The sequence below is a fragment of the Aythya ferina genome (genome assembly GCF_964211825.1).
Source record: "Aythya ferina genome assembly, chromosome: 8".
NCBI lineage: Eukaryota > Metazoa > Chordata > Aves > Anseriformes > Anatidae > Aythya > Aythya ferina.
In genome coordinates, this window is record NC_140304.1 from 15,401,542 (window position 1) to 15,473,630 (window position 72,089).

General features: G+C 36.8%; 1 long non-coding RNA gene across 5 annotated transcripts; it reads left to right on the forward strand.

Moving 5' to 3' along the window:
* Window positions 1-15,940: 15,940 nt before the first annotated feature.
* LOC311441056 lies at window positions 15,941-27,944 on the forward strand. 5 transcript variants are annotated; one of them, XR_014695768.1, is made up of 5 exons: window positions 15,941-16,194; window positions 21,546-21,603; window positions 22,415-22,465; window positions 24,003-24,108; window positions 27,129-27,944. It is a non-coding gene; the product is annotated as an uncharacterized lncRNA (long non-coding RNA). The 5 variants fall into 5 exon arrangements; XR_014695769.1 differs by having other exon boundaries at window positions 24,003-24,020; XR_014695770.1 differs by having other exon boundaries at window positions 22,433-22,465.
* The last annotated feature ends 44,145 nt before the right edge of the window (window positions 27,945-72,089 follow it).

A 72,089-nucleotide genomic window follows, 5' to 3' on the forward strand; every position in this document is an offset into this window, starting at 1 on the left:
CCTCCAACTAGGTTTAACTCCATTCACCATGACTCTTTGCACCCGGCTACCCAGCCAGTTTTTAACCTAGCAAAGTATATGCTAGTCTAAGCCATAAGCAGCCAGTTTCTTCAGGAGAATGCTGTGGGAAATGCTGTCAAACGGCCCTACTGAAATCAAGGTAGACCTCATCCACAGCCTTTCCCTCATCCACTAAGTGTGTCATAGAAGGAGATCAGATCATCAAGCAGGACCTGCCTTTCATAAACCCATGCAGATTGGGTCTGATCACCTGCTTACCCTGCAAGTGCCACATGATGACCCTCAAGATGATCTGCTCCATGAGCTTCCTTGGCTCTGAGGTCAAACTAACAGGCCTATAGTTTCCCAGGTCTACCTTCCGGCCCTTCTTGTAGATGGGCGTCACATTTGCTAGCCACCAGTTATCAGGGACCTCCCCCAATAGCCAGTACTGCTGATAAATGGTGGAAAGTGGCTTGGCCAGGTCTTCTGCCTGCTTTCTCAGTACTCTCAGGTGGATCCCATCAGGCCTCATCAATTTGCGTACAATTAAGATCTGGAAGGTCAGGAAAAAAGAATACTGTTACTGGAAAACAAAAACAACAACAACAAAAACTATTACTGGAAAAAATATATGTATATTTTAAGTATTCTAAATATTTCTAGCTATTGAGTGTATCTAAATGCACCTAACCTTCTCCTGCTGGTATTTGGATCTGAATAACAAATGCAATCAAATGTCACAGGATAAAGCACCACTGCTTTATCTTCTACTTCAGGGCAGAGGTGCAAGGTAGCAATAACAATAGTTGTAAAACTCAAGGAGTTGTTCATTCACTATAGACAAGGAGAGTTTTCTCTCAACTACACTAGTTACTAGATACTAGAAATAACTCTGTTCCTGGTTTGTTTAACTATTTAAGAAATTCTCCACTTTACCAACTGTTTGGCTCATGGGCAGATGACATGTTGCTAAGCAAATGAATTGCAATGTTTTGTCTAATCAGATTATTTTGTTTTTAATTAGAGAAAGCACAAACAAAAAAAGACGTATTAAATTAAAGTGACTAACACTGTTTCTCTGAATTCAAAGTCAGGCTGTTTTAATGTTTCAAACAAAGAAATACTATAACTTTTAGTTTTCTTCGGTCTTTCTGTTTAATGAAAAGACACTGTTCATTATACAAAGACAAAAATAGCAATGTTATGCCTAGCAATAATGGTTCTCAAAAGTTCAGTACCATTACAAATTGTTTTCTTTTGCAGGAAGGGTAGGATGTAAGGACTCGAGTGAAAAGAAATGTGAATCTTGTATTTGTATCAAGTAATCTAGCAACGGGATCTTTTGGAGTAAGTTGCTTAAATCTTCTGATTTTTACAGCCCCTCATTTAGCTTAGCCTGTTCAAGCATCATTAGCTAGATGTGAAGAAACTTTGAAAATAGGACAGGCAAATTCAAGGAATAAAATTATCTATTGCCTCATACACAAATAATAGCTGGGACTTAGGGAACTATTAGGCTGGGCATGTGCATGCTCACTGCTCTGGACAAAGCCCCAGAGACTTTTGCAGGTCAGACAGGCATGAGTCAGGAGGGGATGAATTGTGTCCTATATCTCCCTAGCAAGTCCACAGTGCTACTGAGCTGTAGCACTGCAGCACTCATTCCATGATTTCCAGCAGCATGGTCAACATCAAGGATTTCAGCTGAAACCTAGACAACGCCTAGTCTCCAACTAGCCTGTTTTTCCCATGAGCATTTTATGCCCTTCTGCACTGGTGATTTCTCTCTTGAATCTTGAACTGCTAACATTGCTCATTTCAACAGTCCATACTGGCCCTGTAGTTTTTCCTTACTCATTTTTCTACAGACTCAGCAATCTGAGACAAGGTTATTTAGTTGTGACATATCAGAGTGAGGACTAAACAGGGAGCTTATATAAGAAATTTATATAAGTTTATAAGAAATAAACTTTTATATATATATATATATACATATATATATATATAATATATAGTATATAGTATATTATATATATATATTATATTATTATATAGAGAGTATATATACTTCTATATCTCAGGGTTACAGATAAAGATCACAGAATCACAGAATATATGAGGTTGAAAGGGACCTTTGAAGATCAAGTTCATCTAGTCCAACCCTCTGCCAGGAAGAATCACGTAGAGTACTTTATGCAGGATGGTATCCAGACAGGTTTTGAATATCTTCAGAGAAGGAGACTCCAAAACCTCTCTGGGCAACCTGTTCCAGTGCTCTGTCACCCTCACAATAAAGAAGTGCCCTCACATATCCATCTGGAACTCTCTGTGCTTCAGTTTGTGCCAATTGCCTCTTATCCTATTGCTGGGCACAACCAAATAGAGACTGGTTTCATCCTCTTGACACCCTCCCTTAAGATATTTCAGGATTCAGGTTTCTTATATAATTCTGGGTTTGCTCCCACCTTTTTCCAGGCAAACATTATTCTTTCTTTTTATTCTTGTCCACACATTTTCCATTTAAAATTCAATAGAAAAGCAAGTAATTTTCCCGTATTTCTTCCCACGTCTTATACAGTAAATGTAGTTTTCCTCCTGAGACCATCCATAGAAAATTTCATGTTCATCAAAAAAACATGGGCTATTATACCAAAAGGAAGAAGGAAAACTGAATTTCAGCAAAAGAAACAACATAGGTAGTACAGCTAGATCTGACCTAAACCTGTACTTAGTGAATATTTTTTCCCCTTTTTGAGATTGTCTCTGGCAAGACTGCACATGAAAACTTCAGTCTGTACTCCCAAGGCAAGAGCTGTTCCCCTCCATTGTCTGCTTTCAGTCCCTACCTTTCATTTCAGGTTACTGTCATCTGCTTCTTTTCTTTCTTCTCCCTTAGAGAAAAATAGCACACAGCTATACTCATTGAAGATGTGAATTCTCTCAAGAAACAGTCCTTTCCTTTCCCTTTCCCTTTCCCTTTCCCTTTCCTTTCCTTTCCTTTCCTTTCCTTTCCTTTCCTTTCCTTTCCTTTCCTTTCCTTTCCTTTCCTTTCCTTTCCTTTCCTTTCCTTTCCTTTCCTTTCCTTTCCTTTCCTTTCCTTTCCTTTCCTTTCCTTTCCTTTCCTTTCCTTTCCTTTCCTTTCCTTTCCTTTCCTTTCCTTTCCGCTCCCTAGTTCTAGTTTAATGTCTGTGCTGCACCAGGCCAAGATAACTGGAGCTATCAATCTGAATCTCACTTACTGTCTTAAGGCAAGGCCCATTTTTTTTATGACTCCTTCCAGACTCCATATCTGCTTTATATCAGATGTGACGTAACAGACTTTCTAAAGGTAGCTTGTCATTGTCCCTTCCCTGAATATGAAGAAGTATGTGTTACTAGTCACATACTTTAGAAAGCCTTTTGTTGTCCCAGAAATCTCTTACTAAACAATCTGCCCAAACAATTGATCTTTTTGGAAATCATAAAGCCACAGTTTAAAGTTTGTTTGCTGTTTTCTGTTTGACTTCTTATTGGGGTAATAATGATGTGTTACATAGGAACCATGCCGTACAGAGGGAATTCAGAAATATATTGGCCTCCTGCAGAATCCATCATTTATTAATCATTGTGCCTCATGATGTTCCAGCCTTCCATCTGCCAAATATCAGCCACAAATATGTCAGCCACAGCCTCACATAGCCTCTTCAGAAGATTTTCTTTTTTTTTTTTTTTTCTTTTTTTTTATATCCTACAGCAGGAGAGAAGTCAATCAGCTTCAATCAATGCTGACACGATGAAACACAAAAGCACTACATCAAAATAAGAACATTTGAGGGCAAAGTTGTTTTATGAATACACAAATAATAAACTCCAGCTGTGTCCTGCCAGTGGCTACATCAGCTACAAAAGCTGTTTTATTGGTTTGTTTGTTAGTTTGGAACCTTTTTTGTGTCTGTGTGTATCTGGATATAGTGTTACATAGCTCAGTCAAAGAGTTTGCCTGTAGACATACCTGATTCTTTGAGAAGGAAGAACTCAGAAGATCCATAAACATATACGAGATTCTTTCAATACTTCAGTGAGCAGCAAATGTCTGTTAGGGACAAGCCTCACAAACACCCCTCTACAAATGTCCTTTGAGAAAAACAAAGACTTTTCAAAAGATATAATGATCTGTTTCTTTTGGACATTAAGTGGTTTGGATAGCAATCAGCTTCTTCCTTTATAGCAGGTTCTACAGAATATAGCTAAGTAGTGTTTTGCAGAGTGTCATATTGTTTACCAGTGATGTGAAGTTGGCCAGCAGAGCAAATTCCCTTTATAGCAACATTCATATGCTATTCCAAGTGTCCATTGTCTGAAAGGTGGATGAATAATGGTGTGTTCCAGTCTCCTGGTGACCCCTGATGATGTTAGATTTGCGACATAATACAAATAGTAGCCACTGAAATATTCAGGATAAGGAAAACAGGATTTATTCCATGGATAAAAAATTACTTGCTCAGATTAAAGATAGAATATTCACATATTATAACATAAATAATAGAACAGACTAAGCAGAAAAGGAGAAAAAACTCAATACAAAAAAAAAACAACCATCCATCTTTACTTTGACCCCCCCAAAACAAAGCAAAACAAAACAAAAAAAACACATCTCTATCAAGAGCTATTTTCATACTTTGAAAGTTTATAGGGCTTGGAAAGATGAGAATTACATTACTTTTTTTTTTTTTTTTTTTTTTTTTTCCTTTTTTCTTTTTCTATTTTTTCCCTCTTTATCTGGATATCTTAAAGGTATTTCAGTAAAATATCTGATTGTGAATGATTTCCAATAGCATAGCTTCATTCAACCTGTGAAAATATATCTCTGATATGATTTCCATATTATCAAGTTTACCCATACTTAAGTCTTTCTCACTACAGTATTGTTATTGAGTGATTTTATATGGATGCAGAAGTGACATCCATGCAAAAATGCATGGATGGCTTAAAATTTAAGTACTTTACCTGTATGGTTATTCTTTGGCACAAACAATATATTTCTAAATACAAGCTGCATGATAAGATTTATTGAGAAGTTATTTTACTGAGATTAATATTAATAATTAACTCACTAAAAAACAATGTCTCTATTAAATTAAAGAACTAAATTATTGTGATTATGAGGCATGCAAACACTTCATGGTTCAGATGTTTTGGTTAGTAAGATTTCAGATTGTATCTTGATCCACAGAGATAAGATGAGAATTGGTAATCAGATCTGATTCACATCTGATTTAGGAACCTGAATTAAAGCCCAGGAAATTTACATCCTTGGAGGATTTGCTACTACTGACCTAAATGTAATGACCTTTGTTGGCTTTGGGAAAAAGAAATACAGTTCTAAAACAAACCATCATGGGATTTCAGTTTCAAACCTAAATTCTGAGTTTATTTTTTCATCTTTACTCATGATAAGAAGTTTTCAGATATTACTGTGGAACAGAAAATTGGATTTCTAACCAGCCACAGTGAATAATACACTCCTCTAATTTATTTTATTTTATTTTTTTTTTAAGAAAAACACTTGGAAAAAGAAAAAAAGAAAGAAATAAAAGGAAAAAAGAAAAGAGAAAAATGAATTGTCCTTATGAAGGCTGAAAGTAGAAGCCTGGGAGAGGTGGACACACTGAAACATGCTTCTACAAAGCAGCTGGGTGGTAGCATATTTTATGCTCTTCACAATAAATTATTCTTTTCCCTTCTTTTTATTACAAAATAAATGATTAAAAACATCAGCTGTGTGGGATGGTATGGATCACATAGATCAGTGATCAGTGCACTGTGAGGTTTGATTCTCAGGGTGCCATTGTGATAATGAAGGAGGCTAAGGTACAACCAGACCAGTATCTAATATGCAGCTTTGCTTGTTACTCAGGAGTGCCAAGTATAAATAGTAGTACTTTCCACAGAACTACACTTTTACTACAGCCTTATGAATCTCTCAAGCACTTACTCAGTCCACAGTAGGCTTAAACACAGTGATGATACTCAGACCATTAGAGAGATAGATTAGGTAGACTTGATCAAGATGGATATTCATTAATTATCATAAACAAATGATGGGATCATGATTGTGCGACCTATAATAAAATATGTATTACTGCTTGGCATAATAGAAGCATTTTGGTGGATTACTGTTTTATAATATGAATATTCATTTAATAAATTACTTTTTTATATGTAGAAACCACTCCAGTAATCCAACTCCAGTGTGCACAGTAACATTGTGAGCAATAACATTCCATAAAATATAATTTATTTCAAACACTAGCAACTATATACCTGTAGCGATAGTATTTTGAAGTCTACTACAGATACTCTTGTCTGCAGGCAGTGAAAAAAGCCTACTTAACATGAACTGCAATGGTGTTCGACCAGCATGTGTTGTGTCATATTATAAATTCATTCACGTATTAATTGAGAATACTCTTTTTTGTGTGTTTTCAGGAAAAATAATGAGAAAGGGGGAAAAAGATATGAAGGTAACATATTTGTTCTTTTTACAGTAATGACATTTTTCACACTAATGAACACTTAAAATGTAAATTATACAATCAGCTTAAAAAATGGAACAAAAGATATTTGACGCTTTTTATTATCTTTCTTATCAAAAATTAGCTGCAGTTATAATAAAAAATGTCCATTATTCCAAAACAGGCTTTGCCCAAAGTGCTGGGCATCATGAAAGATCTAAAAACATTGAGGGTTCTAGCTGATATTGTCACTGATTCACAGCTGAAAGTTGTGAACAAGTTTTTGACATTAGCTGAAGAAAAACAGAAGGTTCTGAAGATAGAAACCTAAATCAAGAATACACTTTAAGTATTTCTTTTAATGCTTTTTTTGTTTGTTTGTTTGCTTGCTTTTGTTGCTTTGTTTATTTGTTTTCCTTCCTTCCAAATAACAATGTTTTATTGAACCTAGACCTGGCATCTCGTACTACAGTCTTGATGAACAGAACTATCCTCAGGGAAGTCGCTTAACCTCCCCACGTACAACCTGACTTCTTTTATTGACATCCAGCATGTAATTGCTTCATGGTTTATTATAAAGTGCTTTGAGGTATTGAATTGAAAGACGCTTTAGGAATGAAGTGGTGTTGATAGTTATCATTGTGCACTTACTTCGTAGATCTCAGAAAGGAAAGATTTGTTTACAACTTCAGCAATTTTCACTGATCTGTAGTTAAAATGGAGCCTCAGAGCTCCATCCGGTGGCAATTTCTCCTGACTTCTAATTTACTTTATAGTATCTGGTTTATAAAGAGAAAATGATGCCACCAAAGAAAATATGTTAAAAGTATGGATTCCAGTAGAAAAAGTTTAATTATTCCCTGATGTCCTGGTCAGCTACATCCAAAGAAGGCTGACCAGAATCTGTTAATTTTGCTTGTATAGTACAATAATACGAAGTTAAACAAAGCCAATTTGCTTTAGAAGATATGAGTCTCTTGAAATTAAGCTAATATATTAAGAAAGAAAGAAAGAAAAAAAGAAAAAGTAACTTGTAACACATTGAAAATTTTTCCAGGGTACTCTTTGTCAAACAACACACAACCAAAGGGACAGTCCTGGAAAGTGTTACTCCTAATCTTGTGATCAAAGCTAATCAAGGATACTTTGCTATTCTTAGTCTATTTTTAGCTCTCCTACAGATATTCCCTACAATTTCAAGATATTATATTTCTCCATGGGCAGAATAAAATTCCCTTTCACCATTTACCTTGTGTGTTTAGCTGTTATTATATGGTTATAAGCTTAAGTGATCCCCTCCAGCAGCTAAATTATAAATCAAATGGTAAACAGCAAGCATAACCATATTGATATGACTAATAAAAATGGTTGCTGTAAGAAAACCACAAAATTTTCAAGCCTGTTAGATTTTATCAACAATTTTGTTTTCTACTTTTTCCATGTTAGGCATGATCCATTTCATCTAACACATCCCCATCATTAATGGCACAGTATTTCTGGTGCACTTTATCAAGAAAATAAATCACTGATATAAATGTACCTAAAAATGTATTTCGGGGTATATTCAAGGTATATCTTCAGTATTGCTCTGATATTCTACTTTCTTCAATTTCAATGGAGATGTACTAAGTAATGGGGGAATTCATTGAATGAGGGTATTAAAAATAATGATTATAAAGAAAAGAAAATCTATTATTTCTTATAAATCTCAGAATTATTTACATTTTCAGATCTCTTACTTTAACCCCAATTTTCATATAAATATATCCATGCTGTTTAATTGCTGTTTCATACTAAACATTTATTGAAATATTTTTAAATCAGAATTTCATTAAGTTTTACAACACTGTTTTATTTCCAAATTAACTTTTTGAGAAAATGTTGAGGTTCCTTCAAGAAGAAAACTTCTTGAAGTTCCATGATCTTCTGCTGACTATGCTGTCATAGCATATTTTTCTCCTGGAGAAAAAGAGGCTCAGGGGTGACCTTATTGCTCTCTACAGGTACCTCAAAGGAGGCTGTAGTGAGGTGGGTGTTGGTCTGTTCTCCCACGTGCCTGGTGACAGAACAAGGGGGAATGGGCTTAAGTTGTGCCAGGGGAGTTTTAGGTTGGATCTTAGGAAGAACTTCGTTACTGAAAGGGTTGTTAGACATTGGAACAGGCTGCCCAGGGAAGTGGTGGAGTCACCATCCCTGGAGGTCTTTAAAAGACTTTTAGATGTAGAGATTAGGGATATGGTGTAGTGGGGACTGTTAGTGTTAGGTCAGAGGTTGGACTCGATGATCTTGAGGTCTCTTCCAACCTAGAAATTCTGTGATTCTGTGATTCTGTGAGTAATTCATTGAAGGCCTGACTTCTTGAGGTTCCATGATCTTCCGCTGAATATGCTGTCACAGAGAAGGGTGATTAGTTCACCAATAGAATTCACCAACAGAATTCTTGAGCACACAACTGAGTTTATAAATCCCCAATACCTTGCTGTATAGAAACCATTAATACCTTACTGTAAGTCTTGTAAACCTTGCCATTTACAAAACTTTAAAGTCACTGTCTTGATTGTAGCAACCACTCCTGAGTTATTGTGTTAAATAGATTAATGATTAACTGATGATTAAGTGCTGCTAAAAAAAAAAAACAAAAAAAACAAAACAAAACAAAACAAAAAAAAACCCTGTGATTTACCATAAATGAATTCATATACATGTATTTTAAATAGCTGATATATCAGACCTGTGTAAAAATTTCATCTGTGACAGTGTGTTATAAAAAATATATTTATAATCCTGCTTCAAACTAAGTTATTTGTATAGCACAAAGTGCTGCTCAATCAAGTCATATTATAGAGGAGAAATGCTGTAGAAAGTTTTGGGCATTTCTCTGGCTATTCATCTCATGTCTTTCCTCTCTCATTCTGTAGCCATGTTTTTTCAGTTGTAGCCATTCTAGGTATTATTATTATTATTATTATTATTATTATTATTATTATTATTATTATTATTATTATTGAGCAAACAGCTAATTAGCACTTTCTGGAACATCCGCAGCACAGGGATTAGCTAGTTATCCATCAACATTGTGATAGTGACTGTGTTGGGTCATGTATTTTATTCCTAGATTATTGCAAGCAAAGACTTGAAGGGAAAATCATGTTCTGTTTTCATAGCAACTTTTATTAAATGTAACAAAAGTTTATTACTATTTTTTTTTCACTTTTTTTTTAGGACATTAATGCAATACCATTTTTCAAAATTGTGTGTCCAAATATATTTGTGCATAAATACACACATAACTTACATGCTTACATATATAAATATATAGACAGACAGTCCTTTAGCCTTTTGTTTCCAAAAACCTCAGAGGTTGTTTAGAACCTTACAAGGTAACTGTCACTAGTATATATTGAATTGCTATAGAAAAGGCATTTTCTTTCTACAAAATTCAGAAATGCCTACCAGAAGTATTTGTAGAGAGGAGAAAATGGACAAAAAATCACAGGACATGATCAATGTGCTAATTTCCAGCATGAATGAACTCTCCAGAGTTCTTGAAATGGATGCATATTTATCTTCTGACTAAAGCAATATTTGTGTTACAGAAAACTATTGATAGTCTCAGGATTTTTTACAATACAATTGTACAGCTTTCAATTACTGTCTTTTTTGTTGATTTCAAGCTGAAAACGTAATAGTTTTTTCACTGATTAATTAAGCTATGAAAATATCACATAATAAAAAATGTTTTGTATGCATCCCAGTAAATTTTGCAATGCTTTGCCAAACACCAGTAGCCAGGACTTCTGTGTTAATACATTTCACAGAACACCTTACCATTGCTTACAAAGATTTTTCATTATCACTTTTGTGCCTTTATCTGTTCTGAGGTATTGATGAAACCTGGGAGTTGAAATGTGGTGATTATTTTCTGACATATTGATATGCTTGGACACTTAATTCATGGGTGGCTAACACTGCTGCTGCTATTCAGTACACAAATGCTGATCAAATTTCTCTCATGCGGTCTTCTCAGGTTGACTAGCCAGAAATAACAAAATTTAAAGTTTGATCCACTTTCTTTTAGTAGGCTTTACCTATAAAGTATGTCGTAACCTTATGTTTTAAAATACCATAAATCAAAATATGTTCAGTTGCAGCATACAACATCTTCAATTGCAGGATATAAAATGAAATAATATGTATTGATTTCAGGTTGATACTAAATTTTCTTAATCTTCACACAAAAATATGTTTCTTTTCAGGCTCTTAGTACTACACATACATGATGAATTGTTTGCATTTAAATTCATCTCATTTGTGTTCAGATAGTGTCATAAATTAGCAAAGGCAAAGTCTTTGGAAGTGAGGACTGTCTGTGATTGATCTCACTAAAGACATCATCAGGGCAAACACAATGTGCTTTACTATGAAGGTAACTGTGATTCCTGAACTGACTTCAAGATTTCTTATGGGATTGTCACCTAGCGCACAACTCTGAATTTAATTGTACAGCTAGAGAAGGACAAAACAACCAAACCAACAAAAAAATCTCCCTTAAAAAGATTATTATGAATGATCATTCCTGGGAAAAATAAAAATAAATAAAAATAAAAAATAAAAAAAAAATAAAAATAAAAATAAAAATAAAAATAAAAATAAAAATAAAAATAAAAATAAAAATAAAAATAAAAATAAAAATAAAAATAAAAATAAAAATAAAAATAAAAATAAAATAAAAAGGTCTGATTGTAGAGCCTGGAGAAGGGAATATGAGAAAACTAAGCCAGGATACTGGGCAAATCTTCATTAACAGAGACACACAGCTTGAAATAAATGACCTACTGTGGGTGATACTGTTTTGGAATTCACATCTGCACTGAGCAACAAAATCACTTCTAACAGCTGTGACCTGAGCCACAACATTCTCAAATCCCCTTGACTCAACACCCATGACTGAAGTTTGTGATATTTCTTCTGCTTTTGTTACTATTCAGACGCCTCTACAACATTCCTATCCAAGGAGATACTGCTTTGGCATTTCATTTCAAATTGCTTTTGCCCTTGTCTAGTCCCTATCATTAAGACAGAATATAAAATAGTGGTTATTTATTTGTCAGCAAAATTGCTGGCACTATTTCTGTTTATATCTCCACTGGTTGCGAAGTTAGAGTTGTAACTTCCAGATTTTCATATAAACATACATATAGTCATGCATATACATAGAAATGATTCAATTTCAATAGAATACGTCAGTTTAAGTTTTCTGTAAGACTCCATCAGTTTGATTATATATACTTTTAAATGTGTATATATGTATGTATGTACATATAATTCACATATATATTATTTATATATATATAACATATATAATATTATTAAAATATATAGTGTTTGAATAGGTAACCAATCTAATCTGTGTGTGTATCTTTTTTTCTTTCTTTCTTTGTATAACCTCAGGGGACTAATGGAACAAATTAGATGACTAAAGATCATGTAGGTAACATGAAAAATTATCAGTGTGGTTCCCTCTTTGCTGTGAAACACCATTAAATAATTTTATACATTTAATATAAAGGTACATTGCAGTTGCCCTTCTGTTAAAAATGTATATTTGTAACAGAAACATTAAGATTCATATGAATGAAAAATGACGTGTCTGGGTACAGAAGCACTAGAAAGACCAGCCTAAAATGAGAGACTGGTTAAGCTTCAAATTAAAGCTAAGAACAGATCATAGTCACCGCGCGTCTGTAGACTGTACAGAAAGGGACATCTAAAAAGCAGCACGTAGTTACATAGTCTCCAGTGCAAGGAGAAGGTAGGAGATGGAATGGTGATTCTGTATTTGGCATCACTTTTCCTCTGTACACCTGCAATTAACACTGACCAAAACACAAGAACCACATTATGGTCCTTGTGAGGATTGTAGCATGAGACTGAATAGGTGAGTGAAATCAGTTTTGTTTTAAAATGAAATCACTTTACTTTGCTCAGTCCCACACTGAGCCTTGCAACCTGTCTTTTACAATTCTGCAATGTTATTTGCTGCAAAGTGTAGTCTCTGGGGAAAAAAAAAAAATAAAAATCTTCTTACTCTACCACATAATTATGCTAGGATATTATGGATCATTTGGTGCCTGTAATTTAAATTTCCGAGCCTTTCAAGTTAGTGAGCAGTTATGGTTTCTCTGAGAAAAAGGCCAAAGATCCCTATAAACACCAAAAAGTCATATTCAATAAATATCATTTTAAAAGTCTGTTATAAGTGAGAAATAAATTGAGTTCAAAATGTTTTCTTGTCAGGACACTGCTTCAGAAATAACCTAATCTTGCAATCTTAGCTCTGCTCCAGCTCTAAAGCTTGTTATATCAATGGAGTTCACCTAGTTCCGTCATTTAAACGTTATCATTGTGGTGTGCTAGATGAGAAAATGTCATAGCTTTTTGTTTGTTTGTTTATTTAAACTCTATCCAGATCAGAATATTTTTCACTTCACCTCGTTTCTCATTACAGTTGAAAGGTTTTTGTATATAATTATTGGCTACTGAAGAGAAGTCAAAAATTTTATTTTTGATCTTCTGAATTTTTTTATACTGTTTATCTCTAAAAGGAAGCCAAGGATAAAAGTTTTAATGACCTGTGAATATATCATCTATGGATTTCATCTCCTGATAAAGTAGATTTTCTTTATGTACTATTTATCTAACATATACCTCTTTGACAAATCCAAAGTATCAAAAAAAAAAAAAAAGAAGCCTTCATCAAGGTTTTCTCAGATATACTTAACAGCAGGGCTTCCAAGATATGTGAAAAGGTTTGTTATTAAGAAAGGGAGAACAAATTCATATTTCTTTTAGCTTCAGATCATTCTACAGCATCTGTCCCTTGAAGGAAAAGAAATAAAGAAAATGTGTAGTTTGGCACCTTTTCTAATTATACCTTTTCTAATTATCAGAATTAAACTTTTTTGATTTTTTTACTTTTTAGCTAAAATGCTAAGTATCATTACCATGGACTAATTACTAAAAGAATATTGTGTTGCATTTATATAATATAAAAAGCTGTTCATTAAGTGGAAAAAAAAAAAAAAAAAAAAAAAAAAAAAACAGTTACTAGTTTGGTAATATTGTCTCAGATAAAACTACTTTCTTTAAATGGCAAAAAATCTCATAAGTTCAAAACAATAATTTCCTTTGAGAGACCAATCTTTCCTGAAGTAGATGGAGACAGGTGGCAGTGCTCCCTAACAATGAATTTATTTGTTCAGGGAACAATGCCTTTTCATGATATCTCTCCATGTAGGAAATTCATCCTCCAGGGAGGACACAACAGTATGTTTCATTTGGATTGCAATCCTTCTCCACTCAGCCCTCTCTCCCCGTAAGAAAAATACCAATGTTCCTTTTAACAGAGGATAAGCATTTTACTTCTCTAGCACCTACTTATCCTCCTTAGTATGAGTTTTTCATTACAGCCTTCAATTCAATTACTTGCAAGGTTTGGTGGTTTTGAGGGAGAGTGTTGGGTTTGGATTTTTTTTTTTTTTTTCATCAGTTAGGTTCATGCTGATTGAAACTGAAAAAAAACAGCAGCATTATTTAAAACAAAGAATAAAGGAGGGAATAGTAAGATGTATACAAGAACGAGTCATTAGGCTAGTGAAAACAAAAAAATTACCAGACTTTGTCCAGTTTTCTGGACAACTGATGATGACCTGCTCACAGTTATGCCCTCCAAATTTCTTCCATATTGCCTGAGTAACTTTCTTTTCAGGAGTATTCAGAAATATCCCCAAACACTTACTAGAAATCCTATACAGCAAGGTGTACTACCTACTACAACACACATACAAGAAGCTCTCCATCGACAAGTGAACTGAGGTTGTCTCAAAAATGCCATATTTACAGTAACCATAAAACAAACTTTCTCACAGCAAATGCTATGTTAAGAAAATAAAAATGCTGCATGCATGCAGACCTCCCAAAAATATACTTAAAATAAGGAATAGGGCTCAAGGAATCTATAGGCATGAGATTAAGTGATATTGCTGTGGTTGTTCAGATTTTTGTCCTCATGAATGGGTGTGTCTACACCATCAGTGTACATGATCTATAATTAGTAGGATATAATAATGAGCTCTAGCAATTACGTGAGTGTTTTGGCAAATTATGTGAGAGTCAAGTACTAAGAGAATGGATGGACAGTTTTTTCAGGGTTACAGGATAATGATTCTACATAGCTCATGTCTTAGATTCAAGACTGTCTTCCACAATGAGAGAGACTGGCATCCGTGTAAAAATTCAGAATTTTCTCTTAATTAGGCAGCTTAAATCTTTAGAAAGTCTTAGATTCAGAAAGTTGTGACCTTTAGCTCTTCTTGAAACAGTCTCAAGATAAATTGAAGTCTTCTTATAGAAGATGTATCTGAAACTAGCTTATGTGAAAGATATGTAAGCTGCCAGGTAACATGTTGAATTATTTAATGACACCCAAACAACTCCATGCATACACTGACATTTTCATATCTGCCCTAGAACAGCACCAGAATATGCGGTTCAAAGAAGTGCCCAATGGCATTGCAATGAACTGCTGATTATGGCTTGATGTTGCTATTGGTGATGGATGGTTGCTTCTGTGAGAATTAAGGCTGTGTTTTTTGAGCAGAAAACTCCACTAGCCTTGCATATTGCATATTTGATAACCTGGCTATCAAAAGGGACTTCAGGGGATTGGGACACTTACTGGATGGAGTGGGTGGTGGTTTTTTTTTGGATGGCACAGGTGGTGTTTTCCTCTATCCCCTCAGTGGGAGGGAAGGATACTGAGCAGACCTGGAAGGCCCAGCTGATCAACACATGGCTGAGAGGCTGGTGCTGTCACAGGATTATTTTTATTTTATTTTATTTTATTTTATTTTATTTTATTTTATTTTATTTTATTTTATTTTATTTTATTTTATTTTATTTTATTTTTGTTTGTTTGTTTTTTTGATCACGGGGAGGTTTACTCATCACCTGTCCTGATGGCTGCCAATGGGTCCCACCTGTCTCAAAAATCAAAACAGATTCTAGCCTAGGAGCTGGCAGGGCTCATCAAGACTGCTTTAAGCTAGGTGTGAAGGAGGATGGGGATAAGACTCAATAGAGATGAGCCTGGGGGAGCAGTCTGAGTGTTGAGGGCAATAGCGTTACTTGAGTGCGTCTACACCAATGCATGCAGCACGTGCAACAAATAGGAGGATCTGGAAGCCATTGTGTGGCAGGCAAACTATGACCTAGTCACCATCACTGAAATGTGATATGACCGCTCCCATGACTGGAGTGCTGCAATGGATGGCTACAAGCTCTTCAGAAGGGACAGGAAGCTAAGGAGGGGCAGTGGCATGGCTCTCTATATAAGAGAGTGTTTAAATGCTGTTCAGATCAGGATTGGGAATTATAAAGTAGAGTCCTTTCTAATAAGGATTGAGGGGTGACTAACAAGGAAGACATTCAGGTGGAGGTCTGTTATGGACCATCAAACCACGATGAATAGACGAATGAGGCACTCTATAAGCAGCTGGTGGAAGTTGCACAATCACAAGTGCTTGTCCTCATGGAGGACTTTCACTTCCCAGATATATGCTGGAATTACAATACAACCCTGAGGAAGCAGTCCAGGAGGTTTTTGGAGTGTATGGAATACAGCTGCCTGACTCAGCAGGTAAGTGAGCCTACCAGGGAGGGTGCCCTGCTAGACCTGCTGTTAACAAACAGAGAAGAACGGGGGGGAGATATGGTAGTATGGAGTTGTCTTGGGCAGAGTGACCATGACAAAATAGGGTTCTCTATTCTTAATGAAGTCCGGAGTGGGGTCAGTAAAAAAGTTACCTTGTACTTCTGGAGGGCAGATCCTGAATTGTTCAGGATACTGGTAGGGAGGGTCCCTTGGGAGCCAATCCTGAAGGGTAGAGGGGTCCAGGAAGGCTGGATGTTCCTCAGGAAGGAAGTCTTAATGGCACAGGAGCAGGGGGGGATGTTAAGCAGATCTTCACCTGAGCCTGTGTTACTGGCCTTAAATTTTTTTCTCACACCTCCCCAAGAATTCAGCAACTGTTGTAGGTAATCCAGAAAGCTGAGACAACCTCTCTAAAATCTTATAATAAAGATTATCTTTTTCTGAGAATTAAAATCTGGTTCTCAGACACTCAAATTGCTGTCTTCACAGTCATTGCCTTGGTACATTGGGAGCAATGAGTTGTTTCACATCTGTTGAAACACCTCAGGAACAGCAGTTTAACATCGGCATCTTGTGGGTAAAGAACAAGCAGAGATTTCATGGAAGATGCTGACGTATTTCTAAATCTTTCCTGTCCTATATCATGCAAAGAAAGGGCTGGAACTTCCAGAAGGTCAAAGAAACATTCCCAACTACAAAGAAAAAGAAATTAAGCATGTGGGAAAATGGGATGGAGAAAACTCTGATAAGGACATTATCCAAATGGAAAGGAATGATGTTGGGAAATTTATATGTTTATATATTCTAATGTCTGAAGATTTTATTTTATTTTTTATTTATTTTAATATTGCTATAACTTTCCATATGACTTGAGATTTTATCAGGCCTTCAGAGAGCACACCAAATAAACCTCTTTGAAATTTTTGTATTTCTGAAATGGCTGCATATACCTACTATTTCTCATGAGTGATCTCTCAGTGTCTTTACTGAGCCTTAACTTAAAAGAGCCTCAAATAATTGTTCTGTATACTGAAAATCTTTCAAGCTTGGGAGCTTAAAAAATCCTATGATGCATCCCTCATTAATGCCTCTTTATTCCAATATGTTTCACCTTCATTCCTTCCAAACAATTCTCTAGCTGGGTCTTGAATTGCTTTCAACACTATGTTTTTTGAGAAAATGAATGAATTCATTCTATTGGTGAATTTATCCTCAAGTCAAATTTGAAGTAATTACCTTGTTAGTTATGTATAAACAGAAAATGTTTTTATACATGATATCCAGAAAATATAATTTATTCCATCAGATAGACTTAATTTTCTGCAATTTTTTGGTATTACAGCTTCTTTTTTTTTTTTTTTTTCTTTAAAAAAAAAAAAAAGCATTCTTTACACTTTAATTCTAAATAAAATAATTCATGTTCATAATGAAGAAAAAAAAAATCATGAACAGGAAGAAGGACGTTTTCCGGATTTTCCTGTAGCTTGTTTACAAAGATTTGCAGCTGCTGGAATAAATATAAATTTCCATTGCCTTTCAAAAGGTCAAAGTCACTGTTCCTAAGTCAAAATTAGTTAAGATGTGTTTATCAATTACAGAAGAATGCATTTTATAGGAAGGCATCAGCTGTAGTTTCAAATCTGTATCAATACTAGGAACATTATTGAAAATACTGCTGGGCAGGTGTGGTATTGAGTAAGACCAAAAATTCTTCATGCTCAAGTCTTGGAGCATGTTTACATGCACATTTTGTTAGTGGGAAATTGTAAAGATTTGCTTTTATTGTTTCTTGTAATGTAGCAATTAGCTTCAAGGTACCAATAACAAACAAACACACACACACACACACAATTTCTTTAAGAAATCATTAAGGTTTTTTTGTTTGTTTGTTTGTTTGTTTTTTGCATCAACTGAGATTTATGTAAATTGTTTTGAAACTGACAGTAGATGTTCTGCACCTATGTTTTTTCATTGATGTGTGGGAGATGGGAGATTGCTTGCTTGAATACAAACTGAAGTAATGTGCAAGGGAGGCGGGGGGGGCGAAGGGGGGGGAGGAGGGAAGAGTGTAATCTGTTCCCTTAAATTGCTAAATTATGTCAGTTGGAAAAAACAAACAAACAAACAAAAATGTTAGAAGTTTTTAAGTCTAAGGTAAATTTAATTGTTTTTATGAGACACTGTTCATTTCCAACATATTTCTTTAAAAAAAAAAAAAAGAAAAGCCATATTAGGAGAATTTCAAGACAAATCTCACATTGGACTTTTCCTTTTTCCTTTTTTTTTTTTTCATGGCAGGGCATACACCACCACACTGCAACCACCAGAACAACTCAAATACTTCTTGATGATCTGAAAATGGCCTACATGGGGTAACAAAATACTAAAAACTTAGATGGATGTAGCCAAATCTTAAACAAGTAGATTTGGATAATGTAACATCAAGTTCTGTGCTTCAGATGGATATGTGAAACCATTTTTAAGTTCTAGAAGACAGAGGTACATAAGAAGAGCAAATGGAAATTTGCTGTAACTGATAACAAAATTCAATTGTCAAATCAAATGCTTTTAGTCCCCTGAGAGTATAAGAAGAGGAGTCTGAATTTTTAAGCATCTTTCTATTTAAGTAGACTGAAGATCCAAGTCTAAAAAGAAGAGGTTTTTCCAAATTATTAAGGTTATGAAGTAGATTCTTCAAAGACTAACATTTTACAAATTATGCAATTATACAACGTAATTATACAATTATACATTATATAGTTTGCAATTATATATTGCAAAACTAAAATTTTCAAAAGAGAGATTTCAACATGCATGAAAACTTGTGCTTAAAGGTAGCTTTTTAAAACAAATTATTATTTTCTTCAAACATGGTCACTTGTAAAAGTATATATCAGATCATGTCAAGTTCAGTAGAAGAAAAAATTACAGGAAATAAGTGTTTAAAAACAACATGTAAATTTCAGGTTTCAGTCAATGGATATTCTAACTAAATTCTTTCTCATTTTAATATTTATTTTTTTTCCTGTTTTGATTCTATTGCACTTCCTGTAAAAATATGGGGTTTTGTTTGTATTGGCTCTGTTAGTGTTTGTTTTGCTGTTTTTTTGTTTGTTTGTTTGTTTTGTTTTTTTAAGATGGGAAATGCAGTAGTGCATTTAGGTACTTTGTAATCAGATGAGATCAGACTGTAAACAATTTGTAATCAAATAAGATGTAATCATGAGACTGGAGAAATATTGAAGTTATAGTTTCTGACTTCTTATATGTAGTAAGAATCAATTGTACTTCAACAAGAAACTTTTTTTAGAGCACACATTGTTAGAGATATTTTCACTGATGAAAACAATAACGTTGACACAATTTTACTCTATAATGGAACTGCTGAAATTCAAATCCTACATTCTCAACTTTATTCGGATTTCTTTTCATTTTACTTGAAATAGTTGTTTCCTATTTGAGTTGAGATTGTTTTCTGAGTGAAGAGAGAAACAATCGGAAGAAAAAAGAGAGGAGAGGGCAGCTGGGGGTAACCCAGGAATTAATCATCTTTAAAGCAAGCTAACAGACTTTGAGTTGAAGGTCTATCTGTACAGTGATATTCTATTCAGTGTGATCAGCTACAGTATATAAGTATTTTTAATATCGTGATAGTGTAGGCCAACAAAACATATACCTATCAGTACTAACTCCATGGCATCAGTTTCACAATATCACATACTTTACAACTGTAAACATAGATGACTAACATCTTTTTATATGTAGTGCTAAGTAGTAGCAATGCTTCACAAAGTGTGTTGTTAATGAATGTTTAAGAGTTTTATACTCAGTTGCAGCAGTTCCATGTAAATTTTCTTCAAACACTAACACTAAATCACATTAAATACACACTAGGGCTCATTTATGCCGTTCTGAGAGAACTTGTGTATGTGTTTGTGTGTCCTATATAGTGAATAAAAAGAGGATTTAAATGAAAATACGAAATATTTAGTCTTGTCACTCACTTTAAAAATATTTTTAAGTTCACATTGAGGAAAAAAATAATACTCTTAATTGAGGTTTTTATCCTTTTTTTTTTTAAAAAAAAAAAAAAAACTATCTTTTAAAGGCTTTAATGTTGTTTAATGTTTAATTGACACTTGCAAAGTCAATTAACTGGCTTAAATAACTCAGTCAAGTGACATATTAAATGTCATGCTTCCTTTTTTATAGCTTAACCAGATTGCATTACAAAAGAGAGAGCAAATTACACCTGCCAATTTTTCACACTTGTCAAAATGATTTTTTGCTTAGAACTTGAGGACTTAATTGGAAGTTGTTGGGAAGTTGTTGGGGGCTCCTGAGGACATAGAGGTGATTATTGCCAGCAGAAAAGAAATAGGCAAAGGCAGTTACAGGAGGTCTTAACTCCTCCTGGAGAAACTCTGGCTAGGTGTGATTGCTGTTAACAAGCTCTCTTGGTAGTCCCCTGGTCAGAGGGAGGTGGGGCCACTGATCCAGGCAGCCTTTAGATTGGGTGGGCTAAAGCACCCTGTGAGTAAGTGCTAGGAGGAGGCCTGTATAAGAGTCATGCCTAGCACACAGCTCTTAGAACACAGGGAACAGAGGCAGCAGTTTCTGCAGGAGGGCTCCTTTGTTTCCAATCCCAGTAGTGAATACTTCTTCAGATATGGTTATGATGTGCTGCAGAGGTTATTCCCCAGTAGGTGCTGGAGTTTCTGCATCAATTACATAGGAGGTCTTGACCCAGACAGACCCTCTGACAGCAGATGCAGCTCTTCAGATTTTGGGCTGCAGAGAGTGCTTTGGGCCTATTTGGGAGACCTGGCCTGACAGCCTTCTCTTCTGTAGAAGGTGTGTTGTTGTCCATGAGCTGTTTTGTCAGGTAAGGGAGGTCAACAAGAGCAGTTCATCATCTTGTGAAGCATCCAAGATGAGTAAGGGATAGTCAGGGAGTTCATGGAGAAAGTACAGTAGAAGAGTTCTCAGAAGGCTCTGCACTGCATCATAGCACTGTAGAAGAGTGCTGGAAGCTAGTCACTTCTCACAGGAATAGTCTATTATTCCTCCTGAAGCCAGGAGGAATATGGGTGGACCACTCAGTGCATAAGAAATCATCTTGACGGATGCACTCAGAGAGTGGTAGTTGTTAATCTATGTCCAGGTGGAGGCCGGTGATGAATGGTGTCCCTCAGTGGTCTGTCCTGGGACTGGTACTGTTTGATACCTTCATCGATGACATAGACAATGGGATAATGTGCAGCATCAGCAAGTTTGTTGATGACACAAAACTGGGAGGAGTGGCTAATACCTCGGAGGGCTGTACTGTCTTTCAGAAGGACCTGGACAGGCTGGAGAGTTGGGTGGTGAGGAACTTCATGAAGTTCAGCAAAGGTAAATGCAGGATCCTTCACATAGGGAGGAATAATGTTATGCACTAGTACAGGCTGGGGGCTGACCTGCTGGATAGCAGCTCTGTGGAGAAGGTTAACCTGGTGGACAGTAGGTTAACCTTGAACCAGCATTGTGCCTTTGTGGCAAAGAAGGAAAACTGTGTCCTGGGGTGCATCAATAGAGGAGTGGCAAGCAAGTTGATGGAGGTTATTGTTCCCCTCTACTCTGCCCTTCTGAGGCCCCACTTGGAGGCATCCCATCCAGGTCTGGGGTACCCAGCACAAGAAGGATGTGTGTGCCAATTAAAGTTCCTCCAGAGGAGGGCCAAGAGGTGATCAGAGAGCTTCAGCACCTCTCCTATGAAGAAAGGTTGAGAAGGCTAACAATGTTCAGCCTGAAGAAGAGAAGATCTGATTGATAGGAGATCTTTTCAATGTGCATAAATATCTGAAGGGAGAGTGGGGCCAGATTCTTTTCAGTGATGCCCAGCAATTGGGCAAGAGGCATGAGAGGGCACAAACTGAAACTCAGGATGTTGTATCTCACTATGAGAAAGCACTTTTTTACTTTGAGGGTGACAGAGCAGTGGAATGATTTGCGCCTTCGAGTCTCCTCTGGAGATATTCAAAACCTGCCTGGATGCGGTCCTGTGCAACATGCTCTAAGTGAGCCTGCTTGGCAGGGGGGATGGAATAGTTGATTTTCAGAGGTGTCTTCCAACCTCAACTGTTCTGTGATTGTCATTCATATCATTATTATCACAGTATTCTCTGATTATTTTAATTATTGTCAGTCATTTGCTTATTAACAGCATGTTCCATGTTAACAGTTAAATCTTACATGTCGTCATCATCATCAGCAGGTATATCAAAGGCTTACTTTTGGACATTCATATTCTAAAATGTCTCTGCATATGCATGGAGTTGATACTATGCAGTTGGTGTTGGTGGCTGCAGTCCTTGTTGGCTCTTATTGTTGGTGGTCAAGGTGCTCAGGCTGGAGAGTGCTTTGGTGAGAAATGTTGAAAACAAAATGGGTTTATCTTCTTCTTCCTCTGTTGTTCTTCTTTGGGCTTAGTATTTTCATGTTAATTGCCCCCCTCACAAATGGGAGAGTCACATCTTCTTCTGATATTACTTTCCTTGGTTTGTTGTGTTTTTTGTTTTGTTTTGTTTTTTCCCTATTTGTCATCTCTTTTGTGTAACCCTGGGAGTGCCTGTTTGTAATCCCTTGTACCTAACTGATGTGACAACTTTTTGTCATTGGATGCCTCTTACATGCAACTACATACATCTTTCTTTGTTCCTTTTGTGGTTGCATTACTCACACGTGTATGTTAAATACTTACTCCTGATGTCCATCTATGCCATTGCATTGCTACAAAACGCTTGTTTGTACTTGAGTACAAGTCAAGCTAATATTAGTGTCATCCTCATCAGTGCTCTTATAATTCAGTCAGAGTTTGAGTATGTTTAAACAGAAATATCAAAGTGAAACAAATATTTTAAAAGGAAAAGTGAACTCCAGCTTCTCAAAACCAGAAACAATGTATATCTAGTATATAATAATCTACAAAAAATCTACATAAAATTTTGCAGTCAAAAGCACAAAGTTGTCTGTGCTTTAATGCCACTATTTATATATATATATATATATATATATATATATATATATATATCTTGGGGCTTCTGTCCACTTAATAGTCTTTTTCAAGGTAGAACTTATTGAATAGAAACATGCTTTCCATGAGGCATGTTTTATGTAGTGTGAAAACAGTCCAGTCCAGTAATGTGTCCCAGCAGGTTTGGGAACATATCAGTCCTCCTGTTAATGGCTATTCTGTACAGATGTTACCCCTAATAGGACCAGAGTTATGCATTGACAGATGCAATTTCTAAAACAAAAATATGCTGGATTTCATGTTTGCAAGCAACTACATAAAAGTGCATATCTTCTTGTGTTATAAATATTATAAAGTAGAAGCAATAAAGATTGAGACAGGTTAGATTAGTAGTTAATCACAGTGTATAATATATATAATATTTATAATAATATTAATATTTATAATATATATTAATATATATAATATTTAAATAGGACCTATCTTAGCATTATTTGGCACGTAGTTCCTACTAGTTTCCTTGAAAATTTTTCTGAAGAGTCAAATTTTCTTTAGGAGCTATGAGATCAGCAAATTTTATGTTGAAGAAATAGATACAAGACCAATTCACTGTCAACAGCAAGTATAAAACTTGAGTAGTTCTGGAGACATAATCTAATAACCTTTGAACTTTTGGACTTGAAAAAATCCAGAGGGGGGAAAAAGCCCTAAAATTTGGTATTAAATTTTATGCAAATGTGAGGCTGATTTATGCTACTTTGTTCTTTTTTTTTTTCAGTGTTTTCCTTCAACAGAGGTCAGTCTCTGTCCCCTCATTTTGATGATAAAAAATAATGAGGCACAGAAATAAAATTGACTTGTCTAAACCTATCTAGCAGGTGCAGGTGAGTTTGGAGGCCAAGTTCATAAGGTTGAGTGCTGCCAATTTATTTCATCCAAGTTAGGGAATGGACTGTTTGAATTCCCACAAGTTTGTTACACCTATAGTCTTTCTCGGGACAAAAGAAACAAACCTTGTATACAAAGCTAAGAATTTATTCCTGGTCTAAAGTCATACTCTAAAGAACTGTAACTAGTACAGTTACAGTGACATTAAAACTAAGTGGTCAAATTGTATGTACAATCATGTATAATGATCATGTATACACAGACTTCTTAACTTTCTCCTGGTATTATAATTGCTCTTTCTCTGCTACTCTGGGTCCTAGTCTCAATGGCTTCAGGTTGAGGCTGGGCTGGAGAGGATTATGGTCAGTTGTTATCACTCTGAGACCCTTGCCAAGAGAAAGTTGGTGTTGATAGCTGCTTCTTCCTCTTTGTAGTAGTAATGTTTGAGATGATTTTTGTGTTGGTCTTTACATATTCTTACTATCTCTAACATGTTTTTATAATTTCGCTAACTTTTTTCTTTAATTAAGTGCAGGTCCATGTTACATCTGCAACACCAACTTTCTCTTGGCAAGGGTCTCAGAGTGATAACAATTGACTCAGAATTCTTCATTTAATGTTGGCTTATCAACAATAAGTCTGTGTCCTGTTATAAGACACTACAATACCATATTTACTGGCCTATATGGTTACCATGAGTCCCAGGTCTGTAGAGTTCACTTAAGAAGCCAAAGATGATATTTTGCTTAATCTATGGGGTAAAACTGGAAAGTAGGCCAGCACAGGCTGTTAATGCAACACGATGAGGAGTAGAGACAGGATAAAAGGGTATTGTTGCTATTATAACTTAAAACGTTTTAGAGTCCATGCAGTAAGCAAGCATCTTGTAAGATCTATGCCACTTATGGAAAGCATAATGGCAATTTATTGTCCAGTGTCATTCTTATTTTGGATAAAAAATCATAAATTATAAGTTTACAATTACAAGTCAGTGATGTGGTCCTAGGTTTGCATAGTACATTCTATGGCATCTACAATGTTCACAGAACTCTCACAATTTTACTGTCTTTTTTGGCTAACTATTATATTTCATCTAAGCCATTTCTGAAGACCTAAATTCCATATTTACTTCATACCTTATATGTGACTCCTGGTTTAAAAAAAAAAAAAAAGGTAAAAAAGTGTTGTTTAAACACAGTGTGATCTTATGTCATTTTATTTTCTTTTGTATCAGTGAATGATGATGACATTCATAGAAATCATAAATATAAGGTCTCTGATTGGATAATTGCCTTAATAATTCACAGTCAGGCAAAACAGCTCTGATATTTCAGACACTATTTTTTCATTTGGGGAAAAATATCTTCTCAAGCATTCTGAAAAGACTTCTAACTTCATTTGTCTGAAATATACAGACACATAGACAGTTCATATCACAAATGATGTGTTAAATATATTTACAGTACACATTTATTCCTGCTCTATATTTGCAGTAATATAGACATATTATTATATATTTATATATATTTTCAGTAAACAGAACATATTTTTATATATTTATATATATATATCTACAGTAAACAGAAACTTCTTAAGCATATTTGTTAAAATGTTCATCCAGCTTCTAAAAGAAAAGTTGTCTTTTCTTTTTCTTTTATAAAACAAAATCATGATTGTGTTTCTCTCTCCGTAAGTTTAAGCAAACATCTAAACTGTCATTATGAATGTTTAATTACGCTTGCACCCAAAATGCATAGGAAAAAAAAATCTGTGTTGGGAAAGGTGAATATAAGCAGGAATAGGGAACTTATATTTCTTTACATCCTCCTGATACTACACTTTTCTCAGGCATGTTGTCTCTACAAACTTGAGATCTTTACTCTTTGAGGCTGGAGGGAGTCTTTTAAAATCATTTCGAATAATCACTTAATAATGAAGGAAGTAGTTTTGAATGAACACGTGGTACTATTGCTGAAGCTTCAGTAAGAAATGGTATCTTAAAGACTAGAGTGAAATTTCTGAAGAGGGAAATGATCTACAACCTGAAAGGTATGTCATGTCACACCATGATATGCCATGTCAAGAAGCAGGAGTCTGGGAGCTGAAGCCTGAAGTTCCTTTTCTGGTTTTTTCCTCTGAACCTTTGTTACTGCTCTCTGACTATTGACTTTTTGGAGTAAGAAGAAAGGATTAAGTCGAAAAGCTTTCAGATTAACATTAAGAATGATTTTCAGATATATAATTGTTGCCAATGAGAGGAAAACTTTCTCATCTTTCTCCTCTTTCATCTTGTCTTTTAAGCCTGAAATTGAGTTCCATTTGCCTTCCATTCCAATTTCTCTAACCTTATTTTCTGTTCGATATAATAAGTATAACTTAGCAACAACTTGAGTGTGAAGAAAAACAAAACTATATAAAATATAAGTCTTCAGGTATTTCTCTTTGACAAACTCTACCTTTCCTTCCCAAAGAGAGAGAGGAAAAAAAAAAATCTATGGCAGATTATAACTGCATAAATCTAAAACAATGAAAAATAGAATAAGATAGCAATAAGGGAAGCGAACAGAGCAAGTAGAAAATTACTCTATTCTACCTGAAGAAAACTGACTGTAGAATAGAAATAATCTTCTACAAATACAAGCTGTGTTCACATTTCTAATATTAAAAAAAAAAAAAAAAAAAAAGAAAAACATGTAACAAAAATAATTAGACATCTCAAAAATATGACCTATAAGCAAATATTGAAAGAGATAAGAGAACTTAGGCAAGGGAATACAAAAGGGACATGTGGGAATAGTCATTAAATAAGTAATAGGATGCAAAAAGTGTGAAAAATCTGCTCTGAGGAGAATAAGTCAAGAGTAAGGGCTTAAATTTCAGCCAGTGATAACAAAGTTAAGAAAAAGGACAATGAAATATCAGTGGAGACAGTCTGAAGAACACATTCTTGGTAGTAACTGCATTTCTAAATGACTTGGTTTCAGAAGAACATGTGTTGGTCTTGTCATTTCTGCAGGCTCTAAAACCACAAGGTGTCTAAAATGGCAATACACCTTCTTTTAGACAACTGAAATTCAGCGTGGATAACCTCTTCAAGAATTGTTAGCCTGACATGCTTATGATTCTTCCAGTAAGAACAGCAAAGAAGAGATTTCTAATTCAAGGTGACCATTAGACTATGGTTTCACCTGAATCAGATTTAAAATATTTTCTTTTTCTTAAATAAATCCTGTTTCTACGGTCCTATTTTGTCGAAGACCATTTCTAAGATTTTCAAAACTAGTATCTAGATTAGTAGATATTGATATGAACTAATCTTGGACAATACATAGGTACTAACTGACAATGACAAATGAATAAAATAAATGAAGTACAATACCAAATTTTTTTGAGTGGATATAGAGTTTCTCCCTCTATGTATTTATGCATTTCAGAATAATCAGTGTTACCAGAGTAGTTTTAAAGCAAGAAATTGAAGAAAAACTTTATGACATCAGGTTTTAGCAGAAGCTTTATTCTGTTTGGAACAGTCTATTGGGCAGATTAGCAGCTGTTTAAGGAATGTAAAATGCAGTCTTATTCAATTCACAAGAAAACAATCTCAACTATCCTAACTCAGAGGGATATGGGAAATTACAATATTGTTATGTACAAACAGGATAAATACCTAGATATTTTTCTGTATAGACTTAATTTTTATTCTGGTGTAGTATTGTTTAACAAATGAAATTGGTTGCACAAATGTGTAATGTTATGGTTGCTTCAGAATAAGATTTTAATAACTGTGCGATAGCCCCTTTAATCTTTTTACAGGATACCCTAACTGTTGACACATGAAAATATAAGACATCACTTGTGCATATTAATTCTAAAACATTTGTTAATTCTGAAAATTGCATGGGGTTTGGCTGAGAAAGGGAAAACGAGATAAATGGTTTCTGCAGACAAATAAGTGTCAGGAAAGTTTATAAAAGGGTTTAGTAACTTACAAATTTTCTGTTGATTTTATTTTCTTTATCATCAGTGTAACAGTATTAACTGCATTAACAGTAAATATCAAAGACCTTTTTTCTTCCCAACAATCGGTATTTATAACGTCTTTCTGTTGTATATAATTCTCAGCCTTAATTAAAACAAAACACACCCCCCGCCCCCCAAAAACAAAACAAAATAAACTCTAGTTTACAAAGTGTCTAAGAGACATGCTGGGATCATGTTCATTTTACCTTCACCTCCAAAGTTTGCCATTTGAGCCCTGGAGGACACCTCTAAAGCAAAAGCTTCATGAAATTTTATTCATATCCAGCGAAGAGATATTGACTGGCTCAGTAAATTATTTTTTGCAGCAGCAGCATTTTGATCTGTATGGGAAGGAACATCCTTGCTTTTTGTGTGGATATAATTTTATGGCATTTGTGAATTGTCATTGAAATGATATCACATGAAGTATTTGTCTAGTAGCATACAAGTCTGCCTGATTTTTGCAGCTCACCTATAACTATATTTCCTGTTTTTCATTTGGTCTTCCTCACATTTATTTTATATTTAACTCATTGCAAGTATAGCATCTCCCAGAGGCATACTGAGGCATCTGCAATATTTTGCTGCCTGATACTTAAATTGCCATTTGTTCTAGAGCTGAAGCCTACAGTGAATTGTATCTTTACAGAGGTCTGCGATTCACATCATCAATACTCTATTTTCACACTCAGAACGGAGCTGTTTCACTTTAATATTCATTTAATATTTTACCACATGCTCCTTTCATCCCATTTTTAAAAAAGAACATGTTATTCTTGTTGTTAAACCAGACTGACCTGCTTGTTCCTAACCAGATGTTGGTTGGGGACAGTCCTCAAAGACTTCAGTTAGATCTGTTCTAGGATCTCCTCTAACTGAACACTACAGATAATCATGTTCTGTGTCTGTCAGCGTCTCCTGGTTCCATTTAATGGATTAAATAGTAATGAATAACACTAAATACACCTTGTATTCTGAATTTTCTTAAAATTCTGTCTTTTATCACCACTGTTAAACTCATGTCTTCTCAAGCCTTCTTTATGGTTAACAGCATCAGCAGTGACAGGAGCAAAGCTTTGCCTCTCTATTTGCATTCACTTGCAGGAAAGTATTGAGGGGGACAGAAACTTTGCAGCAGCACTCACTGCACCTGATTGTACCCTAGAATATTAACAGAGGAACGTGCATAAAACTATCCTAGTTTCTTCTCTACATGCCCATCCTAAAATATATATATATATATGTGTGTTGTTTTTTGTTTTTTGTTTTTTCTTCAGGCGATGACTTCTTTTAGAGGTACATACTGTATGTAGTTACAATTCTTCAAACAAAGGTAGTGGTTCAAATAAAATCATTCTTTTTAGTTATTTCACTCATCACAAACACAGATCTCTGTGGTGTTAATTAGTATTTAACAACCAAATTGTGTTCTAAATTCATACCTGACAATAAAGATTTTTCTTAACTTGGAAATGTATACTTTAACATCAGAATGCATTAATCATTTATTATTCCTCTTTGATTGAAATATCATAGAATCATAGAATGGCCTGGGTTGGAAGGGGGGTTCCCAGAAAGAGTAGTCACCCAATGGAATGGGTTGCCCACAGAAATGGTGGAGTCACCATCCCTAAGGGTGTTCAAGAAAATGTTGGACTTGATGCTTAGGGACATGGTTTAGTGGGTGACATTGGTAGTAGCGAGATGGTTGGATGAGATGGAGGTCTTTTCCAACCCTAATGATTCTGTGAAGGAACTTGTCCTCTATGGGCTCCAGTATTCTTCTGGATTGTTTACTTCCCACCATGTGGCTTTCCCAGCAGACATCCATATGGTTGAAATCCCCTAAGAGGATTAGAGACTGTGAGTGTGATGTTTCCTGTATTTGGAGCAATAAGGCCTGATCAAGAGACTCCTACTCTTGATAGTGTGGCCTGTAGTAGGCCCAAATCACATGATGTCCTTTGTTGGACCAGTCCTTAATTTTTACCCACAGGCTCTCAACCTGCTCTTGGCTGTTTCTCACAGGGAGCTCTTCACAATCTATCCCTTTCTTAACATAGAGGGCAATGCCCCCATCCTTTCTTTCCTGATCATCTTTCCTGTAAAGCTTGTAGCCTTCCATTTTAATGTTCCTGGTGTGTGATTCATCCCACCACATTTCCATGATAGCAATTAGATTAGTTTTCTAGTTGCACTATGGCTTCCAACTCCTCCTGTCTATTTTCCACGCTGCACGCATTGGTGTAGAGGCACTTCAGCTGGGCTACTACGCACGCTGTCTTTTTAGAGAAGTCCTTCCTAATTCTTATGGGTGTTTCTACAGGTGTTTCCTTGCTATTTAAAGTACTGGCATTAAGGGTTTTTTTGAATCACTTACAGGTACATCCCTTTCCCCCACTGAATCTAGTTTAAAGCCCTGCTAATTAGTTTCTTATTATTCCTCTTTGATTGAAATATCTGCAGGGTTGCACTGGACAATCAGAGTTAGAGAACATTCAGAGCACACACATACAATTACTTTTGAGGAGTTGGAAGGCTTTATTTGGTAAATTTGTTCTGAATTCTAATCTTTTTTCTGCAATAGATCAATAGTTATCTCTGCTAAATGGAGAGTTAAACAATACCCTCATTAGTTAAAGAGTGACACTGTATGAATGACATAGTTTCCAATGACATCTTAGAATGTTTTCAATGAACGCTTCAGATCACTTTACTAAGATGTCTTATTTTCCAGATGGTTCAAATAAAGTATTTGATAGAATTTGCTAGCAATCAGAATGTTCTATTTCTCTTCTCCTCTGTATTTTGGGCGACTGTTTTATGTTGGGTAATACTTACTTGGAATCATCCAACAGTTGCACCAAGACAGGACAAAATTGTAGTGGTGACTCTACAGGTCTTAGTGGCTGGGTAGATGAAAATTCATTTCATTATGAATGTTCAGACCAGGGAGAAAATGATGCAGAGAGAAAACATGAAGAAAATGAAAGAAAAGCTAGAGCTGAGCAACAGCTCCTTTGTCTGTTTTACATTCTTATGAAGGTTGCATTTTTTTTTCTTTTTCCTGCTGCCTTTTAGCAGTTTTCTGATGCTAGTCCTAAAATTTTTCTCATCTTTTGTTAATCATCTGATAGCTATAGCTTTGCTTATTAGTTTTCAGAAATCATGCTGTAAACCCAGTGCATTTCAGTAAAAATGCACAAATATTTCAGTCATCACCAGTACACACACATTTGATTCATTTGAGAATGCACTTTGAGAAAGTCATTTTTCATATCTGCCCTTTTGACCTTTTGAGGACCTACAATAACATTAGTGATTTCAAAATTTAATAGGATTTGTATTTTCTTACTGATCTCTGTTCTGACAAAATAATCCCATAAAGGACCTTCCATATGTTAACAGGCAAATGTAGGCAATTCAGTGCAGACATGCTCCTCAAAAAAACATGTAACTTTCAGATGCTTTTGGGAATGCTTCAGACTGGAAAAGCATAAGAAAAGGCCTCCTTGAAGACACTTTCACTTGTTTTTGTTGTTGTTTTCATGTGGTTTCTACTGAAGAAAAGAAGAAGTGAAAATGATTTTTTCATCCTATTCCAGTATCCTATTCCAGTATTTCAGATTGGACATTAGGAGAAATTTCTTCTCAAAGAGTACTTAGGCATTGGAACATTTGCCCAGGGAGATGGTGGAATCACCGTCCCTGGGGGTGTTTAAGGAAGGGTTGGACATTGTACTTAGGGACATGGTTTAGTGGGTGACGTTGGTAGCAGGGTGATGGTTGGGCCAGATGATCTTGGAAGTGTTTTCCAACCCTAATAATTCTATGATTCTATCTTCAAACATGGCAAAGACTGTGAATATTTTTTTCTGTTGTCCTGGATGACAGTCTCCCATGCCTTTCCCACAGATATTTATAAAATGTCTTCAATTAGAGACCCCAATAGCTGACAGAAGGTTTCCTAATGAACATGGTGGCTAGAATTACCTCAGTTCTGATATACACCTTATGTAAATTTTCCCTCTAAAACAACACAAAAATCCAAAAACATTGTATGCCACTTTTCCTTGTACCCTTTTTTATTTGCCACTCTCACTGTGTACTTCACTGCATTTATTCTATATTTCAGTGACTGGTGCATCTTTCTTTTCTTCCTACCACAAGCCCCTTTTTATTGAAGGCTGAGACTGCTGCATGTTTTGAAATTTCTGGACCCAGGTGACTCTGTAAGCTGTGCACCAGCATGGGCTTTAAGTCCAATTAACATTCATGCCTGAAACCAAAGTCCTTTACCAAGTAACGAGCTCAGACCGCTCAGACCTGGGGTCTTTCCAGATGTGGGTCTCCTGCTGCTCAGATCAGAGCCTTGTCACTTATTTGTATGCCTTAACACTTAAAAACTTTATCTGACACACTTAACACTTAACAACAGTTTATCTGATAAGAAATCTGACATTATGTTCACCTTTCACCAAAGTAATAAAAGCCAACAAATAAAATGGAATTACTTCTTTCCCACATCTGCTGCAGAGAGGATAAGAACTAATGAACCTGAAATCACAAAGTAAAGCTGCAGGCTAGAAAGCAGGAAAACTCTGCTCAAAATGAAGGTGACATCAGATAATAAATACATTTTCTTGGAAAGCTGAAAAATTTGTAGCATTATCTTAAAGTAACTGGGAAAAAAATCTGCCTAGAACTGCACAAAGATAATGAAACCTTACTCTGAACCTAAACATGAATTCAGTCACTGCTTATTGTCCTTTCCAGACATTTTGCTATCATTCTATACCAAATGCTACCTTTTCTAACTGTCAGCTTTGATGACACTGAAATTGGTGGTAAACCAAAAAGAATGGTAATCATCTCCTTTTATTCACCAAACCCAGAATTACCTTTTCTTTCTAACTTAATTTTGAAATGACTACTTTTAATATAGAGTCAGTGTTTAGAAGAGGTAGCTTAATCTTCAAGTCTGAATAATGCATAGGTTAGCACTGGCTGAACTGTAAAACTTGGATGGCCCAGCAGACAATTGCACTGGGAAGTCTTATGATAACAAGCAAAAGCTGATCTTCCGATGGAATGCGTAAAAAGAAAATATCAGCCTAAAGAGTGCAAAAGCAATGTCAAAAAAATATTATTTCTATTTCTTACCATAGAATTCTATTTTTTACAAATATTCTTTCTGAAATCTCTGTGTTTTAAATCTTGCATATCCAAAGCACGCATGTTTCTATTCAGGGCTATTTACCCCTTCTCCCAGTTTTTCACTAGTTCTATGAAATTTTAGTGGGAGTCTCCATCCAAAGATCTTAGTTTAATGATCTTGGAGGTCAAACAATATTAGTCTGTTGCCTTGAAACAGTGTTTTTGTTTGTTTGTTTGTTTGTTTTTGTTTGTTGGTGCTTTTTTTTTTGTTTGTTTGTTTTGTTTTGTTTTGTTTTGTTTTGTTTTGTTTCAAATATACAGCACCACTAGGATTGGTATTCTTTCCAGTGCTGCTAATTAAACCTGCATGTTTTCTGCAGCAGAAAAAGCTTCTATTAGCTGGCTTATTAATTTACTATTAAAGGCTAAAAAAAATCTTAATTTATATTTATCATGGCTTCAGATTAAGAAAAGATGGCAGTCATGTTTGCTGAAGTTCTTGTTAATGCTTCCATCTTAAGTAAGCAGAGTAGAGTAAATGCCATATGGATGAAATCCAGTTTCTCCTCATTATTAGAGTTCTTGGCTGGTTATTATGTAAACAATGTAATAAATACACATAATATGAATCACCCTGGCTTAGTCATTTGGCCAGACAGTAAAAGGACTATAGTAGTTTATATAGTTCTCACAGCTGTTGCTAAGTGAATTGGCAAAATCATGGTGCTTAATCTCCAACAACCTGTCATACAGAATCACAGCAATAAAACTTTAACCTTACATATGAAAACATAGTGTGTTGACTAGATTTTCTGCTAGGCTATCTGGTTGCAAGGAGGGAAGCTACAGCTGCAAGGTAATTACATGTATCTGATGAAAAATTTTGTAGCCCTCCACCTCTTTAAAGGAAGGCTCACTCCAAAAACATCTGGTCATATCTGCCCTTGATCTTTCAGCTACCACAGGAGGTGGATATATCAAAGCAGCGACATTTTTGTTCCCCAGACACCACATCATTTTTTTTCAAAGTTCACTAAGGTCAGTAGAAATACTAATTTTAAGCATTCAGCAGGTTTTAAACATGTTTTTTATGAACAATCTAATTAAGCCTATATACTTACTATAAAGTAAAAGAGCCTCTGTTCATAATAATGAATTATAATTAGTGTAGTTGCAATATTGAAGTTATTCTTTGGGTTATTAGCTGTCAGCCAGAAGGAAAGGCAAGAGCAACAATTATTTGTGGGACATGATTTTTGTGTCTGAAAAAGACTTAGGGATTTTAGAATACTTGTGTGGACTAATCAAAGCAATCAGTAAATAAATTTGACTTCTAATATATACTCTCCCAAAAATTGAAAGTTAAAATTATTTATAAAACTTCTTGAAGAAATGTCAAAATTGGGTATACCAAAATTAAACAAAATGTTAACTCTTTGTAACTCATGCCTCTCTGAAGAACAGCTTTGATAAACCATTTTCTAATAATAATAATAATAATAATAATAATAATAATAATAATAATAATAATAATGAATCACTAAGAAATTTGCTGCTATATTTTAACAGACAACAGTTTCTCCTCAAACCACCATGGATCATAGCATAAGAATTTCTGCTACCCACTACAGGGCTGTAAACTCTCAGAGGCCATGCTTATTCCTGAATAACTCACCTACATGTGAGTTCATCCATTTGCTGATGGTTCTCCCCAGTCTGAGGGGGAAAATTCTTGCTTACCCCTTTCAGTGGAAGACTCATTTGCTGGCAGTACACAGGTGAAGCAAGGATTATAACAGGCATGTATATGCACAGATAAAATAAAGGGCAAAGAATTATGACATTTTATGGAAATACATGTACACTTGTCCTGGTTTCAGCTATCTCAGCTATCAGGGGTAGTCGTTCATCCACACAAGGAAGACAATATGGTGGGTACTCACCCCGTGCTACCCTGTGGTTTTACTTACAAGACCATGGAGAGGACATGAGAAAATGGGATGGAAAATCTACCGCGACCCTAGAGGCATGGGTACGTGAGTTGCAAAAGAAAACAATCAGGAAGAAGGGATTCTCTGAAAAGTTTGCTGCTCCAACTTCCAGCAGACAGTCCTTCAAACACAGAAACGAAGAAGATTCCGACCAGGATTAGGGAGGCCCTGCCTCCAGCCAGGGGGAGGAAAGGGATAATCGAGTTTATTGGACTGTGTGGATTCGATGGCCTGGCACATCAGACGCACAGAAGTATAGGGCTTTAGTAGACACCGGTGCACAATGCACTATAATGCCATCGAGCTATAAAGGACCAGAGCCCATCTATATTTGTGGAGTGACAGGGGGATCTCAGCAGTTGACTGTATTGGAGGCTGAAGTGAGTCTGACTGGGAATGAGTGGGAAAAGCACCGTATTGTGACTGGCCCGGATGCTCCATGTATCCTTGGCATAGACTATCTCAGAAGAGGATATTGCAAGGACCCAAAAGGGTTCCGGTGGGCATTTGGTATAGCTGCCTTAGAGACAGAGGGCATTAAACAATTATCTACCTTGCCTGGTCTCTCAGAGGACCCCTCTGTTGTGGGGTTGCTGAGGGTCGAAGAACAGCAAGTGCCAATCGCTACCACAACTGTGCACCGGCGGCAATATCGCACTAACCGGGACTCCCTGATTCCCATCCATAAGCTAATTCGTCAATTGGAGAGCCAAGGAGTGATCAGCAAGACTCATTCACCTTTCAATAGTCCCATATGGCCAGTGCGAAAGTCTAATGGCGAGTGGAGACTAACAGTGGACTATCGTAGCCTGAACGAAGTGACGCCACCACTGAGTGCTGCAGTGCCGGACATGCTGGAACTTCAGTACGAACTTGAATCGAAGGCAGCCAAGTGGTACGCCACAATTGATATCGCTAATGCATTTTTCTCCATCCCTCTAGCAGCAGAGTGCAGGCCACAGTTTGCTTTCACCTGGAGGGGAGTCCAATATACTTGGAATCGACTGCCCCAGGGGTGGAAACACAGCCCTACCATTTGCCATGGGCTGATCCAGTCTGCACTGGAGCAGGGGGAAGCTCCTGAACACCTGCAGTACATCGATGACATTATTGTGTGGGGTGACACAGCAGAGGAAGTTTTCGAGAAAGGGAAGAAAATAGTCCAAATCCTTCTGAAAGCCGGTTTTGCCATAAAACAAAATAAAGTCAAAGGACCTGCACGAGAGATCCAGTTTTTAGGAATAAAATGGCAAGATGGACGTCGTCAAATCCCAATGGATGTGATCAACAAAATAACAGCTATGTCTCCACCAACTAACAAAAAAGAAACACAGACTTTCCTAGGTGTTGTGGGGTTTTGGAGAATGCACATCCCAAATTACAGTCTGATTGTAAACCCGCTCTACCAAGTAACCCGTAAGAAGAATGAATTTGAATGGGGCCCTGAACAACGACAAGCCTTTGAACAAATTAAGCAGGAAATAGTCCATGCAGTAGCCCTTGGGCCAGTTCGAACAGGACCAGATGTAAAGAATGTGCTCTACACTGCAGCCGGGGAGAACGGCCCCACCTGGAGCCTCTGGCAGAAAGAACCTGGGGAAACTCGAGGTCGGCCCCTGGGGTTTTGGAGCCGGGGATACAGAGGGTCTGAGGCCCGCTATACTCCAACTGAAAAGGAGATACTGGCAGCATATGAAGGAGTTCGATCTGCTTCAGAGGTGGTCGGTACTGAAGCGCAGCTCCTCCTAGCACCCCGATTGCCGGTACTAGGCTGGATGTTCAAGGGAAGGGTCTCTTCTACGCATCATGCAACTGATGCTACATGGAGCAAGTGGATTGCACTAATTACTCAGCGGGCTCGAATAGGAAACCCCAGTCGCCCAGGAATATTGGAAGTGATTATGGACTGGCCAGAAGGTAAATACTTTGGGATATCATCAGAGGAGGAGGTGGGTCGTGCTGAAGAAGCCCCACTGTACAACCAGTTACCAGAAAATTAAAAGAAATATGCCCTGTTCACTGATGGGTCCTGTCGTATTGTGGGGAAGCATCGAAGATGGAAGGCTGCTGTATGGAGTCCTACACGACGAGTTGCAGAAGCTGCTGAGGGAGAAGGTGAATCGAGTCAGTTTGCAGAAGTGAAGGCCATTCAGCTGGTTTTAGACATTGCTGAACGAGAAAAATGGCCAGTTCTCTATCTCTACACCGATTCATGGATGGTAGCAAATGCCCTGTGGGGATGGTTACAGCAATGGAAGCAAAACAACTGGCAGCGTAGGGGCAAACCCATCTGGGCTGCTGCATTGTGGCAAGATATTGCTGCTCGGGTAGAGAACCTGGCTGTGAAAGTACGTCACGTAGATGCTCATGTGCCCAAGAATCGGGCTACTGAAGAACATCAGAACAACCAGCAGGTGGATCAGGCTGCTAAGATTGAAGTAGCTCAGGTGGATCTGGATTGGAAGCATAAAGGTGAATTATTTATAGCCCGATGGGCCCATGACACCTCAGGCCATCAAGGTAGAGATGCAACATACAGATGGGCTCGTGATCGAGGGGTGGACCTGACCATGGACGCTATAGCACAGGTTATTCATGACTGTGAAACATGTGCTGCAATCAAGCAAGCCAAACGGTCAAAGCCTCTTTGGTATGGAGGACGATGGCTGAAATATAAATATGGAGAGGCCTGGCAGATTGATTACATCACACTCCCTCAAACTCGCAATGGCAAGCGCCACGTACTTACAATGGTGGAAGCAACCACCGGATGGCTGGAAACATACCCTGTGCCTCATGCCACCGCCCGGAACACTATCCTGGGCCTTGAAAAGCAAGTCCTATGGCGACATGGTACCCCAGAAAGAATAGAGTCAGACAATGGAACTCATTTCCGAAACAACCTTATAGACACTTGGGCCAAAGAACATGGTATTGAGTGGGTGTATCACATCCCCTATCATGCACCAGCCTCCGGGAAAGTTGAACGATACAATGGACTGTTAAAGACTACATTGAAAGCAATGGGCGCTGGGACATTCAAAAACTGGGATACGCATTTGGCAAAGGCCACTTGGCTAGTCAATACTAGGGGATCTGCCAACCGAGCTGGACCTGCCCAATCAAACCTGTTACGTACTGTAGATGGGGATAAAGTTCCTGTAGTGCATGTAAAAAATATGCTGGGTAAAACAGTCTGGGCTATTCCTGCCTCAGGAAAAGGCAAACCCATTCGTGGAATTGTTTTTGCTCAGGGACCTGGATACACTTGGTGGGTGATGCAAAAGAACGGAGAGGTCCAGTGTGTACCTCAAGGAGATTTAATACTGGGTGAGAATAGCCCATGAACTGAATTGTACCATGTTAATTGCTATATAATACTGTATGTTACCACTACCATGACTACTATAGGTGACTAATTAGAATGTATGGAAAAGAGTGTAACCTGAGCATGACATAAATGGTATGGAATAAGGGGTGGATAGATGTCCTGGTTTCAGTTAGAACAGAATTAATTTTCTTCCTAGTAGCTGGTGGAATGCTGTGTTTTGGCTTAGGATGAGAAGAGTGCTGATAACACCCCGATGTTTTAATTGTTGCAGAGCAGTGCTTATACCAAGCCAAGGACACCTCAGACTTTTGCTCTGTCCTGCCAACAGGCAGGCTGGGGGTGCAGTAAGAGCTGGGAGGGGACAGACCCAGGACAGGTGACCTGAACTAGCCAAAGGGGTATTCCATACCATCTGACGTCATGCTAAACAATATATAGGGGTGGCTAGCCGGGGGAAGGGGGCCAGACTGCTCGGGGTTAAGCTGGGCATCGGTCAGTGGGTGGTGAGCAATTGCATTGTGCATCACTTGTTTGTACATATTATTAGTAGTAGTACTATTATCATCATTGTATTATTATTATTATTATTATTATTATTATTATTATTATTATTATTATTATTTTCCTGTCTTATTAAACTGTCTTTATCTCAACTCACGGGCTTCACTTTCCATTTCTCTCCCCCGTCCCAGAGAGGGAGGGGGGAGGGTGAGCGAACGGCTGCGTGGTGTTTAGCTGCCAGCCGGGTTAAACCACGACAACACTGTAGTTCTGTGCAGTCATACTAAGATTCTCTCATCTTACAAAGACTCTGATTTCCCATATGGGAAACATATTAAAAAGAAACAATGTTTCTTTCTCTATTTGATTCTCTAAAGTTATGGATTATTTGATTCAATGGCAGAGAGAGGAAGGAAGGAAGGAAGGAAGGAAGGAAGGAAGGAAGGAAGGAAGGAAGGAAGGAAGGAAGGAAGGAAGGAAGGAAGGAAGGAAGGAAGGAAGGAAGGAAGGAAGGAAGGAAGGAAGGAAGGAAGGAAGGAAGGAAGGAAGGAAGGAAGGAAGGAAGGAAGGAAGGAAGGAAGGAAGGAAGGAAGGAAGGAAGGAAGGAAAGAAGGAAGGAAGGAAGGAAAGAAGGAAGGAAGGAAGGAAGGAAGGAAGGAAGGAAGGAAGGAAGGAAGGAAGGAAGGAAGGAAGGAAGGAAGGAAGGAAGGAAGGAAGGAAGGAAGGAAAGAAGGAAGGAAGGAAGGAAGGAAGGAAGGAAGGAAGGAAGGAAGGAAGGAAGGAAGGAAGGAAGGAAGGAAGGAAGGAAGGAAGGAAGGAAGGAAGGAAGGAAGGAAGGAAGGAAAGAAGGAAGGAAAGAAGGGAGAAAGAAAGTCCTCACAGCACAATAAAATCAAGGATTTCAAAACTTCCATAATTAAAGACAGAAGCTTATTATTAATGTGTTTTTCTTTATATAACTTCTTCACTGAAATAGAATTCAAAACCCACGCTGCAGCTCTGCAATATTGTTCACTGCAAGAAACTATTTTGTTCTGCCTCAGAGGCAAAGCATTTTTGTGTTTAATTTTACTCTGACTATATACAACACTTGTTTATGTCCTTAAAATGCCTTTTAAAGAGATTGATTTCAATGCATCACTACTAAATCCAGCTACAAAGATTTAATTCTCTCCCTTATGCAACAAGACAACATTTACTTTTTATTTTGGTAGCTCATATGTGTAATAGGCAATGATGGACATAGTATCTAAATGCATGCATGAAGATATACGCCTATATTTATTTCATATCTTCAGTGTAGCTTTAATTATATAATTTTAAAGTTTTATTACTAGCTTCAGATCACTCTTCAGCCTCAAGTGCTGTTACCAGATTCACATCTACAGTAAATTAGGTTCATGTAAATACATCCTTTTTCTCTGAGAAAGAGCAGTGAAAGGTATACAAACATTTTAGACTTTTTTATGAGCATAACCCAAGGTTTAACAAAGATATAGGCATGACTGCGTGTGTCTGTGCTTTTCATTTTACATTCACTATGGGCATGAGGAAATCAGGAGGTAGGTTTGACTCCTGTTCCAACCATGAACAACAGGGATTCTGAAGGAAAACCAAAAACCATAAGCCTGCAGAAGTTTATAATCCTGGTCTGGTATCTCAATATGAATGCTATTTATTACAACTTTTTTTTTTTTTTTTTTTTTTGTAAAAATGACTTAAGGGAAAATAATATCATAATTATTTTGGCTTTACTCATTGTTATTCAGCTTTTTTCCCCAGTTCCTTAAACAAAAGGTGTTGACCTTTTATTTCTAAACATAAAAATAAAAAATTCACTGCAAAAGTAGGGAACTGATTATAAAAAGAGAATGAAGAAGACATAAGTAGGGAAGAAGCATATTCTCTGTTTTCTTCCTCTTTTTTAAGAACACAGACAAATTCCTATGGAAGATGATATCAAAATATTGTATAAATACTAAATAAATTCAATAAGGTTACTGAAGGATCACCTTCTGGGACTTATGAGGCCCCTTGGCTTGATTTCCTAGTTTAGTTTTACTTGGTAAATGGCCAAAAGTCAAGGGAAAGGATTCAAGGTAGCTGTGACAGAAGGGGGACTACTTCAGAGACAACACTTTGGAAAAATATACTGAACTTGAGTTTTGAGACATTCATACAGGACAGGAAAAGGCTGCTGCAGCAAAAGTGAAAAGGACCAAATAATGGAATTTTAGAATCATTCGATCATAGAATCATTAGGGTTGGAAAAGCCCTCCAAGATCATCTCATCCAACCATCTCCCTGCTACCAGTAAACCATTTCCCTAAGTACCAGATACAACCTTTCCTTCAAAATCCCCAGGGATGGCAACACCATCACCTCCCTGGGCAACCCATTCCAATGCCTGACTACTCTTTCCGAGAAAAAATGTCTCCTAATTTCCAGCCTAAACCTCCCCTGGTGCAGCTTGAGGCTATTCCCTCTAGTCCTACTTATCTGCGAGAAGTGGCTGACCCCCAGCTCCCCACCCCTTCCTTTCAGGTAGTTGGAGAGGTCTCCCCTGAGCCTCCTCTTCTACAGACTAAACAACCCCAGTTCCCTCAGCTGCTCCTTAGGACTTGTGTTCCAGACCTTCACCAGATTTGTAACCCTTCTCTGGGCTCATGGTTCTAGAGCCTCAATGTCCTTCTTGTAATGATGGACCCAAAGCTGAACACAGCACTTGAGGTGCGGCCTCACCAGAGCAGAATACAAGGGAACAATCACCTCCCTGGCCCTGCTGGCTACACTATTCCTGATACAAGCTAGGATGCTGTTGGCCTTCTTGGCCACCTGTGCACACTGCCAGCTCATGCACAGGTGAGCATTGATTAACATCCCCAGATCCTGTTCCTCTGCACAGCTTTCCAGCCACTCTGCCCCAAGCCTGTAGCACTGCTGCATGGGGTTGTTGTGGTCAAAGTGCAGGACCAAGCACCTGGTTTTGTTGAACCTCATCCCATTGGCCTCTGCCCATTGACCCAACCTGTCCAGATCCCTCTGCAGGGCCTTCCTACCCTCCAGCAGATTGACACTACCCCCAGTTTGGTGTCATCTGCAAACTTACTGAGGGTGCACTCAACTCCCTCATCCAAACTGTCAATAAAGATATTAATGAGGATGAGCCCCAACAACCACCTCTGTGCAACACCACTGGTGACGTGTCACCAGCTGGATTTCACTCCATTTACCACTACTGTCTTGGCTTGGCCGTCCCATCAGTTTTTAACCCAGGAAAGAATATACCTGTCCGAGCCATGGGCTGCCACGTTCTTCAGGAGAATATTGTGGCATACACTGTCAAAGGCCTTGCTGGAGTTTAGTTAGACTACGTCAACAGGCTTTCCCTCATCCACCAGTAAGGTCAGCTGGTCATAGAAGGAGATGAGGTTTGTCAGTCAGGACCTGCCTTTCATGAACCCATGCTGGCTAGTATTAGTACTTTGTGTGGCTATCTCTCTTGCACTTCAGGAGCCTTATCATGGAAACTATTAACAAATACAGACTTTACTCCAGATGAGTTCAAATATATTTTGAAAACTTTGAATGTTCTTTGAGTGTTGAAATTATCATCATTCATTTGTATGTCTCCTATGTGTATTCCTGGTTTAGTCTAAGGTTAGATGACTGTTTAAAAATTCCACCCAAAGATCTTTCCTGAGGGAGGATGGTTATAAGTGTCAATGTGTGTGGGAGATATCTATTATGATTGTCACCACGAACGGTTTTGGAATTCACCTCTGAACAAATGCAGAATCCTAAAATGTTTAGAGAAAGTTTTAAAAAGATATGTCCCGATCCTGGCAGTGACAGAGATTTACAGCTCACCTCACTGTGCTGGAGTCTGGCCTGCAGCTGTCAAACACTATTGAACATTATTCAGCACATTCAAGAAGAAGAAAATGCCTCTGGATCTGATCCAACTCTTGTAACAGGAACTGTGGCCTCTCCAACCCCCACAAAAGGCACTGCAGCTGAAGCAAGGAGCTCACCCATGCCAGTATCAGTTACCCTTACACAGAAGCCAAAACAATGGGTGCAAAAGTCATCTTATCTAGTTAGGGAAGAAACTTCTACTAATGAGGGGCAAGAGGAAGAAGTGGATGAGGCAGTAAGTAGGGCCATCATGGAGGAGGAAGAAGCAGAAATAAATAATGCAGTAACCACACGATCCCTATCCCTGGATGAGCTGTGAGATATGTGAAAAAAAATTCTTTTTTCAGAGACAACATGGTGAACAATAAAACTGGGGGGAGTTGTCCATGGACAGTCATAGCCTGTGCTTGCGGACTGGCAGGGCATCGGTCAGTGGGTGGTGAGCAATTACATTGTGCATCACTTGTTTTGTTTATTATTATTATTATTATTATTATTATTATTATTATTATTATCTTCACTTTCTGATTTTCTATCCAATTAAACCATCTTTAGTTCAACCTATGAGTTTAACTTTTTTTCCAGTCCTCTCCCCCATTCCACGGAGGGGGAGCAAGAGAGCAGTTATGTGGTGCTCAGCTTCCTTCTGGGTTAAACCACAAGAGTAGGTAATGGTTTTCATAAATGAAGCAAAACATAACCATAGGAACAGATGATGTAGTATTCACCTGGAGAAAAGAAAAAAAAAAAGAAAACTTTTTTTGTTTGTTTGTTTTTGTTTTTGTTTTTGTTTTTTAGCGAATTCAGAGGAAGCCAAGGACAGATGAAAAATGGGCAGAACATTTGCAAACAAAACACATCACCGTGTTCTGTGGACATAAAAAGCATATCTATCAGTCTGTCAATTCATTCCTTTCTAAGACTATTAATGACTTGAGCTAATGAGAAATGTAGAGTTCTATATATAGTAGTTATGTGCCTTCAGTTCTTCCTTTATGGCACTAATGAGGCATTTCTTTGCTGTTGAAAAGATTTTAATTCTTCACTCTAAAATCATAGCTGGGATCTGCAGTTGCAGATCCCAAGGATCTGGTAGATTATTTGCTGACTTTCAGCAATGGATACTATCTATCTTCTGGATCAAACCATCAGAATATCACAACATTTTATTAGGGGCTCTGATAAAAATAAAACTTGGAGGGTTGTAAACTTTTATTCAGTTGTACTACAAAATAGACTAAATGATATGCATATTTGCACAAAATCGGGACAGTCTCTAATCTTCTGCTTTAATTAATAGGTTCTTTTTTTGTTGTTGTAGTTGTAAGGCATTAGTGTATTATATATTAGTGTATATATAGTAACTCTTGGAGTTATTCAGTAGCTTAAAATACATTGATTTTCCACAACATTTTTTCACTTGCAAAAACACTGGTAGGAACAGTACATCGAATCATTGTCTGAAAGCCCCATAAAAATATTTGAGTGTTCACTATTAAAAACTTACTATGATGGGAAGCTACAGCAAATGAATTCTTTTCTCAACTTTTACAGTGTAGGGTCTCGTCTTCCTTTTTCTATCCAGTTCCAGCTGGGAAGTATCATTGTCAGAGGAATGAGAGCTGCTATGTATTGAATAGAGATAACTGAAAACTGAATAGCTGGAAATTTCATTTTGAAAAAAAATATTTTGGCCTTATTTTTAAGACCTTTGTATTATTGTTACTTCCTCGGAAGCTCTTGGAGCTTGCTGAAATTGATTCTTTGGTAGTTATGCTTTGCAACACACAGCAATGTTGATGTTTTCCCACTTTCTGCTCACAGATCTAATGCATCCTCCAACTGACTCAGCCCTCATACTGAGATCTGGGATAGAAACCTGCTTCATCCCCAGACTGAGGAAAGATATTTCTGAAATCTGACACATTCTGCCTCAAAATTCAACTACAAAAATTGGCTTTGATTTTTTTTGTCTTTAGAAAATTAAGTGTAAACTCCTCTGATACTTTGTCTATTCTTGGATTGCAATTTGAAGATGAAACTACACTGACATTGAATGACTGTGCTCTGAAAATACTCCCAACAGATTATTTCTCTATATACAGCTACATAAGTAATGTAAATCTTAATGTAAGAGTTGTTCATATGTGGGTTCATAACATACTGTAACTTAGTAACCGTCTATTTTACAAGCCATAGGACAGCACAAACTTGATCAAATAGATAGAGTCTGAATTTCACCTCATTGAAGTACAGTGTGGATTATGCATCACTCTATGTAAAAATACTTTCAATGTTTAGTTAAATTATCAAAATTCATTTTAACAAAACTTTGTCTTTAATCTGTCAGAATGTTGTCACCCAAAACTGTAATTATCACTTTGGCATGTCATATCACAATATTGACCAACCTGATTTTCTCACACAACCACTTATTTTAGTGTTTTGTGCTTTTCCTCATTTAAAAGTTTTCTGTTGAATTAGCCCTCTGCCAGAGGCGGCTGATCACTACAGCAGCTTTCATTACCAAGTGTGTCAAAAGACTCATTACAACAGAGGCAGCAGCAGCTCACACTCACAGACTGCAATCACCATGACAATAGGCAAAACTGCCTAGAGTAAGGTCACATTTTCATAGCTAACCACCCTGCTGGGAAAGATACTGCTTTGATTGTGAGTCAGTAGCTGAAGCTTGCTTTTCTATTCAGAAAAAATGCTGAAACTGGACTTGCCAGCTCTGAAATTGAGATAACTCTTGAGTGTGTGCATGCAGAAAAGGCAACATTCTGAATTTCGAAAAAGAGTGTGTGCGTGTATATATACACATATATAAATACATTTTCAACATAACTATTTCAGCACTATCTACTCTCATCTGCAGCAAAAAGCCAATTCTTAAACTTTTTTTTTGTCTTCTCACTCACACCTGGATTTGACTTCTTTAAACTTTTAAACTTTCATTGTGTTGAATTTGAAGGAATTATCTCCAATTTTGAAACAGCAGGGTACTTCGGAGGAATAAACTTACTTATACAGAGACATTCCAGTTTCTATTAAACAAAATCCAGCTCTAATTGCTTTGTTTATATTATAAACATTTTAGATTAGTATGACATGTTCTTATATGTTTGGGAGGAAAGGTAGGGAAATGTTATCACTTTGCATATATGTCCTTCCAAATTTTAAAATTAAAGAGATACTCTATAGTTAAAATGATGTAGTGTACAAGAGAAACACATGGTTCTTTACTCAAGTAGACACTTCCTAAAAGCTTATTCCTGTTTGACCAATATTTTTACTTTATAGACTGTTTTAGTAATGACATGAGACATGAGACTGTTGTTGCAGTCAGAATAATCGTGTGTTCAAATATCAAAAACTATGGAAATTTGTATTTCATGCTTCTCAAAGTATTTTGTCAAATATCTACTTGCCAAGTTACCTGTTATTTTAGTAAAGACCAGGTGTCACTTATGAGATTTGACAAATAAATGAGAATCTTCAATAAACTAATAAACCATGCAATTCAGAATGTAGATTTTAACTTTGTGTTCATGCTCCTTTGAAAATAGGAATCCAAATACTCAGATAATGAAACTAGGAAAAAAATAAAAATAAAAAAATAAAAATAAAAGTCACTCCCTGTTGATCTCCTTTAATAAAGACACAGTATAATTTCTCTCATACAATCATAGAATAGCCTGTGTTAGAAGGGAAAGACAAAGGGACTTCAAGGATCACCTAGTTCCAACCCCCCTGCCACAGGCAGGGATTCTACCCACTAGACCAGTTTGCTCAGGGCCTCATCTAACCTGGTCTTGAACACCTCCTGGCATGGGGCATCCACAGCCTCTCTGGGCAACCTGTTTCAGTGCCTCACCACCCTCTGAGTGAAAAACTTCTTTCTAAGCTCCAATCTAAACCTCCCCTCTTTTAAGTTAAAACCACTCCCCCTTGTCCTATCATTATCTACCCAAGTAAAGAGTCCTTCTCCATCCTTTTTATAAGACCCTTCTAAGCATTGAAAGGCTGTGATGCAGTCATCCCAGAGCCTTCTCTTCTATAGGCTGAACAGCCCCAGCTCTTTCAGCCTTTCTTTATAGGAGATGTGCTCCATCCCCTTGATCAACTTTGTGGCCCACCTCTGGACCCACTCTAACAGCTCCACATCCTTCTTGTGCTGGGGGCTTTAGACCGGGACACAGTACTCCAAGTGGGGCCTCACCAGGACTGAGTAGAGGGGGACAATCACCTCCCTTGACCTTCTGGCCACTGCTTTTTTAATGCAGCCCAGGATGTAGTTGGCCTTTAGGGAGACAAATGTGCAATGCCAACTTATTTCTCTCTTTTAGGTTTTTATTAACACTTTACATGCAACATTACAGTCTATAAGGGAGGCAAAATGACATTTAATTCTGTTTACCTATTCAGGTGTACTTTCTGTCAATTAAGAAGTAGTTACAGAAAGAGCAGCACTCAAGTAATTAAGAAGCAGGTGTACAATATGAAATGTTAAGCTTTAAAAATATTAATTTTGGTTTATTTTTGAATAATGAACATTTTTGCCTGCCAGTTCTCATCTTTTAATTTGGCTTATAAAATGTAATACCCTGTATCTGTCCCATCAGGGTGCTCTTATAATTCCATATTTTGTACAGGAAAGTTTTGTCTCATCATCTGTTCTGTTGTCTCATTCAATTTTTTGCTACAACTGGTCTTTCATCAAAACCACTCCTGGTATTTTGGCTCTGAACCAACTCTGTTCACCTTTTACTCCTGAAACAGCCTATATGTGATAATCTTTCTGAATTTCTGTTTCATTACTATCACTTATTCTTTTCAGCATAAATGTATTCACAAGACAGATGACCATGTTAATTTAATTTAAATCTGCTAGTCTGGAAACTGTGATGTGACATGGACAAATGACACTCTGTTGTTTCCATTGTTTCCACTCTTTACTGGGCAGAAGTCATGTTTACTTCTGTATGGCTCCTGGCAAAAAAAAAAAAAAAGTCTATCTCTGATGTAAGTAATAATATAAAAGAAACATAAATAACACAATAGATTAATTGCAAGTATCTCCACAAATTAAGGAAGACTCAGCATTCACAATCCTTAGGTTGAGAGGATACTAGCATAAAGACAAATTGTTTACTTTATCGTGTGACAATGATGAACAATTACAGCCAATTCTTGGAATCTTATTCCCAAGAACCATATCACTGAGAAGATGAACTCAGTAAATACGCTGAAAAGAGGAACTAATTAGCAAATAAGTTGCTTCCACTGCGATGAATGGGCATCAATCACACTGCAACTGAGGCAAATCCACATCCAGCAGCCCTGCTCAGCTGTTAATACTTGGTTAGTGTGCTCCTGAGGTGTTCAATGAGCTGCTAGCTGTAGCCTGATGTAGAGGTAGCAAGGCATTTGTCTTGCAGGGCTTTCATGTATTTAATTTACTCCCATTACTTTTGTTTTGTTTTTAAACAAACTGCAGTTCTGTGAATAATACTCAATCTAATGCTGATCCAGATCAGCCAGCTATGCAAATATGATTTAGATCCTTCTAAAATCTAGATCCTTTAGCACCTTCCTGTTTGTCCTGGTTTCAATTAGGGCAGAGTTAATTTTCCTTCTAGTAGCTGGTAGAATGCTATGTTTAGGCTTAGGGTGAGAAGAGTGCTGATAACACACTGACATTTTAATTGTTGCAGAGCAGTGCTTACACCAAGCCAAGGACTTTTCAGCTTCTTGCTCTGTCCTGCCAGCGGGCAGGCTAGGGATGCAGCAAGAGCTGGGAGGGGACAGACCCAGGACAACTGACACAAACTGGCCAAAGGGGTATTCCATACCATCTGATGTCATGCTAAGCAATATATAGGGGTGGCTAGCCAGGGGTGAGGGGGAGGGGGGACGGCTGCTGCTCGGGCATAGGTTGAGCGTCAGTCAGCAGGTGGTGAGCAATTGCATTGTGCATCACTTGTTTCATACACATTATTATTATTATTATTAATTATTATTATTATTTTCCTGTCTTAATAAACTGTCTTTATCTCAACTCACAGGCTTCACTTTCCCGTTTCTCTCCTCCATCCCTGAGAGGAATCACAGAATCACAGAATTTCTAGGTTGGAAGAGACCTCAAGATCATCGAGTCCAACCTCTGACCTAACACTAGCAGTCCCCACTAAACCATATCCCTAATCTCTACATCTAAAAGTCTTTTAAAGACTTCCAGGGATGGTGACTCCACCATTTCCCTGGGCAGCCTGTTCCAATGTCTAACAACCCTTTCAGTAAAGAAGGGAGGAGGGAGGGTGAGTGTATGTGTGTGGTGTCACACACCAGCTGCCAACTGGTTTAAACCACAGCACTGTTGAATGAGCTACATACAACTTTATGCTGTACTCATACCATTATGATGACTTTGTGCCAGCTACTGCAGAATGGGTGATATCTGATCAGTCAGACAATCTGTTGGCACAAAATAAATCCATTAAAATTTTTGAACAAATTTGAAACACTAATGTGAATTTATAACATTGCAAAGCTTTGTGTCACATGATCATGACATTTTTATGTGATATTAAAGCCTTAGAATGCACTTACTACTTTGTCAAACAGCAGTCAGTACCACCCAGTGGAGTTCACCCTTGCACAGCAGTGGCAACAAGTTGTGATGAAGGGAGGAGCTGATTGACAGCATGCCGAGAATGAAAAGGTAAAAAACAATGTTTCTGAACTGAATTGAGCGTATGTCCACTTCTGGCTCCATCTCTGTCAAACATTATTTAACATGTGTAATTGCTACGGTAGCTGAAGAGTAGCTTGATCGATAGTCCAATATAAGTATTTCCCTTGCAACTCAATAGACTCTTCAAAAACTCACTTCCACTCCTATTAAAATGTTATCCACCTCAATAGGAGCAGAAGCAAGCTTTGCATATTAAAGACATCCAGCTTGTATTCTAGAGTGAAAAGGATATATGAGAATGTGTTACAGAGAGCCATCATGAAGCACACAGTGGAATTAGAATAAAGAAGCATATCTCATGAAATAAGCAAAGTCTACATGTGGGCAGGTAGATTTTTTTTTTTAGGGGGGAAGCATTTCTCTGCTGTTGAATGGTTTCTTGCTCTATATTGTCATGCAATTTTCAGGTTGGGGTGATGAAATGTTTAAATTTGCAGTGAAATATATTTTGTGCTGAGAAAGGGAACAAGATAAAGGATGTTGATTCTGTAGGTCTTAGCTAACACAATTGTATGTTAAGGACCTCAGAGATAAGGGAGTAAAAGACTGTATGCATAGATAATGGAACCAGCAAGAACTGGCTTAACTGCTGAAGTCTGTCAAAGGAAAGGTCAGAAGTTTAGCAGCAAGGAAGACTTCTGGCCTTCACCAAAAGACCACCAGAGGACGCCGGACCACCACCCAAGGACTGCAGTAGGCATGCAAATAGAGATGGGAACCTATGTTAATGATTCTTAGGAGACTTGATGAATATGCTTTAGGAGACTTGATGCATAGGAAATGAAGCAAATATGTATATATCCCACTAAGATAAGCACACTGTCAGTAATCCTTGGTGTGTGTGTTGGGTGGAGCGATCCCCCACACAGACAGCTCCATAATAAAGAATACCTGGTTAATAGCCTTGGTTACCGAGTTTTCACTGTGTCAGTGCTTTATTTCTATGAACGCTGTCAATGCCTACTGACTCCACCATTGCTTTACATTCACAAAAGAACGAAATCCTGTCTTCTCCAAATACTGGTACCAGCATTTGCAACTGAATAAAATGTCTGCATTCTCTGCAATTAGCCATTGTCAGATTACATTTCCTAGAGTCTTACTCCTGAATATATAAGGGTAAACTTCCTTTTTTCCAACCTGTAATGAACCTCTCATCTAAAGCAAAAATCTCCAACAGAGTCCACACATATGCTTGCACAGGACTTCTAATTTTACATTAAATGTTCCCAATAGCCAGCTTACAATGCAAGACTAATTCTAAACAGGCAGTTCTTTTGTTTCTCATTGAAGTGCATCCATGGGTTTCAGGCTGTTTTGATTTAAGTTTTTAAATAAATAGCTTCTTTGTCATTGACACAAAACTACTTGCTTCTTTATGAACCTACCAAAGTTCAAGATATTCCAATGGCTTTGTTTCATTCGACTTAGGCAAAATCAGAAAGCTTTAGACATGTTTCTAAAAAAAACAACAACAACAACAACAACAACAAAAAACAGTTAAATATTTTTTTAAATAGTTAAATGTTTTCCTTTCCACTGTAAATAAAATAAAATAAATAAATAAAACCTGGATTTCAGAAGATTTCTGGGGTTCTTTTTCTTCCTTCCTTCCTTCCTTCCTTCCTTCCTTCCTTCCTTCCTTCCTTCCTTCCTTCTTTGTTTTTTCTGCACTCTTTCAACTTGTTAAATAAACATCAAGGATTACATGCAGAGGCAGCATAAAAATACATTTTTCTGATACTGGCTATGATGCTTATGAAAAGTAACAGATGGATAGCCTGGAAAAATGATTTTTTAACTATTCCTTAGAAAAGGTGTGGATCAGACTTTGTTTATGTGGATAATATGTCAGCAGCCAGTTATCTTCTGGACCTGGAGAATAAACCCTGCTTTTGGGGCAGTTGTTTTGTCTACTCAGTCCTTCTGCTGAGATAGTTTGTGCAAATGGCTGGGTAGTTAGTGGTGATGTGCTTATATAGGTATATAAATTGTCTCATAACAGGCTGGTCAGGAAATGCCAATCAGATGATAAATTTGGTGTTATGATGCAGCCAGACAAGCTTCTGATTAGTACCCTTCCAACAGAAAATGTTTGTAGTCAGCAGTCACAAAAAGTTACCAACATGTGAGCTTCAAATTTTTTAGACCAAAAGACACAGTAACTAAAATAACTTAAAATCTGGATGAGGTTCATTTCGATAATTTTGGTCTCCTGGTGTCTACTGAAATATTTTAAGGAGATACAAGCTGGAAAAGATTGAAAACTGCTGCTCAGTCTCCACAGAAGATAATTGTCTGCACTTTAGGTGACTCATAAGTTCTTTTTTTATCCCCAAAAGAAGAAACTTTTCATAAAATATAAGTAATCCCCTTTTTTACCTGTCATCTACACTTTACAGTTGAACTACTGTGAAAATACATTTAAAAAAACAACTGTTCAAGTCCCCCTTCTATCTTCCCTTAGAATATGTGTGCAAAAATTCTCAGGGGAAAAAATAATAATAATAATTAAAAAATCCTGCTCTGAAGTAAAAAAAAAAAAAAAAAAAAAAGTCCTCATTTTCCCTCATGGAAAGACACAACAGATCTTTCATTGGGTGAATTTTTACATTAAGACAATAAAAATTGCCTTGCCTTTTATAGATCATTGACCACTCAAACTGCAATCAAGTTAAAGAAGATTCTCATCTTCATTCCACTGTTGGGTCTTATCCCCTTCTCTTCCTGCTCCTCCCCTCCAAAAAAAATGTTACTTTAGAGATATCTTTGGTATAGTCAGGCAGAGCTGAATGAGACCACAATATCTCCGGTACAACACTGAAAGCTGAACATTAAACTTATGCCAGAAATCAAACAAAGTCAAGACAGTATTTGAAATGTTGACTATAAGATATTAAACTGGTGTGAATTGAGTGGAATTATAGAGAAAAAGACACTTTACCAAGGTGCTTTTTGGCAGGTAGAAAGTCAAAGACAAAAATTGGATCCTTCAACTGGGAGAATGTATTGGAGGTAAATTGAAGTGAATGGGATTTGGTACACAGATCTGCAACACCTAAGAGGAAAAGGGCAACAAAAAGAAACTCATCCAATAGTTCAGTATTTTAACACAAGAATTTGTATGGTCATATGACTGTACAGGTTTTTCTAGAGAATGTGACAGTCACTTTTAAATAGGTTTCTATTTAAGAAGGAGCATAATTCTGTACTACAGGTGTAAGAGTATGTGGAAGGGAAGTTCATGCTTTTTCAAGAGCATCTGGTCAATGACCTTTTTCAATGTGAAAAAGGTGTAATAAGAAAAGGTGGAAGCCACAAACAAGCATGCAGGAATACAAACGTGACCAAAACATGACATGGGATGCACTGAGGAGAATAAACCTGGTCAGTACCACTGACTGATGATGGTGTGTGGGGGTGTTTATTCCAGCAACAATACCTAATCAGGGACTTTATGGAGTAGGAAACTAAGCAAAAAAAAGCGGAAAACAAAAACAAAATATGCAAAGACACAGATCTAACAAAAGAAGTAATGAGACAATGACAAGAAACAAACCTCCTACTCACACTAATTGATGGGCTATCAAGAAACTACATACACCACTTCCAGGAAGATCAACCAGGACTCAGGGGACACATGAGCATGTGTTTGCTTGTGAACCCTGGGAATGTTATGAGAATGCCTGCACCAGTGACCTGCTGTCCCTGCCAGCCCCAGAGAAGAAGGGGATGTGGCTGTCAGTACAGGTGTAATGTGGGTCTTGTGCATGCATGCTGGTGACAGCAGCACCATGTCTTGGGCAGTCTGTATGACTGGCTATATTAGTGTCCTGTATGTGTGTGTGCCTCTGGGATGTGTGCTCAGCTTTCCTACTGGTTGAACCTGCAAACTGGAAAGCAGCAGCTGCATCCCTCTGACTGGGCAGAAACCCTGGGTGCTAGGCTCACTGGGGGTCCTGGAACCAAGCAGCTGTAGCCAGGAACTGTGTATTAGGATAGAGTCGAGTCAAATCGACTAGAGTAGGGTGGAATGGGATGGAACAGAACAGAACGGAACAGAACAGAGAAGTTCATTTGGAAGAGGCCTACAAAGATCATCAAATCCAACTGACTGACCACTCCAGGCCTAAACAAAAGATAAAGCAAGATATTTAGAGCACTGTCTAAATGTGTCTTACACACTGACAGACATGGGGCATCAAGCACTTCTCTAGGAAGCATGTTCCAGTGTTTGACGACCCTCATGGTAAAGAAACTTTTCCTAATATGCAGTCTGAACTGCCCCTGTTGCAGCTTTGTGCCATTCTTGTGCATCCTCTCATTGTTTACCAGGGAGAAGATATTGGCACCTCCTTCTCTGCTTCCTCTCCTCACAAAGTTGTAGAGACCTTATCCTAAGGTCACCACTTAGCCTTCCTTTCTCCAAACTAGAAAAAAATCTGTATCCATGGCCTCCTCTCCTCATAGGACATGCTTTCCAGCCCTTTTTTACAGCTTTGTTGTGCTCCTCTTGATGTTTTCTAGTATCTTAACACCCTTTTTATATTTTAGAACCCAGAACTCCAAAATATATGGCTGGCTGCCTATGCTGTGTTTAATACACCCCAAAATGTAGCTTGCCTTCTTGGCTGCCAGGGCACACTGCTGACTCCTGTTGACCCTACTGTCAACCAGGACCCACAGAACTTTTTCTGCTGAGCTGCTCTCCAGCTACTCATCTCCTATACCTGTGTCCAGCATTACCCCACCCACGTGCATTTTCCTTTGTTGAACTAAATGTCACTGGTGATTGTCCAATGCTCCAGTATATCTAGATCCCTCTGCAAGGCCTCTCATCTCTACAGAGAATAAACAGCACTTCCCAGCTTAGTATCATCAGCAAACTTGATAAGAATGCATTCTGCTCCTGCATCCAGATCATTCATAAAAATGTTGAGCAGGACTGACCCTACAATCGAACCCTGGGGAACAGTACTAGTGACCATCCACCAGCCAGATGTCGCCCCTTTCACTTTTACCACTTGAGGTCTAATGTTAAACCAGTTCACCACCCAGTGTAGTGTGAACCCAGTCTAGTGTTTCACAGTTGGACTATTTGTCTAGAAGAATGCTGTTAGGGATGGTATCAAAGGTCTTACTGAAATCCAGAAAGATAAAATCTGCTGCCTTCCCTTCATCCACTAAGTGGATGAAAGAAATTCTTGGATTTCACAGAAAGAATTGCTTAGTTCTTTAACCAACTTTCAATATTCAATATATCCAGAAAGAATTTCAATATTTAATATTTCAATATATCCAGAAAGAATTTTTTCACAAAAAGTGGATTTCACAGAAAGAATTGCTTAGTTCTTTAACCAACTTTCAATAGCACCCAGAATAATCTTCTCCCTATCTTTTCCAGGCACAGAGGTTAAATTAACAGGTCTGCAGTCTCCTGGGTCTTCTGCCATGCCCTCTTAGTAGATGGGGATAACACTGGCTAGCTTCCAGTCAGCTGGGACTTCCCCAGACTCCCGTGATCTTTGGTAAATTGTTGAGAAGGGTCCAGCTATAATGTCTGCTAACTCCCTCAGTACTCTGAGGGGATTACTCCCATCAAGCTCCATGGAATGATGAACATTCAGCTGATAAAAGTGGTCCCTTACAATTTCAGGGGCTAGAGATGGAAAAACGCTGCTTCTCCAGTCATATTTTTCCAACTCTGAGGACTGGACAATACAAGATCCATTGTTAATATTAAAAAAATAATTTTAAGGCGTATTATATCCCTTAACTGCTGGAACAGGCAAAAGCTGTTGGACCTCAAATAATGACCCAAACAATGTAACTAAGTACCTGAATATTAGCTTTATGGTAGTGCTTAGAAAATATGTGAAAGGTCTGAACAAACCAGAAAGCAGTGTTTTGATGAAAAATTCACCCTTTCAAGGAAGCAACACTGGTATTCACAACAGAGAACAGTTCCTCTTCAATGTTTTTGTAGTATTTGGGAAAGCACAGTCCTAAAGACTGTGCTCCATAAAGAGGAGAATACAGAACACACGTTAGATAACCTTGGAGAAAGGAAAGTATATAAAGTATATAAAGTATGAATGGGTTAATAGATCAAAATGAAAAATACTTGGGCTGAAACTTCCAAAATTATCCACCAGATCTATCAATCCAATTTACATTAAGGGTGAGTGATAAATAGAAATTTCATACCCTTAAGAAGTTTGGAAAAAAAAAAAAACAAACAAACAACAAAAAAAAAAAACCATTGGTGGTACACAATAGTTTAAAACAATTAAAAAGTTGATGCTATAATATTTCTTCAGTGTGTTCACTTGAATATGGAGTTCATATGGAGACATGAAGGACAGAAATGCTTGAAGTAACACCACTTTGTATGTGTTGGTTTTTTTTGTGTGTTTTTTTTTTTTTTTTTTTTTTTTCACTTAGGAAAAGAATTGGACCTTATGTTTCCAGTAGGTTTCCAGCACACTTTATTGAAAATCTTACAGTGTATAAATGTGATTGTAGAAAACATCTAAAAAAAAAAAAAAAATCAGCTCTCCCTGAGAAGAATGTGCTAAAGAGCATTGAAACAGATATCTGTGCAGTTGTTGCATATCTCTTATTATCGTTAGTTTTGTAAAATTCAGCTAAGTGCAACAATATTTCCTTAGTCATAATTTTAAATATCCACTTTAGCATAACCTGTTTTGCCTCATTTAAGCAGTTTTTAAATTCTTTAATTCTTTTTTTTTTTTTTTTATTTTGACCACTTGTGTTAGTGATTAAAAATCAAAGTCATCAGGCCTCATTTTCAAATGTCTTTAAACATAAAAAGTAAGGAAGAGGATAAAAGAAATATGAATTGAAATGTAGTAAATATGTTTCTTTTCACAGTGGTTACAGAGATTAATATTATCAGCACCTTTTAAAAATGAAAGAAATCTTTGCTAGGCAAGGCCGTGATGTATACTTATATATATATATATATACACAGACGCATTTAGCAAAAAATGTTGCTTTAAGAAAACTATGAATTTCAATGTATTGATTCGTCAAGATTAGTGATAAGCCACCATTTAAAAACTAATGCACAAAAAATATGTATATATCTACTTTTACTTTATGCACAGACTAATCAGGAACAGTAAAGTCCTATCCTTTGCCAGGTTTGGAAAAACTTAGAGGTTGCTCCACAGAAGATAAAATCATCTGTATTTCTTAGGTATGTAAGAAGGTTTGATTTCCAATAAGGTACTAAATAATAATAATAATAATAATAATAATAATAATAATAATAATAATACAAATTGCTATCATATAGCCAAGCTCATTAGAATAATAATGAATGTGGCCCAATTTCTGTCTCCTTGGCTAAAAAATACATCCTTCACAAATGGGTAAATTACTCCTAACTATGCTGTATTATTGCAAGAATCCATCAATGTCTATGACCAGAATTCATAACTAAATGGATTAAGACAGCCATAAGGAATTGTGTTGTTGTATGTACAGATAGTTCTATAATTATAGCTATAGAAAATTTATGATATAAATCAAGTAAGTGCACATTTATATATCACATAATGAGAATTCTGTATCAATTTTTAACATTGCTTCTCATGTCTTGGAAATTTCAAATGTTTATATTGATTTTCGGACCAAAAAAAGAGTGTTGATGTACCAAAGTTCCTACAGATAGATATTCTGGATATGATGCCATCTGGTACTTAAGGAAGTACTTTAGTATCCCTAGTATGATCTTGTTTGCAGGGATGTTATTGGGGAAGACATTTGTTTTATTGTCTTATCTAAGACTTTGGGCCTCTGTTATTGCTAATCCCCTCATGTGAAACAGGGTTTATTTTGTAGTTTTTACCTTAAAAAAAATTAAATGTAAGAATTATTTTTCCCACTGTGACTCTTTCTGAAAGAGTTATCTCCTAAACACTGAGATAACTGGAAATTTTTTATATTTGGTGCTTTCCAAGCCTTCGCATTTTGCTGAGACAGAGGAGTCACTCTGGCTTCCAGTGCCAATCAAAACGGTGACAAAATTCTGGAGTTTCCTTTGCATGGTCTTAAAAATTCTGGAGTAAAGAACATCACTAATAGCATGTGCTGTGTCAAAAAACTGGGGTATCTGCATGATTTAACAATAACTCAGTAATTCCCTCTTTACTCCAAACACGGAAGGAACTGAAAATTCAGTGTTTGCAAACAAATGCCTGATATATAATGTTCTGATTGTTTATATGCTTACTGTAGTTTTAATTAGACTTTTAAAATAAAATATTATTAAATATGTGATTTTTATTCTTTTTTATTATTATTATTTATTTTTATTCCGTAATAACTTACTTAAACTATAATGAATTAAATATGAATATTGTAGCCTCATGTGAAATGGGATTAAAACAACAAACAAACACAGAAGCACATTAGGGTATGCTTCAATTTAAAAGCCAGATATTCAATAAAAGAGGGAACTGAATTGAGTAAAATTTAATATATTCATGACAAAGTCAATGAGTAGAAGAAAATCAGCAGGAACTAGGTAATGTTTTGTGTTTGCTCACCATAAATAAATAAATAAATAAATAAATAAATATCTAGGACAAACTTTGGCTTCAGACACTGGTGCAAATGTAATTTGAAAGGGTATCAACACACTAAGAAATAAATATGCCACTGAGATTGCAACAGAATTTCCGTGTTCCTCGTTGCAGATAGTGTGCCTGCACAGAAGTAGCATTTTGTCCTGTCCCCTCTTGTCTCTGTCAGTGAGTGGTCTGGTGTCCAACTCTGCAGTGGCTGTGGTTGCTCACAGTCTCATTTGTTGAATCTGGGCATGTATTACCTACCTCACTGAATCATGAAGAAAATTGTGTTACATTTTCCCGAAGCGCTGTGTTAGAATAGGTTCACAGATAAACTGTTCCTAATGGTCTTCATGGCTTTTAAAAAGCAGCTCATTGTAGCTATATTTTAGTGTAAAAATTGTGATCATGACTTCTAAGGTAGGATTTATGCCCTGAAGCAAAATTTATTATATGTGGTGGGTTGCTAGTAGAGCACCAGAGATAAAAATGCACAAGTTTTGCTGCTCAGCAAACAAATGAAAGGATAGAAAGGTCCAAACAGATATCTGGTGCTTGGCAAACTCATATTCATGCATTTATTTCAATTAAGGCCTATGCAGTCAGAAGAAAGATTTAGTGAACACAGTCAGAAACAACTTGTTATAAGAGGGTGACTAATGTCATCACTACCATAGAATCAGTATGGATTCAACCAAAATTGCAGCAACTGTAATGAAAATCATACTTAGATTCGGGAATATTTCACCATTGAAGGGAACACTGCATATTCTGATGACAAGAGTGAAGTCCAAGCTATCAAATATATCTTCTAAATGCATGAATTAATTAAAAGTTACCCAAATTAATAGCAATCTCTTATGAACTACAAAACCATATAATAAAATATGATAAACACAACCAAGAAAATGAAAATCAAAATAAAATTATTCCTGAGGAGTGGAATGCTTAGCTGGAAAAGATAATTAAGTAATGAATGGTTGCTTGGAAGACAAGAGGTGGTTCATAGGTAGATTAGAATTTCCGATAAAGAAAAAGAGAGAAAAAGAGGAATTGATATTGTTTCTCTTCCCTCCATACCTCTTCCAAACCTCTTATGAACAGAGGTTTATGGTTTTGTAAATAAGATCTGCATAATGGAACTTCAGATGATGGTGTCAGCACTATATATGTAAATGCATTTTTCTGTATGTGTAAAATCTAGATTTGTTTTCATATGGTGCATCAGGTGAAAAAAAAAAAAAAAAAGAAAAAAAGTGATGGCTTTCAGTTTGTTTATTTATTTTTGGACAGAAGAAAAATACATTTTCTTAAAAAAGAAAAGCAAAGTCATAGAATGAGGTAATAAAATGACAGAATGATTCTGCAAACTGCATTCTGTTCTCTCTTCTTGCTTTAATGAGGATACTAGCTGAAAATACCTGATCTTTGGAAGGGTTATGGCAATTTGTATACATGAGACATATTTTCTAAATTATTTTTCACTCTACTGATTTGAATATTTTTCGGAGCTGTAGTTATTGCTTTGTATTTGTCATGGAATTTTATATTGCAGGTAGCATTCATCTGTATTTCTTTAATGTTTGCAACTGACCTGTAAATGCCCCTTTCAGGATTTAAATTCTGTATTGCTAACATTCTAATCTTTCAGAACAGAAATAGTATAAAATTAGCATGGTCTTTTTTTCTGGCTTTAGATGCATGCTGCTCACAATATTCTTAACAGATTTACACATTTCCAGTGCTGTAACATTTATGACTATATGCACTAATGTCCAAAGATGCAAATTATTTTTTTTAACACCATGTGAAAATATTATTAAATATTCCAGGTTGAACAACTTTCTTGAATTTTAATATGAGTCTTGTTCTTTTCTATTGAGACTGCAAAAAAATACTGTATATAATGACTCTCTGATCTGCTCTATAGCAATAAATTGTTTTCCTCCACCTGGGCCATAAAGATCTTTCATCTCTTCCACTAATTCTATGTGGACTCAACCCTTTCAGTTCTCCTGCACTAGAACCACAGAATCATAGATTATCCTGGGTTGGCAGGGACCCACAAAGATCACTGAGTCAGTATCACTCCTGGCTCCACACAGGACCACCCAAAAATTAAACCCTATGTCTGAGAGCATTGTCCAAGTGTTTTCTTTAACTCTGTCAAGCTCGGTGCCATGACCACTGCCCTGGGGAGCCTGTTCCAGTGCCCGACCACCCTTGCGGAGCAGAATCTTTCCCTATCACCCGGTCTGACCCTCCCCTGTCACTGCTTAATGACACTCCCTTGGGTCCTGTTGCTGTCCCCAGAGAGCAGAGCTCAGAGCCTGCTCCTCCACTCCCCTCACAAGGAATCTATAGGACTCCATGAGGTCTCTTCTCAGGCTACTCTTCTCCAGGCCAAACAAATCAAGTGATTTCAGCTGTTCCTCAATACATCTTCTAGACCTTTCACCATCTTCATAACCCTCCTTTGGATGCTCTCTAATGGCTTTATGTCCTTCCTATATTTTGGTGTCCAGACTGCACACAGTGCTCAAGCTGAGACTACACCAGAGCAGAGCAGATCCCTTCCCTCAACCAGCTAGCAATGCTGTGACTGATGCACCCCAGGACATAGCTGGCCCTTTTGGCTGCCAGGCCAAAATGCTGGCTCAGGGCTATCTTGCCATGCCATCAACCAGAACCCCCAGATTTCTTTCCTGTTCTGTTCTCCAGCCTCTTGTCCCCCAGTCTGTACATATACATAGGGTTGCCCTGTCCCAGATGGAGAATTTGGTAACTGCTCTTGTTACATTTCATAAGGCCGGTGATTGTGTAGCCCTCTAATTTGTCAAGATCTCTCTTCAAGGCATCTTTACACTGGATGGAGTTAACCACTTCTCCCAATTTAGTGTCCTCCACAAACTTACTTAGCATGCACTCTAGACCTGCATTCAAGTTAATTATGAAAAGAGACAGAACACTAAGAAAGATGCCTTTTTCTCTGAGGGAGAGGGGAATATTTATTTCAGCAGTGAAGAATCTGATTATATTTAAAAGTCTGTGTTCTTGCATAACTGAATCATTGCATTACTAAATAAAAAAAATATATGTTTCAAAAAACTGCTCCCAACGAGTAAGTACCTTCCAACAACCTACACATATTGTCTGTACACAGCTCATTTGTCACGTCTTGATAAGAAAAGAAAGTGTGTAGCATGATGCTTGCATTGGAGTGAAATTAGAGACAATAACTTAGGAAATAAATAGGCAAGAGCACTGCATTTTAAAGTTTCAAATCACAGCCTTGAAGTTGATTGAAAATTCTATAAACAATGAGACCAAGAGGACAGGAGCTGATATGCTTACAGTAGTATGTGCTGCTTAGGAGATGTCATTTGAAAATATGTATATTAAAAATAAAGAGCAATTTAAAATGTCAGAACAAAGTTTGATGGTGAGACCCTTTCTGATCTTGATCATCTCCATGTCCCTGATGACTGACATCTCCTACAGAGATTTGGAATACACAGATGTGGACATGCAACTCTTATATTTTTTCTTTTTGGACAGAGTGGACCTGGATCAGAGTCCTGTCAATTCTGTTCCTCACTGGTACACCTGTGTGAATTAGAAAAATTTTGATCTTTACTTTCTAGTTAACATGATGATCCACCTTTCTTGCCACGGTTTATAAAGAAAACTTCCTGGAAAAAAGTAATTCGTAATAATCAAAATGTTTATCCTTTGGACAGGAAGTAGAAGTCCTATGAAGGGAAGAGTCTCAAGGAATTTTTTTATGATTAGGGACAGGATAAGCTGAAATAATATGTTTTTATGAAAATGTAAATATTTACAAGAAGAATTATAAATAACTGCTATTTTATTTTACTTGAAATGTGCTGTTCCCATTACTTCACTACTGCCATGAACTTCGAAATAGGTTTATCGAGTTGTATGTTTTCTGTTAAATACAGATATTTCCAAAAATTAAATATCTCTTTTAGTGGAGATGTGAAAATATGAAAAAAAAAAAAAATCATGTATGCAAAGCATATTCAGAATTTGTAACTTTAAATAGTCTGCTCTTCTTAGGCTCTATCTATGTTCAATGCAGAGGATAACCAAGAAAAAAAAGCTAGCTTACAGCTATTAAGAAGGTTATCATCATGATTTATGCTTTCCATTTACTGTAGAGATAAACCTTGTCAGACAAAGGTTGGCCTTCAGGAATACCTTTTTAGTATATTTGCATGCATAAATTAAATAATTCAAATAGTTGTATGAATTTGAAAAATTATTAAAATGATGACTACGTCAAAAAGAAATCAGAAATTACAGTCAACAGTGCTGTGCAAACTATTAATATTTTTAGGTTAAATGCAGGCTGTTGAGCTCCTCCCCACTTTTGCCACATGCTTAGAAGAACTTATAGTGATCTCTATAACATAATGGAGGCTTTTATTGCTATTCATCAAATTACGAAGATTATGAAAGAAAGGCAGTCAGAAAGTGAATACTGGAAGCTTTGTACTCATCTGTGAAGTTATAGTGACTGATTCTGATTCTGATTCTACTTAGGTATTCTTCATAATTCATATTCTTTAATTTCCATACATCCTCGCAGAACTAAAAATTTATTGATGAAACTATAAAGTTGAACAGGAAAGGAGATAGAAAACACAAATATTCAACACAACAAAACTCAGGAATGTTCTATAAACTCCAGAGACAAAAGAATGCAACACATTTGCACACTGGACATCCCTGAGTTACTTCATTTTGGAATCACATTTCAGAATGAGAAAATATCTAGTAGAGCATTTCTGGAGTTAGATCCTATTTAATAATGTAAAAAGGAAGCAGAATCAGAATGGCAAGTGTTTTTCGTGGGCGTTCTTTTGCCAGGATCCTAATTTTACTATCTTTATTTATTTGTTGTCCACTTGCAAATGTTTGTTCATTAAAATGAAACAGAACTGGAAAACAACTAACAGCAGTAAAAATCCTTTCATTTTCATATTGGATTTTTAATTTTTTTTTTTTTTTTTTTAGATTTTTTTTTAGAATTTAGCTCATAGAAAATTGTTTACATTTTACTGAAATCCCAGTAATAAAGATATTAGCAGATTGATCACAGGGAAAAAGAAAGTGTCTAAGTATTTTCAAAATAGAAAATAAATTTTCTTATTTACAGATTCTTTTTTGCTTACAGCATGTATTTTCTTATTGTAATTTATAAGTGAGCCAAATGTAGGTTTATGGATATCTACAAACTTTCATGAAGCTAAATGAAGATGGAATATTTTAAAGCTTAGTTAGTAAAGTATAAAGTTAAGTTTATTGCACATAGTAGAATTGATGGTCATTCCCTAGGCAGAATTTAAAGTTTGTTAACTGCTGTGGAAAAATAATGAGTGTCACTGTAATTGCTGCTGTGATGTTAAAAGTACTAATATAAAATAATATAAAGTGAGCTTCTCCTACCTAGTAAGTGAACAATAGGGGAAAAAAAGAAAGAAAAAAAAAAAAAGAAAGAAAAAAAAAAAAAAAAAAAAAAAAAAAGGAGCTGTACAGAGGAAATTAGTGTTTGAAGTATTTTTCCAAAGAAAAATAAACAGAGAAAAAAATACTCAGAGCCTCATGACATATTAACTATATGTTTATAAGTATACACACATGTACCATCACAGTTTCTTAAGCTGAGAGTGGTTGCTTGAACATGACAGTTTGTAACAGCTTCACTATGAGATGACCAAGTAGATAAATTTAGCAGCAGAAGGTGTTCATTTCCCTCAGGAAGCAGCTATAAATGCTTAAAATCAGTGGGTTATCTACTTAACCTTCTTCTCAAGGACACATCAGACAGGAAAATAAGTACTTGCTGTCGTATGTTATATAAAAACTTAAAGACACATGTTGCTCATTATAACTTAATTTTCCTTTTAAAACTGCAAGATATCACCAAGGCCAAGAGCTCTGAAGAAGTTTGAAGTCAACTGGATAATTGCAGTGATCCATGAGTTGTTATATTAAAGCCTAAACAAAGACTCATTTCCTCTTCCTCTGTAAAGAAACAGACACCTTGGAAGGTATAATAAATTTTCAACTTTCAGGACATAAGCTGCCTCTCACTAATAGGGTTTTGGAAGAAATACTCTGAAAGATACACCTTACCTTTGACAGACAACAGTTACTGTCTTAATGCAGGAATTACAAGTTGCTGTGCCATTAGGAAATCAGTTTGTAGCTGTATGCAGTAGCCTCTGCAACACTTTTGAGAGCTGCCTGGCTGTTGATTGCCTTGTGCAGAATTTCTTTATTTTTGGGGTAAAGAGAAAATTTCATTACTTTCCTTATATTCTTACTTAGGGCTCTTTCAAGATAGGAGTGGAAATGCATGGAGATGCTGTGTGAATAAGCCTAAGCACGCTGTGGATGGAAAGGAATCAGGTCGTTAATTACAGTAAATTAAAATTTCAGTGTCTTTTTATAAAAACTGCTTCTGTTAATATGTGGACAGAGGTTCAAATCTTAAAGTTGATACGCACTTAGCAACAGATTTAAGATTAGTGAAAATCTGATGCAAGTTGTGGCAGTTTTGCTCAGATTGGCAGCCAAGTTCCACCACAACCACTCTCTCATTCCCCCTCCTTAAAGGGAAAGGGGGAGAAAGTATGATAAAAAAGGCGCAAAGGTTGAGATAAGAACAGTGAGATCACTCAGCAATTATCATAATGGGCAAAACAGACTCAGCACAGGAAGATTAGAGAAATTTATCACCTATTACTAACAAGCTAGAGAAATGAGAAACAAAGAAAACAAACTAAAAACACATCATACGTTTGTGTGTGTGTGTCCCCACTCTCTTCTCCCTCCTCCCCTGGAGCAGCACAGGGAAACAGGGAATGGGGACTGCAGTCAGTCCGTGATGCTTCATCTCCCCGGCTCCTTAGCAGTCATTCTCCACCCCTGACCATGATGGAGTCCCTCCCATGGGATGCCATCCTTCCCGAACAGATCCTGCATGGGCTGCTCACAAGCAGCAGCTCTTCAAGAACTGCTCCCACATGGGTCCATAGCACAGGGTCCATCAGTCAGGAGCAAACTGCTCCAGCATGGGTCCCCCATGGGTGGCAGCTCCCCCCAGACCCCCTGCTCCTGCGTGGGCTCTTCTCCATGGGCTGCAGCCTCCTCCAGACCACAACCACCTGTTCCACTGGGGGCTCCTCCACAGGCTGCAGTGTGGAGATCTGCTCCATTAGGGACCCATGGGCTGCAGGGGGACAGCCTGCTCCACCAGGGGCCTCTCCACAGGCCTCAGGGGAAGTTCTGCTGTGTGCCTGGAGCACCTCCTGCCCTCCTGCTGCATTGACCTTGTGGTCTGCAGGGAAATTTCTCACTACTCACTCTCCCAGCTGCTGTGGTGCAGCAGTTTTTTGTTTGTTTGCTTGCTTGTTTTTTCCCCTTTATTAAATCTGCTCTCAGAGAGGTGCAAACATCAACAATTTGGTCATCTCTGGCTAGCAGCAGGTCCTTTTGGAGCTGGCTGAAACTGACCTTTATCTAACATTGGGCAGCTTGTGGACTCTTCTTATAGAAGCCACCCCTGCAGCCCCTTGCTACCAAAACCTTGCCATGCAAACCCAGTACACAAGTAAATTGGGTGGGGGGAGTGAAGGGGGGGGAGTGGGGACAGGTAAAAAAAAAAAAAAAAAAGGAGTTAATTCACATTTCAAAAGATTATTTAAAAGTTTTATTTCAACCCAGGCCAATGATAATCTTGGATTTTCCCTGAGCAATTTAATGCTCTGCAGAGCTACAGTTCAGATTTCAAACACCTTCCTTCAAAGGAGGTCTGCCAGGCTGGCATCATCTTCTGCAATCTTCTCTGAAATATCCTAGTTAGACACATATTTTTTTCCTGAGTGAACACATAGGATGGGACGTGACCTTCCATCCAGTTTCCTTGTCCCACAGGAATCCAGTTAATCTTTTCCTTAACAGGTGCAATGTTTGCTTACGTGTTAGGAATCAGTCAGATTTATTGCACCACAAAATCCTGTTGGAAATGTGTCCCTCTTTTTATTACAGTTCTAATTAAAATGTAGATGTGCAATGTTGAAGCAATAAGGATTTTTTATTTGTGTGTGCATGTATGTGTATATGTATGTTTATAGATATAGTCATATCAGTATAGTATATCCAAAAGGTTTAGACAGATAATTGCTAGTGTAGGTATGATCTGTAATGACCTTTCTAAATCTTCTTGCTTCCACCCTTGGAAGGAAAACTGGACATTGAATGTTGTTGTGATCCACCTGCTGGTCCACTAACAGCAGTAGAAATGTGTGCTATATGATGCTGAAAGACAGAGAAATCACAGGACATGAGTCATGCCCATAATGTACCGGATTGGATGGTTAGACTGTTTTAAGGCTACAAAAATACCTTTTCTAGCCTTAAGAAAGAGAAGAGAAGAAAGAATACAGGACAGAGATAACTCTTTTGCTTGCCAGTTGTGACTACTCCCCCAAAGAAATGGGTCACTCCTCTTGTGCTGACAGGCAAGCAGCTAAGATATATTGTTCCTAATAATCTCACAGCAGCCTGTGCTCTTGCAAAGTGAGACCATCATTTCTTGTACTGCAGTGAAACCTGAAAAATAAGCACCGATTGTCCCTTTCAGAAGGTAGACTTCATTTATGCATGGTGCCATTGAAATTAATTACCTGAAAAATGGTGCATAATGTCTAAAGACATGAAAATAATAAAAAGCAAGTGACTGAAGATATTTGTAAAATATTTTAAGCAAAATTCATTAATTTATGCTGGCTGAAACCTAGAATTGCATGTCTGAATTGCCAAAATACATGGGTAATAAGACAAATAATAAGCACTTATAAAATAACTGTCTCCTGTTAAAAATCATACACTTTCTGAGGTCTGGATCCCTGCTCTAGGAGGGCAGCAACCAGCAATGTTTGTTGTATGTAGTTACAGCAGGTCAGTGCTGTGACTGGAGCTGCTGACAGGACAAATGCCCACCTGTGGGCTACATGATGTAGGAATTTTGAGGAATAAGCCACTTGCTTTGTAGACTTTTTGTGATCTGTGTCACAGAATTTTTTTCAGATGCCTGAAATAATCACTTTGCTGATCAATAATCTTTGAGTTACGGGTGAAATCACAGAAAAATGTCATAGGGAAACTAGCAGATTCTGACAGGGACCTTCAAAGAGTTCTTTGTCTTGGTCAAATCCATTTCTGAATAGGAAAAAAAAAAAAAAAGTAATAGCAAGAAAGTGGTTATTACAAAACCTGCAGCTAGAAGAGAAAAGGATAAATGATCATACCTCGATTTGTTTTCCTATATTCAAACAAAACAGTGTTAACATAAGGAAGACCTAAGCTTGAAAACTAATTTTTCAGAAGATAGATGTATTGCTACTAAGTTAGACCTATTAAATGAACAATTAACAATATTACTTCTTGTCAAAGAATCGGATTGTATTCTGATATACGTTGTAAAGTCTAATGGAGGCTGGTATCTACCAAGCCAATGGAAAAGAGACTTTTCTCTTCCCTCCCCAAGAAAATTCCACTGATGACACTGAATTTTTCTAAGTAAAATCTAATTATAGGTGCTGAAACCTGAATGTTTTCTGGATCTTCTTAATATAAGCATATTATGTATATATATATATACATATGTATACATATGTATATATACATATATATACATATATATATACATATGTATACATGTATATACATATATATATGTATATACATGTATATATATATATACACACACTATTTGTCCTACTCCAATAATACAACTACAAAAATACTATTTATTTTTATAGAAATCAAAATTCAACTTTTACCATGGGAAAATTTCCTATATATCTGCTCAGATATTTATAAGTAATAATTATTTATAAGATATTTTAACAGATATTTATAAATAATAATTGTATTATTGTATTATCTGGTTTATTATTGATTGATTACTCTGTTGCTCTCCTATAGTCTGTGTTTACATCCCCCAGAACCTAAAACCAGTTTTTCAGAGAGCAGTTAGTCCCAACTTCAAATCCAAAGTAGTTAGGCACAGTACTCCCCGTTGATTTAAAAAAAGCCTTTGATTTTTAAGAGCGTTTATGCCTTTCATTTAGTACTTTCCAAAACTTAAAGTTCTAGTATGGTCTGGACTTACACAGTCACTATGTGGTATTTTCAGACAAGGATTTATACAGTCAATTTTAGGAAAGCAATTGACTGTATTTACCTTTTTTAATTACACAAGTAATTACCTGTGTGGTAAATTAGTTAATCATGGTGACTTAAAAAAGTGTGTGCATCCTCATAAACTTGATAAATGTAATAATTAATAGGAAAGACAAGTCTTTGACCACTGTGGTGCTAAAACAGTATTAATCTTAGTATTATCATTGGATGTATCTTCAGAGGCTGATTATAGATGGTTTTGAGAAGACAAAATAGCCCCATATTTCAGGTTCTGGACTGGAACCAGGACAATCTAAGAGGTAATGGAAAACAAGCCACTTCATTGGCCTTACTTTTATTTTGCAGAATTGGGACAAATATATTCATTTTATCACTTCATACAATGAGGTTCTGTTTATAAAGAATTCTGTATTCTATATTCTCTCTATATTACCATTTATCAATAATATACTTTGAGTGTATAATAATTTTTTTAGAGTGCCACAATGACAATACAAAGAGATATTCAGAGATATTTCCTTCATATGCAGTTCATGTATAATAATTGCATGTAATTAGCACAAAAACACTGTTAAAGTTTGAATAGACTGTTTTTATTTCCAGTGTTCAGATTTGTAATTATCAAAAATAGAAGTATTTTTTGTCTTTAATTTTCTTCTCCCAAATATTATTCTACTGCGTTGGTTTTTTTTATTCTTTTTTCTTAGTAACCAAAAATATGTAGTTCTAAAATAATAACACTGTTGTGAGGTGTATATTTGAAGAACAGAACTTTAAAGGATCCATTCATGAAAGACAATCATGTAATAATAAAATATGTACTTTTAATATTTTCATGTGGCATTCTCTGCTGTGTATCTTCATAGCTGGATTTGACAATCTGTGTATTAAGCTACTGCTTTACTATTTCGTTATTTGTTTTCTAAAGCAGAGTGGTGTGAATATCCCTTTTCTTTTGCAGTTCTTTTGTACATATCGTCTCTCAAAAGAAACTGCACAATTTCTGCTATTCCTTTCAGTTACTGAAGGTATAACCCATTTTCTTGAAGCTTTATATGTAGTTAGTGATTTTTAACTTACTCAGGTCTTCCTGAGCACTGGTATTCTTTCATTGGTATTGCTCAGCAGTTGGAAAATATGGTTTCATTTATTTATACCATTTCACCTCAGATTTCCCTCATGAATATCGAGAAGTGCAAAACTCATTTAATTTTTCTACTATATCTTGCTTACTTGTTATTAAGTTTTCCCCTAATCCCTTAGTGGGCTAATTATTTTAGTTTTCAGTCCTTTATCTCTTTCTCTTTAAATATTAAAAAAAAAATATATATATTGTTTTTAGTCACTCCCAAGGTAATAATTCCCTTCTTATTACGTTTTTTACATCACAGCATTTTTGAGACAATGACATCCATTCTGCTCTACTTATTTTGTTATTTTTCAGGGTCATTCATTTACACAGCTCAGATACATTTTCTTCCATTATCCTTCTCTTTCTCTAGTGTCTCTTCCCTTTGGGATGGCCAATTTATTTATTTATTTGTTTATTTATTTATTTTAGTTGGCCCAGAGCAATTATAATTAAATTAAAAGGGAGCCAATATCAGCAAAATTTTTATTTCCCCTAAATGTTGCCAACCTACCTTCCAAACCTATGGCAGTTTTTTTCCTCTTTTTGTAGTCAAGAAGATATGTCAAAATGGTGAGTTACAGGAGTTCCAGGGTATGTAGTCCCAGAAAAATCCAGGTGTCAGGCATGCACACACTGTTTTTCTGCCCAATGCCACCCTTGGGATCACCGCATTCCATGAAACAACCACTTTTCAAGTGTTATCTTCCATCTGCTATGCTTATTGTCTGACTTCCAAGCAGTACACTTTATGCTTCTTACAACCATGGATGCGATGTGCTCAGCATGCACTTTCTGCTTGTAATGCCAAATTTGGCCCAATAAAGTACTACAGTAACTATATAATGTAAATTCTCTGTCTTGCTTAGATCAATAAAATCAGGAACTTTATACTAAGTGTGTTTCCAGAGAGATAAAACTCATATGATTAAAGCTTGCATGTCTCTCTTAACAAGTATCTCTATACATTTATAATTTTATATTCATATAATTACATACATAAAACATGCATAGATATTTTATATTTTTGTGTGTTTTCACCAGAACTAGGTCTGAATTTGGCATTTCAGAGAGCTGAAAAACTTTATGAATAAGTAATAGATTCCAGATAATACTATTTTTCCTTTTCCATATTTTATCATGTTAAAAGAATGTAGGTGGCTTAAATCTGCCTTGCTGGGCTACACTTTTAATGTTCAACTCATTCCTTTCCACATAAAAAGTATACATAGGGAGGCAAATAAGTTCTGGTTTGGGGTTTTCTTTTTTTAATAACTCCATTTTTCCTAAGGTTTTCAATTTTGCTGGCTGTCTAATTTCAGCTTGAAAGAAATTAGACCAGGCACCTTTTGAGACAGAGAAAAGCCCTAGAATGATTTAGTAGATTACCATTAATTAGTCTGGGTGGAATCCAATCAGTTCCTTAATCTCTAAATGAGTAAGTGTTGTTTGGAGCGCTACTGACATTCTCTGTATGCAGATGTGTTCAGAACTATTATACTCTTTAGCTCATGTAAATTAGAACAAATAATAATCTTAACCTCAGTTAAACAAGACTAATAAATATTCCTTAAATACAGATTTGATTTCCCCAGTTCATTCAGTGTAGAGCCATAAGAACTTTTAATATTCAGCATTGTTAAAGAAACATAATTGGTATAGCAAAGGAAGAAATCCCTATAGGAAAACTCTGCTTAATATCTGCATGATACATGCATATATGATTCAAGGCTTATCCAGTACATGGCATTTAAAAAAAAAAAAAAAAGGAAAAGAGAGGTAATATGAGAATATTATTACTTGTGCATCCTTTCATGGTCATCCAAGAGTCTAGGGTTTCAAATTCTATAGGTAATTAATAAACATGTTATTTATTAATTTACATTTATTGTAACACATCTGCATATTTCATCAGTTGGATTTCCAAGTCATTTTAGAAATGCAAAAGGTCTGTTTCCAAGCTATTCTATCTCACTCAGTTACCTTGCACAGGCAAAGCTATTCTAATTAGAAGTACCATGAGTGAAAAGTATTGTCTGAACACCTTTTAACCTCCTACTGAACGGGAAGCAAGGAAAAAAAAATGCCAGAAGGCCTGTGTGGATGAATAAAGAGCACCTGGCCAAACCCAAAGAAGAAAAGGAAGCAAAGATGGGTAATCTGGGAGGAATAAAGAGACGTTGTCCAAGCATCCAGGGATGAAAATGGGAAGGCCAAAAACCTAATGTAACTGAATCTGGCCAAAGATATTTTCAAAGACAAGAGAAAGAGCTTCCATAAGGCCATGGTGACAAAAGGAAGACAGGGGAAAATGTAGACCCACTGCTGAATGAA